Source organism: Asparagus officinalis, chromosome 5 (assembly GCF_001876935.1).
Source record: "Asparagus officinalis chromosome 5, Aspof.V1, whole genome shotgun sequence".
Classification (NCBI taxonomy): Eukaryota; Viridiplantae; Streptophyta; class Magnoliopsida; order Asparagales; family Asparagaceae; genus Asparagus; species Asparagus officinalis.
In genome coordinates this window covers 79274022-79325036 of record NC_033798.1, presented here as the reverse complement: position 1 = coordinate 79325036, position 51015 = coordinate 79274022, and the positions used below count along the sequence as shown (strand labels likewise).

Below are 51015 nucleotides of genomic sequence, written 5' to 3'. Positions count from 1 at the left end.
CGGCACGACCTCCGACAGCGGAGTCGACATCGGCGTCGGCATCGGCGAGGTTCGGCACACCGGGCACGAAGCATTCAGCTTTAGCCAGGCGTCAATGCAAAGCAAATGGAAGTAGTGCTTGCAATCGGGCATCATCCTCACCATCTCCCCTTCCTTGTACTCGCACAGGCAAATCGAGCAGACGTTATCTCCCCCTTTCGACGCCGAGTACGGGAACCTGGGTAACGAGTTGATTCGCGCCGGATAACCGAGCCCGATGACCGCCGCCGCTGCGCGGGCACGCGCCCCGCTCCGCGTCACGTGTCCGTCCTCGTCCTCGTCGTCCGTCCTCAGCGACGAAGATTATTCGAGGCGAGGACGATGCCGTTGGAGACCTATCGCCGATCGCGGAGCCGTTAGGGTCAGGGTCGGCGCTCTCGGCGGGAAGGCGGAAGCAAACCGTAGGAGGCGAGAGGAGGGAAGGAGAGGAGGACCGTAGGACCCGAGGGCGATTGGCGATGGCGCTAGCGACCTAGGTTTGCTGAGGTTCTGTAGAAGAAGGAGGAGGGCTGTGGGGGGACGATGACGTGGCGTATGGCGTCGTGCGCTGAGCGGCGGAGGGACGACATTTGGAGGAAGGGGGGAGGGTTTTTTGGCATATTGGGGAGGGTGGTTTCCGGAATTTTGTTTGATAAAGGGGGAGGCGAGTTTTAAAGAGGTGGGTGGGTATTTCCAGCTACTGCATTTAATAGGGGGAGGGGGAGGGGAATCATCGCCATCAAGATTCACAGGTTTTTGAGACTCGAGAGAGAGAGAGAGAGAGAGAGGAGAGTGTGGACTTTGGAGATTATAAATGACTGGGGAGAGGGTCTCCATGCATTTTGGGGTCTTTGAAGGTTGGGCCCATCGGGTCAGAGGGGAAGAGAGGGACGGGGAGAGATATTTTTAATAGCGTACTTTTTATGACATAATAAGGGCCCCATGCCTGTTGGATGAAGAGTGGCGCCGACTGTGTGCTTAAGATTTGAACAATTTTTCATAGGCTAAAATTGCACTTAAAATACCTTGTAGCTTATCCACTTCGCAGTCGTATATCATCGTTACAGTATTTTCATCATGTCCTGAAGTTTCTAAAATTTACACTTTAATACCTTATGGTATGGTAGGCAGGCGTGAAAAATTCGCCATGATTTTTTCATGTGATCTCATGAGCTAATTTCAAAACTTTTTAGCCATTTTTTTTTTGGTTGAATTTACCGTTAAACATATCTTAATTCCATTTTCAATATACTTTAGTTATATCTTAAAATAGAAGTGTATTTGGCTTAGTAGTCAGTTCAACGAATATCAAGGGCTAAAACGTTGTAGAACTAGCTTGTGAGTGTCGCACATGAGAATTCGGAGCAAATTAAATTCTATAATTTGCATAACGTAAAGTATTAAAGTGCAACTTTTAGAAACTTCTGGGTATGAATGTTGCCAAAACAAGTGATGCTATACAACTGCAAGTGCAATGTATGGGAAACTATAAGATATTTAAGTGCAATTTAGCCTATTTCATATGTAATACCTGTTTTATTTAAATGTTTACGATTGTTATAAGGGATTCCCTTGTTATAAACATATACCGGTGGTTTTGATTTTTGAGAAATTATATTTATATATTTTAGGATTTAAACTAAACCCGTTATCACGTGTAAAATATTCTTATTGAAAAAGTTAACTATTTGCTTTATTTACAGTAAAGATAGTTAATTCTTAGTTGAACGAGGCATGTGCTATCTGGACGGAAAATAAATTACACACTACAAATTCTTCCAGCAAGTTGATGAGATTGAGGTCTTTTTTATTTGTTTTATTGTAGTGCATAATGTAATAATTTTAGGTTTTCGTTGACTTGGCTATATGATGAGGAGGGTAACTGTAAGTGAGGCTTCAAGATAGTAGAATGTGCTGATTTCTATTCAAGTGTTTTGTGGCACAAGTCGATAGAGCTTGAGGATTGATCCCGTGAAGTCAAAGGAAAATTTATGGAGAAGTGTGGAAAGGGTGGAAAAGCAAGGGATTCTTGTCTCCGCAGTTCTCATTCTATCTTGACTCTCTCTCTCCATCGATTGAAAGGAATAAGAGAGAGTATCATCGGCCTACTTTTTGGTACATTTTCCTCTCTAAACTCTTAATATAATATAAAATTATGCCCCCTACTCCTTATCGTGACTTCGAATTTTGGTGTAGTGACATACTGTCTTATCTGTATTACCACATCGGGGACCACTTCAAACTTAGCGAACAGTTAGGAACGCCGAGGCACATAAAGGATTAGTAACGAATGTCGTTTGACATGGTATCAGAGCAATCCATGTTAGAATCCTATTAGCCACCAATTTCTAAAGCGAATTAAAAAAAAAAGATACCGCTCAACGAGTCCAGCTTTCGACCATAAAAGTAGGGGTGGAAACGAACCTGATATTTAACAAATAGTTCAGTATTTATTCACATAAGTATTCGGTCATTCGATTTGATAATAATAAACGAATAGCTTTTATTATTTGGTTCATAAACTAATAGAATTTAACCGTAGGTACACTCGATTCATTTGTTTAATAAACTATTCGTTTATATAGTTTAGCCTTTAAAAACGTTCATTTTGCTGCTTGTATATGTGGATAAATGAATTTTCATTTGTGAATATTATATCGCTAGGTTGCATATTAATCAGGTATTTCATGTTTGGATCGATTGTAATAATAAGATAACAAATATTTGTTGAATATCTAATAAATATGGACAGAATAATTTGCAATGATTACCCAAGCACAATTAACGAATATTCACGAACAATGATCAAATATCCGAATACCATCTAATTCGAATTCGAATGCTGATTTCCTATTCATTTCGAGTTCAAATAGTCAAATAGGAATTGAATAAGAAAATGAATACTGAGGTACTCGATTCGAATTCGGTTCATTTTCACCCCTACATAAAAGGGTCCCCAACCTACGTGGACACGTTAAAATATAAAATTATATTCTTCAACCCTCGTTATAAATTTTAGGCTAGTGATAAAGGCCTTTTAATAAACTCCTCTCAACACCCGTTATAAGTTTTGGGCTAGTGACATGGCCCTTTAACAAACTCCTCTTACTAATTGCTGTAAAATAATGAAATTCTCACAAATTATTCCTCTGATTAAGGGAGATTAATAAAAGGAAAGTGGGCCTCCAATTAAATAGATCCGCTGAGAGCCTAAATCCTCCTCCTTCACCCTTACCCGGACACTAAACAACTCGTTAATTAGGTGGTGAATTAGAATCTCCCCAAAAATAGAAAGAAACGGTAAATGCGGCCAAAGCCCCGGAGAGAGTTAAAGTTAGAGAAAGTTACCACTATTCATTCCTTTATTCAGGAGGTTACACTACTGAGATTTGAGGGTTTACGGTCCTTAATTTATTTCCAAAAAGGAATGAAGCGCACGTGTTAGACACGCGCGCAGAAGGGTACTCTTCCCTAAGCTAACATTTTTACGATAAGGGGCTGTTTGGTTCCTTTTTTTTGGATGGTAAAAGTGGGGAAAGCTGTCAAAAATGTCAGTTTTTTGGCAGCTTTTCCCCAAAATCACCCCTTAAAAAGGTGATTTTGGGGGAAAGCTGCCAAAAAGCTGACATTTTTGGCAGCTTTCTCCTCTTTTACCATCCAAAAAAACCTATCCAAACAGCCCCTAAGAGAACCGGCTTGTAGTGAATGAAGCTCAGTCCTTCACCCTTACCGAGCTCTCTTGTATGGAGTTTTGTCTCCCAAGCTTTAGGAGATTGGAGTCATTGTAGTTAAATCTCGTTTGCTCACGTGTATGGATATTGAGGCTGACGTGGCATGTAAAATAATATTTCTATGGCATATAATGGTTCCTACAAACTCGAACATTAACCAGTAATCACCGCTCACATTGGCGATCGAGAAATCTTGGCAAAATCATCCCGGCCCATTAAAGAGAAACATTGCCGTTTTTCATAGTCAAGTGCAAACAGTTACAAACAGCTACAGAGTAATGATTCACTATGTTCCGTGTAACGCCAAGTTATTTCGGCAGTGTATTACGACTACTTTGACATTTAGAAAAGTGTCGTATTCGTGCTCATACCTGTGCACGTTGACATCTCACAGATGAGGGATGAAAACCATTCTTTTAAAAAAAAGGCATTTATTAACAGAGAAGCTGAAGATTTGTGTATATATATAATTTAAAAGGTAAGGAGTATACGATTTGCTGAAGATATGCAATAATAATAAGTTAATTCAAAAATATATGTAATAAAATATCGCCGTTGCCGGGGATCGAACCCGGGTCACCCGCGTGACAGGCGGGAATACTCACCACTATACTACAACGACTGAATTGTCTGGGCTCATGAGTTACGTATTTTTGACATTTGCTACACCAATTAATTCAATCCCCAACAAATATCTCTACCGGCAGAAAAGACCATAAAAGCAGATTTTTTTTTTTTTAAATCTCATGTTAGCTGATCCCCACCAGAAATTCGGTGATAAATAAAGGCAAGGAGCCATTTATTGACCCGATTGGTTTATGATTGCCTATCTTGTGTTTACAGGATGGCTCAGAAAAAAATCATAATTATTTCAAACATGATAAACAATTACCATTTGGAAGATGCCCCTTCAATTTATAGTAAAAAGATAAATAAATTTGATCCATGTTAGCAATGGTTGTGAATTGTGATCTTCTTCCTAGATTTCTTATTAGAGCTATGATGTTTAGCTGTTTTCAATTCTCTTTTGGATCATAAACATAATAAAACTAACGATCCGAATGTTAATCCGGGGTTATTAGGCTTGTTTTGTTTATGATGTTTAGTGTCAACGTATAGAAATGACATAGGCCCGCTGGGCTCCGGCCATGGTGCTTCTTAAAAATAAATAGCTTATTAGTTGGGCCTTTTAATTCAAATCACATTTCATTATTGGGCCATTATCTCCGGCTACTCAGAATATGCCTCACAGATTGGATATTCTAGTAATATTGACAAGCAACCTCATCGCTTCAGCCCTCTTTGTTTACTAATATTACCAGAGTAGCACTCTAGCAATCAAGAGCAGAGGCCAGCTTCGTAATTAGCAGAAAAAACAAGGTCTCTTTTTGTAAGTATGCGGCCTTCGTGACTCTATTCTTAGAACTTGGGGAGAGAGAGAGAGGGGGGGCAGAGCAGAGGAGCCTCATTCGAGGCGACGCCAGCTAAAGACAGAACTCGCTCCCATATAATTTCACTGTTAGTTTCTCTTTGCACGATATTTTACTATTTCCCCCCCTTAATTATACATTTTTTGCGCCTGATAATACATTGTTAGGTTATATGGAACTGTATTGTTCTAGTTGTGTTTGGCTTTGCAGAGTTTTTCTTTTTTAAGAAGAAATAGTTCTTGATGGAGCAGAGTCATAGAAAATTTTAAAAAGGTTTTTCGTTTGTACTAGATTATCTTGAAGAACCCATGATGAGTTCCCCCCTAATTCCTGTTTCTAGGTTCGGTAAATTAAAAGGGAATTACCATGGTCTTTTCCCCCTGCTAAACTAGTGGACTACTCAATGTTACAGATAATGATCATAACTTGTTAGATTTTAAATTCTGATTGTGAAAACTATCACAAATAACACAATATATTTGTTGAATTAAAGATAATCAAAATATTGAATTGCGCTGAAGCGTACCTGAATCCGAAGCCATGAATAATCTCTTGATTTGTGCGGTATAGCCTTCCAGATCTGCACGTTCCTTCAAGCGAGTCCCCTTCAGTTTCTGTATCTCTCTCTATCCTCTCTTTGATGATGGGATATCAAAAGATAGGGATGAATTGAACGTGTGATCTGAAGACCATAACCACTATTTATAGAGATAACTTAAAACAGTTATTCAATTGGTATTTTCTCTTTTAACCCATCATTAAAATAGAAATTACCCCGGTATCTACATATTAAAGGGTCACATCCTTATATGATACATTTTAAAACTCTTATTTGTCTAGATCACTTTAATTTGAGTTTATCTTTATTTAACAGTTTACAATGGATAAAAATTTAACATATTAGCCCAATGTTGGATTAAGGATCCAACAGTCTCCCACTTGGGCTATATGTGTAACTTCATTGTTATGCATTGCACCAAATAACCATATGAGCTTAACTTTACTGTTATTACTGAAATGTATCTTTATACAATCCCATCCATCAATCGTACCAACATAGGATCAAAGCGGCATTTGCTACATCTATCGTAACTAGACTCATCAATGGTCACGTATGCCAATACAACCAAATGACATGGATCATGATGTGGATGTATAGCATGGAAATATCATGCAATGTGATCTTAACATGCCTATTTCCAATCGGTCCTCCCTTAAAACTCTAGTGAGGTCAAACCATATCAAAATTAGAGTGTAAATAAACTGAAACTTTATTTCTGCAGAAAATAACCTCAAAATATCCATAAACTAAAATAACTGAAAAATATGTCTATATCAGAACACATAAAACAGAAAATAACCTCAAAATATCCATAAACTAAAATAACTGAAAAATATGTCTATATCAGAACACATAAAAATTATAAACTCCCACTAAAACTAAATATCTAAAATAACTGAAAAATATGTCTATATCAGAACACATAAAAATTATAAACTCCCACTAAAACTAAATATCTTCAAATGACATGACTCTCATATGAGCAGTGTGCTCATGAAACACTTTGGGTGGCAATCCCTTAGTAAGCGGATCCGCAATCATGGAGTTTGTCCTTATGTGCTCTATAGACAACTGTCCACTTTAACAACCAGGAACTTGATGTCTATATGCTTCGACTTCATCGAGCTCCAGTTATTATTGAAATATAAAACTGTTAATTTATTGTTACAATATAACTTAAGTGGTCTATCAACACCGTCCACTATGCGCAGCCCCGTGATAAAATTTCGCAGCCATATCCCCTTATTGGATGCCTCATAACATGCTACAAACTCTGCTTCCATAGTGGAAGAGGCTACTAGAGACTGTTTCACACTCTTCCAGGAGATGGCACCTCCAACGAGCATATATATAGTCTGATGTAGCATTCATACTATCTTGGCACCCAGCAAAACCGGAGCCATTATATCCAATGACCTCAAGCTTATCTGACCTCCGATATGTGAGCATGTAATCCTTTGTTCTCTGTAAGTATCGCAAGACCCCGTTTGGCTGCTTTCCAATGGTCTAAATCTGGATTGCCTAAGTATCTGTCCAATATCCCTGTAATGTGCACAATATCCAAACGCATACATACCTGATGATGCGGCATAAACATGTACCAAAAAGGTTGCAAGTGCACAACCGTGTCAAGTTATAGTATTTAAGATATCGATCCCACGAGGAAGGTGTTTTGTAGGAGAAAATATGAAATTGGTTCTTATTTTGTGTGCGTGACAAATAGGAGTGATAAGTGAATGTGATTGTGAAGAGATTGAGAGAGTGAAAATGGTGTGTAAATGATGCAAAGTGTAAGTGAGAGTGGATTTGAAAAAGAATGAGTATGATCAATAAGGTGAGAAAAAAAATGAATAAAATCAAGAAACAAATAAAAAATCAAGAATGAAGAACAAAATTCAAAAATAAAAGAAAATGCAAGAAATTAAAGATGGTGGATTCAATTATAGATATGGATAATCTAAAATTGAACCCACTTCTTAGAAAAGGGTGATTCCCTAGAGGGTTCTAGCCTAAAGGCGAATCAAACAAAATAAAAATAAACAAAAAGAAAAACTAAACCCAAGAGGGTTCTAGCCTCAAGGTGAATAGTATAAGAAATTAAAATCTAACTACAAAATAAAGTGCAAAATCTAAACTACAAAATAAAATTGCAAGAATTAAATGCAAGAAAATAAATCTACTCTATAAGCATGAAATAAATCTAAGGCAAGAGGGTTCTAGCCTCTTGGCTATTTAACAAGAAAATAAAATCTAACTACAAGCATAGAAATAAATCTAAACTAATAAGCAATAAAAGAGAAAAATTGAGCCCCAAGCAACAATCTCTACCTTTGATTTATTTGATTTTCAAAAGAAATTCAAAATCCAATTGCTAAAGCCTAGTCCTTGAAACAAATCCGGCCCATGAGAGCTGCAGCCCACATCCATTTGGCTTCATGTACTTTGCATCAATTGATTTTCAAAGTCTGTAGTTGTCAAATGCCTAGTCCGGTCCTTGGAGCAACTTGTGATTTTCATTTGATTTTTAAAACACAACCGGCCCATGAGATTTGATTTTCAAGTGTAGCATAGCCGGCCCAAAATCTCCAGCAGCTGTCTCCTATACACTTCATTTGATTTTGCAAAAGAAACAAATCCGGTCTCCTTTTGTGTTCCAACTGCAGCAAATCTCCATAGTCCGGTTTTCATTTTCATTTAATGAAATTCCAAGGCCCAAGCAAGTCCGGCCCATGAACATTTTTTCTTTCTTCACAGCAATCAAGTCCGGTTGGTTTGCACTCATGTGATTTTCCAAAAAATGCTAAGTTAGGCCCACACAAATCCAAAGCATCTGGTCATGTAAATTTTGCATAAAAATCCATTCCATTCCACTCTTTGCATCCAAGTCCACCAAGTCTTTGGTGTAATCATTTTCTTGATGGGCTTTGGGCTTCAAAAATGCTACAAAATAGAGAAGAGAGATTTTTGAGGGGTTTTTATATTTAATAATATTTATTTATATTTTCATTCAATTATGTGCAAACTAATCTAACAACAATTATTAATGGTATATTTATTCATATAAAATAGATAATGAGTGTATAAATTTGTAATAAAAAGTGATTATCACCTGAGCATACATCAGACTCTCTATTGTCGATGAATAGGGAATCTTTTACATTTCCATTTCCTTATAAGCATTTTTAAGGCGTTGTTTGAGACTAAACTTGTCTCCCTTAGCCACAGGAGTATCATGGTTTGTAACCCTGCATGCCATATCTTTTGAGAACTTTTTTGATATAGCTCTTTTGTGATAATCCAAGAATACCCTGAGAGCGATCCCGGTGTATCTGTATCCCTAACACAAAAGAGGTGTCACCAAGATCTTTCATCTCAAAGTTCTTAGCTAGAAATCTCTTGGTTTCGTGCAGTAAGCCTATATTGTTGCTGGCAAGCAAAATGTCATCGGCATATAAAACCAGGAAAATATACTTGCTCCTACAGAACCTTTGGTATACACAATCATTAACCAAATTCATCTCAAAACCGAACGAGAAGATCACTTGATGAAACTAAAAATACCATTGTTGAGATGCTTGCTTGAGCCCATAGATGGATTTCTTAAGTTTGCAAACCATATTCTTTGATTCTCCCGACACAAAGTTATCTGGTTGCACCATATAAATCGTTTCATCAATGTCACCATTTAGAAACACTGTCTTTACATCCATCTGATGTAACTCAAGATCGAAATGCGCTACCAATCCCATTATAGTCCTGAAAGAGTCTTTTGAAGAAACCGGAGAGAAAGTCTCTTTATAATTGATGCATTCTTTCTGTGTAAATCCCTTTGCGACAAGACGAGCTTTATATCTTTCCACATTGCCTCTTAAATCCCTCTTGGTCTTAAATATCCATTTGCAAACAATAGGTTTCACACCTTCTGGCAATGGGACAAGATCCCATACGTCATTGTCCTTCATGGACTTAATCTCCTCATGCATAGCATCAATCCACTTTTGAGAATTAGAACTTTCCATGGCTTGACAGAAGGTGATCGGATCATCTTCCATCGCCCCAATGTTAGCCTCATGTTCTTAAAGAAATACAATGTAATCATCTGGCACTGCATTTCTTCTTTCTCTAGTGGATCTTCTTAATGACATAGGTTCTTGAGATGGTTGAGTTTGTTCTTTAGGAACAGTTATCTGAGCGGGAAGTTCTCCAACATTATCTTGACCTATTGTGTTTTGATCTTGATCAGGAATGAAAACCTAGTCATGTCCAATAACACCTGTGGGAATATCAACATATTCCTCTTCAAAGATAATGTTTCTAACTGTATCTCCCCCTGCAAACTCAACATCCTCAAAGAACCATGCATTTCCTGACTCGAAAATCGACTTAGTTATGGGATCATAAAATTTGTACCCCCTGGATCTTTCAGAGTATCCAATAAAATAACAACTCACCGTCCTTGAGTGCGATTTCTTTTCATTAGGCCTGTAAGGCCTTGCCTCAACTGGACGGACATCCACAAACATGCAAATGCTTCAAACTAGGCTTCTTGCCTGTCCAAAGCTCATAAGGGGTCTTGGTAGTTGCTTTAGTTGGAACCCTGTTAAGGACATAAGCTGCAGTCTTAAGTGCATCTCCCCAGAGTGATTCTAGTAAGGTAGAATGACTAATCATACTCCTTACCATATCCTTAAGCGTTTTTTTCGTCTTTCAGCAACACCATTCATAGTGGGCAAACCTGGTATTACGTATTGTGGGACGATACTGTATTCCTCTAGGAATTTAGCAAATGGCCTTAGACATTGTTCTCCTGAACCGTCATATCTACCGTAGTATTTACCACCATTGTCAGATCTGACGCTTTTAATCCTTTTGCTGAGTTGGTTCTTAACTTCAGCTTTATACTTTTTGAACACATCAAGTGACTATGACTTTTCGTGAATGAGATATAAGTAGTCATATCTAGAAAAATCGTCTATGAACGTTATAAAATATTGTTGACCATTCCATGCAACCGTAGGGAATGACCCATAAATATTTGTATGTATAAGTTCTAAGACGTCCAAAGTCCTGTTAGCTTCAAATCTCCTTTTATTGGTTTGTTTCCCCTTTATACAGTCAACACAAACATCAAAATCTGAAAAATTTCAGGGGTCGAGAATTTTGTTTGACACAAGTCTCTCTATTCTCCGCTTGGAGATATGTCATAATCTTTTGTGCCATAACGCAGCTGAATTCTCATTGGTTAATTTTCTCTCACAAAGCAAACTCAAGAGCTCCTGGTCTTTTATATATCTTTCTCCCCAATAGGTCAGGAAAGAGAGACCCTAAATATGGTAGATATTGAAGATATTATAAACGATAAATGACTGTGATTAAATCTTAAAATCCGTAGACAACCAATCTGCCATCGATGGTGCTTCTCGACCATTGATGTTGACAAGGCCCCATCAATGGTTTAGAAACTCATAGATGATATAAAAGTATCTGAAGTAAAAATCATTGATGATCACTTCTCACCATCGATGGTCAATGCCACCATCGATGTTAGAATGGCCTATATCAGCTTTTGAGCTGATTTTGGCATCGTTTCACCTCATACACTCTTTATACATGCATTTACTTGTACTACACTATCTCAAACTAATATTAGTACTAAATGAGAGTTTGTTATTACTTAAATAAGAGATATTATACGAATTACGTCTGTCAATAATATTCAGTTAAGGTTTTTATGACAAAGTAATTTGTATTGAGAAGTCAATGCTTGTATCACATTTCCTTTTTCATTTTTTAATCTTCTTTAGGTATGCTTCTAGATTCGAGCTATTTCTTATTTGATGCGGGGAAGTTTGGTCGTATTATACGCCTCATGAAATGTCTTCACCTATAAGTTATGAACATAATTGAACTAAAGAACCTAAGAACGTAAGTTTTGAACATGAGAACCTGCCACGCGCTGGCGTGGGCCCCGGAAGAAGTAATCTCTATCGAATTCAATGCGACGGAAATCTGCCGCTCAAGTCGGATTCATTTTACGTCACTTCCTTGAGGCCTAAGATTCAGATCGCATAGGACATTTCCATATGCGGGAGTTGGCATAGAAAGTTTGCTGTGTTAATGTCGTACACGTCGTCTATAGTTAACGGATCTCGTGCAGTACACGCAGTCGGATGATCTACCAGACGTTGATGTTTCTTCAAATTAGGAGTGAAGACTTTTTGATGTTTATAATTACATATATTAATATATTAATAACATATATTAATATATTAATAACATATATTAATAATATTATATAATATTTAATTATATAATATTAATTAGTAATTATAGTATAACATATTTATTATAAACATATTATATTTTTGTATAAATAAAATAACATATTATATTAAATATTATATTATTAAAATATTATATTAAATATATTAATCTTATATTATATTAATTATTATGTAGTATAACATGCTAATATAATATAATAATTAATAGTATTAATTAGTAATTATAGCACACCATATTATATTTTAATATAAATTTAAATAATGTTTATATTATAATAATATACTTAACCAATTGGGTAAGTTAATTTAGAAGTAATTAATAGATTAAATTATATTTTAATAAGATGCCACATCATCAATTATCCCACATGAATTGTTAAATCAAATGCTCAAAATTTCTCATTATCTCACTTTATCCCACTTTGCCCCACTCAAAATATCCCAAAGGGATAAAATTGTTTTATTGGAATAATTTTCCCACCTGATCCTAATTTGTCCCAACCAATAACTCCCCATAAGTTGTTCACTGTTAGAATATTACAATCATTGTTAAAAATCTGTTATGACAGAAATACCGTCTAGAAATAATAAATGTAAAATTCAATAAAAAGATAGAGGGTAGATATAGTGGTAAATATGACAATAAATATGGTCAGTATAAGTACAAAAATACCATGTAATTTTCTAGAAATATTCTCACGTGCAACTAATAGAATATGCTAATATGCTAATTTTTTACAAGTTAAGATATTAAAGCACTATTTTTTTGTAACTAAGGATATTTATGTGTGACTTTTTAAAACTTAGGGTATTTAAGTGTAAATGTAGTGAAACAATAGGGTATTTAAGTGCCATTTTGCCTATATTATCATCTATTGTTACTCTTCAGAAGTCGCTGTTAGGAAACTAATTTCATAAGCATTGGTTAGCAAATGAATTTTCTAGGTTAATTTTAGAAAACCCTTAACTATGAGGGTTATATAAGAAAACCCCATATCTATTTTTGTTTGAGTAAATTCCCCTAAAACTTGCAGTATTGTAGATAACCCCCTCAGTTTAAAAAACTTGACATAACACCCATCAACTTATGGGGTATCTCACAAAACCGTTCAAGATCTTTGCACTTTCCTCTGAAAAATCCTCTGACATTGTTAACTTGAAATATGAAATGATCTAAATATCCTTCTGAGAAGAAAAAAACCCATGTTGGTTAAAGTAAACCTTCCAACTAGCAAAAGAAAGAATTTGAGCGATAGTTGAAGGGGGGGGGGGGGGGGGGGGGCGGGGGGGGTTCCTATCGCTTTTTAGGCAAATGAAAAATTGGTGTCAATAGAGTGCTCTATAGAGGAAGGAGAATATGTGCATATACAGATAGATACATATATTATATCATAGGACTTCAAAACCAACTATGGTTCTATAAAGCTAATGAAGAAGTCAATCGTTTTCAGTATAGGGTTTTGAATAACGATAGGACAAATTTTCAAAACTGACCCTTTTGGATTTTTAATTGTAAAAAAAGACCTATTTCAGTTTTATTTATAAAAACCGACCCAGTTGGTTGAAACTGGGTCGGTTTTTGAAATTTTTTCTTCCAAACTTCACGGGAGTTCAACTCCCGTGAAGTTTTGTTATGAGAAAAACTTCACGGGAGTTCAACTCCCGTGAAGTTTCCCAAAAAAATTTAAAAAAACCGACCTGTTTTCAGCTAAATAGGTCGGTTTTTATAAATATTTTCAAAACCGGTCGTTTTTTGCAATTAAAAACCCAAAAGGGTCGGTTTTGAAAATTTGTCCAATAACGATACTAATGTGGTATTTAGACCCTACATTAGTAATTTCCCCCCCTCCTGACTGGGCCCTTGGTCGAAAGGGAAATAAATTAGCAAAGAAATATACACGCATGCTCCACAAAGAGAGGAGGCTGTCCAAAGTTGCTCGCTTGCTCACCTGCTAAAGTTCGTTAAAAACTGACGGTCAAAGCCTTGCGATGCTTTTTTGCAGTTTAGTTTTCTTTTCCAAGATTATGCAAGAAAGGAAAAACTTAGAAGGTCTAAAGTGCAAAAGATTCGTGAGGATCGCCGTTATCAAAGCCAAGGGCCGTCAACGGAGTCACACCATTTATTTCTCTGTTTTTAGTTCTCGAACATTTCTAGACTTAAACCCCATTTACGACTTTCAAGCCCTCGCTCGCTCCCAGCCCATGAGTAGCCCATAGCCCAAGGCGTCTCGATCCAATGGCCGAGATTTCTCCTCCGCATCCTTCGCCTATATAAAACCCCCAAACCCCTCTTTCTGTTTCTCGCCCCAAAATCTCTCCATCTTTCCCCTCGCGCAAAATCTCAGTGGAGAATTTCTTCGGAGCTCTTGAGCCATGGCGGATCACGCGGAGGAATCAAAGGGAGAATCTCTGATCGAGAAGATCGAGGAGAAGTTCCACAGCCACGATTCGTCATCGTCCTCATCGGACTCGGACAACGAGAAGCCTAAAAAATCCGAGAAGAAATCGGAGGAGGCGGGGTCGTCTTCGATCAAGAACAAGATCTGGCGCCTTTTCGGGAGGGAGAAGCCTGTCCACAAAGTTTTAGGCGGCGGCAAGCGTATGGATCGGATCTAAACCCTAACTTCATTTCTAATTTGTTTTTGAAAATTATTCTTTTTTATTTTTTTTAAAAAAAATTGTTTGATTAGATCGGATCGGGTGAGATTAGATTCGATTGTGCCCGTTTGAACTGAGATCTGTTGGTTGGTGAATAATTAGTCACTTTTCCATTACTTTTTGGAGTGGATGAAAGCTAACTTTGCATGGTAATCTTAGTTTGGTGATGATGAGGTTTGTTGATAGTGATTTGTGCTTTATTAGGTTATGATAACTAGCAACGCGTGAAGAAATAAAAATAAAAAGCAAGAATGATCTCTCGCTTGATTTTTTTTTATTTGTCAATTTTGGAAACTCCTGTATAGAAATAACAAATAAGTGATGGCTGCTGATCATGCTGTGGGAGCGAAACCTAGAAGCTTGTAAAATTCATCTTTCATGACCAAAATCCTGGGTGAAATTATTTTTTGAATAAGCATGTGCCATGTTAGTTGGATGCCGATCCTTGACAATTTTATGCCTAAACTGTTAATTAGCTTTGAATCATAGTTTTAAACCCCCGTATTATTTATTGCAGCTGCTGATGTGTTCCTATGGAGGAACAAGAAGATCTCCGCGAGTGTCCTGGGCGGGGCCACTGCCATCTGGGTCCTATTCGAGCTTCTCGAGTACCACTTGCTGACTCTGGTCTGCCACTGCCTCATACTCTTACTCGCAGTCCTCTTCCTTTGGTCAAATGCTACTACCTTCATCAACAAGTGAGAGTTCTTCGCATTTCCTTTCAGTAGTTCGGTGATATAAGATTCTGCATTACTTATACTGGTAACCTTTTTGCTTTCAGGTCTCCACCTCATATTCCTGAGGTGAGCATCCCTGAGGATCTGACTGTAAACGTTGCGCTGTCTCTGAGATATGAGATTAACCAGGGGTTTGCTGTTTTGAGGCAAATCGCATCTGGAAAGGATCTGAAGAAGTTCATCATTGTATGTTCATCTATGTAATGTTGTATTGTTGATATTTACTCGTGCTCCTGGCTATTGGTTGTGCTAATGATTCTTGCTTCTTGTTTTTTTCCCCTCCCTCAGGTGATTGCTGGGTTATGGCTGCTTTCTGTTGTTGGTAGCTGCTGCAATTTCTTGACCTTGTTCTACATAAGTAATGTTCTTTGACCTGTTTTATTTTTGCATAATCATCTTGAATCACTGTTTCTTTCGTCTAACAGTTGCTTGATTTGTCTTGGAACACAGCATTCGTCTTGCTTCACACGGTGCCTGTCCTGTATGAGAAGTACGAGGACAAAATCGATGCCTTTGGAGAGAAGGCAACCGCAGAATTCAAGAAGCATTATGCAGTGTTCAATGAGAAGTGCCTGAGCAAGATCCCAAGGGGACCATTGAAGGATAAGAAGCTGCAATAAGAAGGTAGAAGGTACTTTGTTGCTGTGTTGGTGTTAGAAGGCTTTGGCTTCTAAGTGTTATATTGTGTCTGTTCTGTTGCATGTCTTTTCTATTGTTATGTGATGCGAATGGTTTCTCTGTTTGCATGTAACTCTATTATGTTTAGTGGGTACGATTCCAAGATTTTGTGACATCGTAGCGAATAGATTCTATGTGCTTGTAAGTCTTCTAGCTGATTGCGGCTTTGCTGTCATTACATGCTTCCATTTTCACACCTCACTTGAGGGAAGTTTTGCTTCTACCCGAGTGCAACTTGCTTTTTAGCAAAGAAATATCGGAGGAACTAGGTGTTGTGTATTTGCTAATAAGGCGAAAGCTGAGGAGGACCTTATACATTATTATGTAGCATAATCATATTAATGAATCAGGGATATAAAGACATTTTTCTTACACATTCTCTGTGATGTACTGACTGAGAATAAACCTTCTTATAGGGGTTAGGTGCACCTAAGTATCATGATGTTCTACACTCTAGTGCTATTACCAGTTTCTATGTTATAGTGGAGTGACATTTTCGGCTAACTTTGATATTAGATGATCTGTTAGACATATATGAGCGCATTATATTCTAGTTATATTTCGACTAGTGATAGTGGATGACCAGTGTTGTCCATATTAGCTTGCAAGATCATCAACTGAAACATGTGAGTGTTTGTACTTGCTTTTGAGTGTATCTACTCAGTAAATGGATCAGGCCTGCGTGTTACAAAACTTATTAAGCTGCACAAACCAGCACTGTATTGTATTTTTTGCCCACAGATGATTAGTAAGTGTGCGAGTGAGCACAAGGTCGACATGTGGATGGTGCAAATTGGATACTTAGTTCTTGAATATTAGAGATGATGATGATGATAGTTATGGTATATATAGGCTTTAGTTTCAAAAGTGTTTTTGAAAAAACGAGCAATGATATTTGGTTGTCAGATGTATCAGGGAAAAAACCTGTTGCTATGCACGTATGTTGTTTTTCCACCTCGATACATGACGGAAATCAAACTTCACGCTTCACCTGGCCTATGTTTTTTTTTTGAGCTGAAAAGCAGAGAATAAATTTCCCTGCTCAAAATATATTCATATATGTACTGAAGAAGAAGTCTAAACATGTACAAACTTACAAAACTTACAAAAAAGACTGGGTTTGGAGGAACAAGAAGAAAGGAGTCGATAGGGAGCGGACCTTGTCGTCACCTATCATGACACTTCCCCCTTGTACCTACCTCACAGTAGGGAGAACCCCCCAGAAAAACAAAAGCAAACTAATCACTGGCTGAAAACAATCTACCGCCCATAAAAGCACAAAGGCGTCAAAAAGAACATAAAGGTTTAAAAATCCCAAAAAGAAGGAGAAGAGGAAACCAGTGCCACCAAGAGAAAGCTTGCATTCCTCAACTTTACCAACACCTGTTGATGATAGGGAACCTACTGAAGAAAAACAGCTGCACACCCCGATTGCCCCAAGCGACATCTTAATCAACCAGGAAGTTTTCATCCATGTCCGCACCTGCTTTTTTCTTCGCAATTTCTTGGAATTGTAACTTGAGAGCAGCTCTGCGGATCCTTCTTGTAAGTCTATCATCCTTGGAACCTGCCCATAAAAGAGTATATCTGGCAACGTTAGCAGCTATATTCACCTGGCCTATGTTACAGATGTTGGATGGGATTTTGTCGGTTACGAAATGTTTCCGTCGCCATTTAGAAAGCAACCCAACGGAATAGATCATCGACATTGACAATGAGAGCTAAAATTTACTTTGGAAGGAACAAAGTACACTGCCCATATGATAATCGTTGGACATAAACTTTCATCTAAATTGATGTTAGGACATTGATGATCACCTCTGTCCTGCTCATCATCAAAAAGTTTTTAAATTGATAGAAATTTCCGGGGGATCGCCTGTTGAGATTCAATATTTGTGGTGGTTATTTAAATTGATGATTTTTTGCTCTTTGAAATTTTATAAATAAGGACATGTGAGATGCATCGTATAGGTTCATACTTCCTTTTTCTTGTTGCTATTTATGAATTAGAGCCTAAAGTCCTCATTATGAACTAAAACTTGGCGAAACAGTTTCCTTCATGTTGTAAGCTTCACTTCCACTCTACCCACTCTTTTCGCTTTGTCGGTTGATGTTATATTATGCATGTTGCCATTGGCATAGATCAAAATTAGTGAGGGTTAAAGATGGTAATAATCTAGCTGGCTATATTGATTATTGCTCCTATCTTGGACCTCTGAATCTCGGTAGACTGACAGGGTCAATGCAAGCCGCGTGCGTGATATTTACGATGACTGGTAGGCTTGCTGATGAATCTTGGGGAAATTTTAGGTTTGTAATATGCACATTGATGGTTTTGGGTTAAGAGAAACATTTTTATTAAATGCAAGTCCGGGCAAAGGGATCACGGATCACCTATTATCAGGTAATGACATGCTAGGTGTTTGGGGAGCTTATTTTTTGGTAACATTTTAATATCTACTTATTTGGTAAAATATCAAATAAGTTAGCTTATAAGTCTTATTTTAAAAAGTTTGTATACCCCAGCTTTTGAACGTCTAACTTATCAGCTCATCTAAATGATAAGTTAGATTTAACTAAAAAAATTATTATTCTGTCCAAACAAATTTTATATCATTTTTATAATAAAAGCTAAAAGCCAGTAAAAGCTAAATAACTTATAAGCTATAAAGAATAAGCTCACCCAAAAATCCTCTGTTTGGTTAGTACATGGGAACTTATATTAATTTGTTCACTTCAGCATTTGAAATACAAGGGAATGGTGCTTTATTAAGCGGTTGTTATTATCATCCGAAGTCTTTTTACTCGAACTGGTCGGGTAAAGAACACGAATAAAGTACCGTGAGGGGAGGGAGGCTCCACAAACGTCTTTTAAGTGCGAGATCGCTGTTAACCGTACTTTACCATCTTCCGTTGATGGCGACTTCGCACCTAACCAGCGTCTCGACTGTGCGCGAGGGACAGGATAGGAAGGCAGTTAGCAGGTTTAGTAGTCTCTGGTCATCCTAAGCTTCACGATAGCTCCAAATAGAGGTGGTAAACAATCGAATCGAATCCAATACTAAGTTGTTCGTATCTGTATTTGTTTAAAATCATCGAATTCGAATGTGAACTCTAATATTCATATATCTAGTTTTTCGAATTCGAACTCGAATACTTGGTATTTGATAAATATTCATAAATATTCACGAATACTTATCGAATATCTATATTTATTCGCTAATGTACCGTTTGGCAAAGGGTTAAGTGAGGGGTTAAGGAGACTTAACCCCTTCTTAACCTGCCAAACACAACAAATGTATATAAGGATTAAAATGAGTTAACCCTCCATAAATTGCCAAACATAAAAAATATAGAAGGGTTAAGTTAACCCCTCTAGATGGGTTAAAATGAGTTAACCCCTCAAAATGAGGGGTTTACTAATACTCCTATTTAGATGGAATAAGAGTTAACCCTTCTAATTATAAAGAAAATAGTCAAAATCATTGTTATTCCCAAACACTAAAACTGATCATAAGGGCTAAAATAAAAATTATTTAACGGGTTAATAATTTAGTCATTCGGATTATCAAATGGGCTAAGTACATTAATCATTCTCTTTAACCATTCTTCATTAACCCTTTGCCAAATGGGGCAAGAATTTGATTTTTAAATAGTATTGGAATTCATAAATAAAATTTATTCCTTTATAATATATGATGTAATATATTTAAATCAAAATTTTAATTAGAAAATAGATTTAAGATTATTTAAGTCTTAAAATCAGTATATAAAACTCAAGTAGAAATGGTATGTGGGTTAAAAATATGACATCATATGTGCAATAATACAAGTAATAAGCTGTGATTAAATTTTAAACGGATATTTAATAGACAAACGAATTAAATATACATCTGGTTAAATTATATTCGTTAGTAAACTCGAATACTAAAAAATATTTGTTTAGTGGTAAACGAGCTATCGAGTCGAATATAACCGAATACTTATTCGAACAATTATCGAACTATTTGTTAATTATTTGGTTCATTACCACCCCTAGCTACAAACTCCTCCATATATGAGAAGTCTGAACTAATATGTAGTTGTCTGGGATGAATTGTTGCTGGATCAAATTACTCAAAGTTTTGCAACTAACGCAAACCCTTGAACCCAATCTTTTAGTTGGCTGTATTTTGTAAGTGGTTTTGACCATATGGGCTAAATCTGTGACGCGACCCATTAAGAATCCGACCCTGTTGTTGGAAATATCTCACATTCTGGGATTTCTTCCGTTGGAGATCGGGTCTTACGAAGAGAATGGTTTAGAGAGATAGTGGCAGATTTTTTGGGGACGCAGGTGGAGAGGGAACGCCCATAAATAGGGTTGAGCATATTCGGTTCGGGTCGGTTTTAAACCCAATCCGCATCCAATCCGAATTTTTTGAATTCTCAAAACTCTCATCCATATCCAGATTTTTTTTCCCCTTCATCCGAATATTCGGCCCAACCGAAATTCGGATCGGTTTCGGTTTTGGGCCGAATTAATTCCATTTCACAAAAATATGCCCACACCTGAGATCATTGCCTATTAATTTCTGATGAAGTATCATTATGTCCATTTTGTCTACTTAATTTCCCCCCCAAACAATGAAATGTGGAGCTTGTTTGAAGTAACATCATTGCCACAGTTAACAAAAAAACTGAAATCAGTGAAATGAGCGCAAACCATATCAACAAGTACATACCATACCATAATAATAAACTCATTAAAGAGTTACTTAGTTACAAAACATGCAAATAATCCAGAAATAATTAAAGAGTTACTTAGTTACAAACCATGCAAATAGTCCTGGGATCAGCGGTGTTGTGGTGTAGGACTGGGAGAAATGGAGTTAGGGTTAGGGATTTTTCAGTATTTATATTAGAAAATTCGGTTCGGTTTTTTCGGGCGGTCAGGGTTTCAAACCGGATCCAGACCGGTTTAATTCGGTTCGGGCGGTTTAAAGTCTTCTTCTCATCCATTAAATCCGGTTCGGTTAACCGGCCCGCTTTTTCGAGCGGTTTTTTCGGTTTTTGCCCACCCCTACCCATAAATAGAGAGGAGTTCTTCTCCTCTGGAACATAGAACAATCTCCATCATAGTCCCAAAAGAAATACTCTCTCGTTCCTTCATTGGTATCAGAGTCTTATACCCTTCGATTCCATTAAAAAATTTCGCAGATCCCGCACCTCCTGCGCCTAACTCCCGTCGCCTGAGATCCTCAACCGACCACACCTCCTCCACCTGCGATTCAATCGCCTCCGGAGCCCGCCACATTGATCCCCAAACCCTAGCCTCCTTCCCACCGCCAGCACTCCTGTGGAGCTCTGTCGACCCGCGTCTTCTTCTGACCTCCGAAATCGCCCTCCCTTTCCTCTGATCTCCATTGACCCGTGCCAGCAATCGCCACCGACTCGTTCACTGACTCGCCCTCCAACTCACGTTGACCCGCGTCGCACCCGTACGCAGCCGCCCTCCGGCTAGACTCATCCCTCCAATTTTTTCTCTCCTCACTGTAAGTATCAAACTTCTGTTGGAGGCATCAATTCTTTTTCATCCCATTGTTTTGTGTTCTTGTGGGGATTTAATTTTTTTTGTTTAAATCTGGGTCTGCTTGAAAACGGAAAAGGGGTCTGTTAAAAAGGGAAATAAATAATTTTTTTTGGCCGAATTTATATGGTTATAGTAGTATTTTATAATTAGCTAGTATATTTATACAAGGATCCTCAATTTGCAGTTTTCATTAAATTGCTACAGTTGAAAATTCTGTTTTTTAATATCTGATTTAACCTTAATAATACTTACCATTTATTTGCTTCTTGTAATTAACAGTTTATTAATCTTGTATATATAGTTAATCTTGTTGTGATCAAATTTTTTAATATATCTTATCTTTATATTTCATTATTATAGTTACAGTATAACTTTTAACTTTTTTATTTATAGTTGTTTTAGTATCAATTAATTAAGTTAGTTTTATATATTTTTTAATAAGTTAATTTTATATTTTTTTTAATAAGTTAGTTTTATATTTTAGCAATCTGAAATCCATTCCGTTTGAAATATCATATAGTTTTATCATCGTCATGGCTAGTAAATTGATTGCATCTAAACTGGCAAAAATAGAACGTTCTTAATGGTTCCAACTATGACATGTGTCATAGAAAAATTAAGTACAGACTTATCCATGACAATCTAGATAGTGTTCTAGATGTTTCTGCACCAACTCTTGGTGATGATCCCACTGACGATCAGAAAAGAGAGCTTGATCAGTGGCAACTTAAGGACAACAAGGCTAAAAGCCTGATGTTAATGTTCATGGAAGATAGTTTAATCAAAATTTTTGAAAACTATAATACGGCTTAGGAAATGTGGCTTGCAGTTAAGGAGAAGTATGACACTACTTCTAAGGTGAACATACATCTCTTAATGCATAGATTCAATTCATGCTGTATGCAAGAATGTGACAATGTTACTGAACATGTGAACAAGATGATTGTCATGGCTAAGGACCTAGCTTCAGGAAGATCTAAAATTCCTAAGAAATTGTAGGTGGCTAAGAAATTGTAGGTGGCAACTATTTTGAATAGCCTGCCACCGTCATTAAATATGGCCGCCACAACGAAACCATTTGTAGACGGTAAAAAATACCTCTATGGGTCTACAGGGAATTTGTCTACGAGAAGAGTTCGCACGCCCAGTTCTCTGACACGGACCTAAACCGCGTAGACGTCGACTGTGCTCAAATCCAGGTTCGCCTAACAGTCGACTCGCCAGCATGAGTCAGGAGCGATCAGGATGGCGGAAATTTGCTCTTCGCTCAACTCGCCTGCCCGAGTTCGGAGTCGAATCCGCCAGCAAGCCCCAAAACCGTCAGTACAGCTGGGTATCCACTACCCCACGTGCTGAGGTGGGCCTTCCCACCTCTCTCGACCCAAAGGGAGAGAGAGCACAGTACCCCAGGGCCGTCAAAACGGCCGCCCACAGTGCGCACAGCGCGAAGGAGCTGGACAGGTGTCGAGTCAACCTGAGCATTCATAAATGCGACTCACCTCGGCTGTCTGAGTCTGGAGCTGGGTCCGCCGGCACTCGGCAAGCTGGCTAGACTCACTCGAGTACTGTACACCTACTTCACCGCCTCTCCTGACCAGAAAGGAGAAAGCGTCGTGCTCAAAGCACGCCGGGCGGTCACGCACAGTACTGGTGATCGGACAGACGCCTCATCGATCTGCGGACTCATAAATGCGGTTCATTAATGCTGGTCAAATCCACTCGGATAGTAGTCGTTTGTTGCCTCACATACAAGAATGGGCCTTCCCATCGTAGGTGACAGGACATAAAGCACAATCCCTGGAATGACCGTTCATGGTTTCGAGGAACAGCTAGACGTCTCTGAAGAAGATGTGGTCACATCCCACAATTCAAGGAGGAGTCAAGTTGTCCTTCTCCCATTTAAAAGCCCCTTCCGGCACACTGGAGGAGAGGTCGCAAAACTTAGAGAAAAGAGTTGAGACCAAGCTCTCTGCATAACCTTTTTGCATTGCAGCACCACTGCTTAGTTCCGAGCTCCGATCGCCGGCGAACTAAACAGACCCGAACTCTCTCAAGTTGAGCTTCTACTGCGAACTGAAGCTCTCCAGCAACCTCATTCGAACGGTCCAAGGGAAGCAGACTCGACACGAGCATCGAGCGAAGCATCCTGTAGCCACCTAAAAGTCCCCACACAAAACAAAGAGGGCCTTCCCTCTGCTTCTGTTGTAACTATTTGATCATTAGTTTGTAATAAGCCTTCTTATAAATACAAACGAAACTCCCTCTTTCGGGAAATCAAATATTCACCCTACAGAAGATGGCGACCACAGTGGGAGAAGCTGTTTCATCGAGTGAAATGGTGGTGGCTCAGTTTGATGAGGTTGCTGTAGGGACGACAGTGGAGTCCCTAGAAATTGAGTTCGACCAGGCCAAGTACGAAGAGTACTTGTCCTCCTCCTCCTCTGGTGGCGATGCGTCCCGCAAACGTCACAGAGTCGTGCGTCGAGGCCGACCTCAGACGGTCAAAGCCTCTGCACCTACGGGTTCTACCCGAGTCTCATCGGAAGAACCCGTTCCCTCACAATCGATCAACGCCAAGCCGGGGGTCGAGCGCAAAGGGCAAGGGTCTGCCAAATGGGTCGCCAAGCGATCCCCGCAGACACCTACCCCGAAGGGAACGCCGGTTCACTCCGGCACAAACCACGCTGCCACAGCTCGCGGTGACGTTCTCCCCGTTGGGAGAACTAACCAACAGCGGCGGCAGGAACTCGTCAGACAGGAGGTCCAAACCTCCGTTCCTCATAACGGCCTGAGCCATCATACGGGCCCGAGGAACGCTAGGCGAGAAGGCAAACTGCCCGACATTGGGAGGCCCTCCAAGTCAGGAGCGCCAACTGAGGAAGGCAGAGCCGCCCGCTCGGGAAGACTTCGCTTCTCAGGTCATATCCCTGATGCGAATAACTCACTTCCAAGGAGTGAGCCTACCCGAGTAGGCGAATCCTCGAAGGCTGGCGAGCCTCGTCATAACCATTTGACGGATAAACGTAAAGGTAGAGAAGTAGGCGAGTCCTCGCGAACCCGTTCTTCCAGGCGAAGGGGTGAAACCCGCCCACGTACTGGAGCTCGCTCAAACGCGAAGACTCGCCAGTCAAGGCGAGATCGCTCGACTCCAGCACCAAAGCATTCCATCCAACGCGCACCAGAGGGCGCACCCAAAAACCTCTCGTCGACTCACCAGAGCGACTCTTCTGAGGCCGGGGGTTGTCACCAACCGCCCGTAGAAGACCTCAGAGAATATTTAACTCGCAAACGCACTATCCATGAGGCGAATCCTCAGTGCCACTGCGAGAGACTCATCCACACGGTCCTCGCCGACTGTCAATGCGTCGGAACGGCGAGACCTTCGGTGTTTGGGAGACTGTCCCAACAGTCCTCTCGACCAAGGCCCTCCCGTCAAAGGCGCCGTCACCAAAAAAGACGCGCTGCCGATGACTTGGAACTCTCATCCGCCACGGTTAACATGACGGATAAAGGGAAGGCAGTACTCTCCGACTCGCCAGACTCGGATTCCGCCCTAAGACCTAACACTCGGTCCGCTCGACGCCGGCAGGAAGGCATATTCCAGCGAACCCGTAGTCACCGGGGGGTAAGTATTGGGTTTGACTATTCCAACCTAATACCTCCCTCCTGCGGCGAAGATGAGGACCATTCGGCCGCTGCCACATCTCAGACCTCGCGCTCAAGCCAAGACGCGCAGGCGAAGGCACACATGACCAATACCAACCACGAGCAGACAATGGCTCAAAAGTTGGAGGAACAGCAGGCGACCATCGACTCTCTAAGAGAGATGATGGAACAACTGCTGAACAAGAAGAAAAAGAAGAAAAGGGCCCAACGCCCCTTACCCCGGCAAACTAGAGACAGGGAGTGGGTACCTCCCCTCCGTCCCGTGTCTGAGGCGGAGGATAATCAACATTCCGATTATTCCTCCAAGACATCAATAGGAACGTCGCACACTGCGGATAGCACCCGTGACAAGAGGTTCGATGAATTCCAAGACCAGCTGAACGCGCTGAAGCTTCAGCAAAATATGAACAAGCTGGGGGTGGTACGTCCCTACCCCACGGAATGGGACACGGTCCCATACCCAGCGAAGTTCAAACCCATCAGCTTGTTACAGTTTGATGGCAAGGGGTCACCCTCGCAGCACATCTATTATTTTATGGCGCAAACCGGATTCCTTACCGGGAATGACGCCATTCTCACTCGACTGTTCATAGGTACCCTCAAGGGGGTGGCCTTTGAATGGTTCCGCAAATTGGAGCCCGGCTCTATCAAGGCGTGGGCCGACGTTGAAAAGCTTTTCCTCGCCCGCTTCTTCGACGACGACACCGAGGTGTCAATGGCCACTCTCCTTGCTGAGAAGCAACGGAAGTCGGAATCGGTCAATGACTTCGTGAAGAGATTTCGGAACCGATCAGTCCACTGTCGGGACCAAGTTTCCGAGGCGACACTGATCGAGATGTGCCGCAACAACCTGTCGATCCATATCTTGTCCAAGATAGGGGCGGTAGAGACCCGGACTTGGAAGGAGCTTGTTCGCCAAGGTGAGCAAGTCGAAAATATGATCAAGAGGCTGGAGGCCGAAGAGCCGCAGTCCAAAAAGGGAGCAGCAGAGCCGGCTGCGCCAAAGAACCCTCCCCGATCGAAGGGAAAAGAGGCTATGGCCGTAGACTCTGCCGCGGCGCCAAAGTTCGTTCAAAAGCCGAAACCCAGGCAATTTGAACCGCGCCCCCAGCGGCAATATGATTTCAAAGAAGACCAGGTGGTAGCTACCTTCGACACTCTACTCAAGAGTGGGCGGATTAAGTTACCGGAAGCCACCAAGCCTGAAGAGGCAGACAAAACCGGTGACCCAAGTTACTGTGCATATCACAGATTCCTTGGGCATCACACAACCAAATGCTACGTCCTCAAGGACAAACTCCAGGCCCTCTACGACGCGGGGGTCTTGAAGAAAGAGAAGGTCCAAAAGCAGGTGACGGCGAACATGGTCACTTTGAGCTTTGGGACGGGTCTCCCAGAGGTTCAAGCTCCGGCGGGGATAATTCCTATCCCCAAGGCGATTTTGAAGATCACTAACGACGATCCTCACAACCAGCGGGAGAAGGGTTTGGTTCCACAAACTCTGCCATCAGGGCAAGTGATGTGGGTCCATCCGGACCTCCTCGACGACGAGCAGTGGACCGCACAGCCTTCCAAGGAGGCTAAGAGGAAATATTGCAACGTTGTCACCGCCATCCTGGATACAGACGACGCGGCGATGACTGCCTTAACCGACTCTGAAGAAGACACCAACGTCTTCGCCACGAGAGCCGGAAAGGAGTTTGCAAAACAATATCCCGCGAGGACGGAAAACCCAGCAGGACCTCCCGCGAGGCCGGCCGCAGCAGTCCCTCCCAATCCAGATGAGCCAAGTTCAAGCCGCCAGCCTTACCGGTTCAACGTGCTCGCGCAATTGAAAAGCATACCCGCGCGAATCACCGTGTACGACCTCCTCCGGTTGTCTAGGCCTACCCGGGAAGCCTTACAAGAGGCGTTGGCTGACGCAGAGGCGTTCTCGACCCATTTCTCGAAAGAAACGGAGATCGAACAGGGCTGTACAACTTGCTGCCAAGTCTCCGAGAGACAGATCCCCTGCATCACTTTCACCCCCGAGGACATGCTCATCAAGAACACGTCCCATGACCGGCCGCTGTACTTCACAGGATACGTCGGCTCGGCGAAAGTGGATCGGATCCAGGTTGACCCGGGGTCCGCACTGAGCATCGTGCCCCTGAAGCTAATCAAACATTTGGGGATACCGTCGAAGCGCCTAGCCTCGACCTCGACTACCATCTTCGGCTTCAACGCCACTGGGACTCGGCCACTCGGCAAAATCCGCCTGAAATGTCGGATAGGCGACATGAAGACGGAGGTGACGTGCTACGTTATCGATGCTGAACCCTCCTACAACATACTCCTGGGGCGTCCGTGGATTCATGGCAACCGGATCGTTCCATCCACACTACACCAATGTTTGAAGTATGTGGACGACTACGAGCGAGTAAGAACGGTAGTGGCCGACAAACATCCCTTTAAAGGGGTCGAGAACTACTTCGCGGATTCTCTGCTGTACCAGGACCCCGAACAGCCACCAGTGGAAGAACTGGAGAGTGGTAATGAGGCGGACAGCGAGCCTGAATACGGTGACAGCTTAATTCTGAACGACTTTGAGTCAATTGTAATTGGTTACGAGAGTCACCATGTAACCAACGCCGTTCAGGCAGAGAAGCTTATCATGAATGAAAAATCCGACCTTGCTTATTTGTCGTCTTGCTCCTCGTCCGAAGATGACGCACCTAATAACCTATGGTCGACACTCTACAGTGAGTCTTCTCTACACTTGCCGGTATGTTCGTCATACGTCTTCAAGACGCGACTGATCGAGCCATCGCGAGCTGTATTCGTCGTGCCAGCACGGAAGAGGTATCGAAAAGACATCATCTTCGGTCGAATCGATCGTCCCCTACGCACGCTATGGGACGAATCTGAGGACGAAGACCCAGCACCCCAGTTCTCGCAATACAGTCGAGTAGCGAAACGCATAATGAGCAACATGGGGTACGACCTCACTCGCTTAGAGGGCCTGAATTACGGCCGAGGACGCAAGACGGTCATCAAACCATCCTACGTCCCCAAAGGGAAGCCCTCAAATTACTTCAACAGGACTAGGAGAGGCTTAGGCTACTCCTCCTCCTCATCGGAGTGTTGTTTTTACGTCGACGAAGATTCCGATTACGCATGTTCAGGGGATCAGTCGTCAACAACCTCGGCCTGGGACTCCGACGTCAGCGTAAGGGATCTGTTCGATGGCCTTACAGTCAACATGGCTACAGTAGACCCCGCCGGAATGGCAGAGGACGAACGACTTCCACTTTACGACGAGACATGGGATCGCCATGTTAGCGCCCAGTGGAACAGTCGCTTCGAACAGCGCGAACCACCAACTGAAGATGAAGTCCTCCAGGTGAACATGGGTACTGAGGCGAATCCCAAACCCATATTCATCAGCGACAGCCTGCCTCCTCAAGAAAAAAAGGATCTCATCGCCCTCATACGGGAATACATTGACGTCTTCGCCTGGAATTACGAGGATATGCCTGGTCTGGATCCGCGGGTCGCCACGCATCGCCTCAACATCAGCCCTGACGCCAAGCCAGTCAAACAACAGCAGAGGCGGTTCCGCCCCCAAATCATGGAGGCGATCGAATCTGAAGTAAAAAAGCTGATCGAATCCGGCTTCATCAGAGAGGAGCAACACCCCGACTGGGTGGCGAATATTGTTCCAGTCTTGAAGAAGAACGGCAAGATCCGCATCTGCATCGACTTTAGGAACCTCAACGCCGCATGCCCTAAAGACGAATTCCCTCTGCCCATCACGGATGTCATCATTGACAATACGTGCGGATTCGAGAGGATGTCCTTCATGGACGGCTTCTCGGGGTACAACCAAATCAAAATGCACCCCGAAGACGAGAAACACACTGCATTCAGAACTCCCATGGGGGTGTATTGCTATACCGTCATGCCTTTCGGGCTCAAGAACGCCGGCGCAACCTACCAACGCGCCATGAGCATGATCTTTCAAGATCATCTGCGAAAGACGGTCGAATGCTATGTGGACGACTTGGTCGTGAAGAGTCGCCATAAGGAGGATCACCTCCAAGACTTGAAGGCCATGTTCGAACTCATGAGGACTCATCAGCTCAAGATGAATCCTACCAAGTCATTCTTAGGGATGTCTAGCGGTAAATTCCTCGGCTTCGTCGTCACGACGAAAGGGATCCGAATTGATCCAGACAAGGTGCGAGCTATTCAAGAGCTCCAACCACCCCGAAATCTTAAAGAGCTGAGAGGCCTTCAAGGACGACTGGCTTATATCCGAAGATTCATCTCGAATCTCTCGGGCAAGTGCCAACCCTTCTCTAAGCTGATGAAGAAAGGTACCTCCTTCGTCTGGGATGAGCCATGCCAAAAGGCTTTTGAGGAGATCAAAGCTTATCTCTCAAATCCGCCTGTCCTTGCGGCGCCAATCTCAGGAAGGCCATTCCTCATATACATACGGGCTATGGAACATTCTCTGGGTGCCCTCTTAGCTCAGAACGATGATGCAGGCCACGAGCAGGGCATCTACTACCTGAGCAGAACCTTGCAGGGCGCCGAGCAACGGTACCCAATGGTCGAGAAGGAATGCCTAGCCTTGGTGTTCGCTATCCAAAAGATGCGGCACTACTTGGTTGGCCAAACCATCCATGTCATCTCCCGGATGAATCCCATTCGGGTCTTCATGACACAACCCGCAGCGCTAAACTGGCGCCTGGCCAGGTGGGCACTTCTGCTCTCTCAATACGACATTCATTTCATGCCGCAGAAATCGGTCAAGGGACAAGCCATCTGCGATCTCATGGCTAGTCACCCGCTGGGGGAGAAGACCGATCTATTCGAAGATCTGCCGGATGAACCTCCCGAAGCCAATATGACTTCGTCGCCGGAGGTGTGGCAGATGTTCTTCGACGGTGCGTCCCGCGCAGGCGCGAGCGGCTCTATTTCTGCAGGAGTGGGAGTGGCCCTCACCTCCCCGCATGGTCACGTGTTTCCCCGGGCCTTTTCCTTGACGGAACCATGTACCAACAACGTAGCCGAGTACAACGCGTTGCTCATAGGGCTCGAGTTAGCCAAAGAGCTCGGGATAAAGCATCTGGAGGCTTATGGCGATTCGCAACTCATTGTCAAACAAATGACTGGCGAATACGAAGTCAGGAATGAAGATCTTATCCCGCTCCACCGAGCAGCGGTCAGACTAGTGGAGTCATTCGAGAGCTTCCGTATTGAGCACGTGCTCCGTTCAAAGAACACCCATGCGGATGCTCTCGCATCCTTGGCAGCTAACTTAGCCCAGCCTCCTGGAACGACCCAAAAGGTCGCTGTCGCCAGCCGAAAACTCTTTCGACCCAGAGACGTCCCAGAGGCAAACGCCACTCATCAAGCCTCGGGTCAGCCAGATCAGGAAGACTGGCGTCTCCCGATCATCGATTATGTCCTATACGGCATGTTGCCTGAGGATTCGAAGGAACGAGAGTCTATCCGGCGACGTGCCTCGCGATTCTACTACGATTCAACCACTAAAACGTTGTATCGCAGGTCATATGACGGCTTGCTACTTCGCTGCCTTTCAAAAGCAGAGGCGCAAGAAGCCGTACGCGAAGCACATGACGGCGTGTGCGGAGCTCATCAGCCCGGACCCAAGCTTTGGGATCGCTTACGTAGGATGGGCTACTTCTGGCCTGGGATGGTTACTGATGCAGTCGCTTATGCTAAGCGATGTTACGAATGCCAGATCCACGCCAACTACATGCACCAGCCTCCTGAGGATCTACATCCGACGAGGGCATCTTGGCCCTTCGAGGCATGGGGGATGGACATAGTCGGGCCAATTTCTCCACCATCGGCGAGAGGCCATCGCTTCATCCTCGCGATCACCGACTATTTCTCTAAATGGGCAGAAGCCATCCCCTTAAGAGAAGTCAAGACTAGCGACGTGATTAAGTTCATTAAGCACCATGTCATATACCGATACGGCGTACCCCGGCGTATCATTCACGACAACGGCACGCAATTCGTTAGCCATGCCTTCACCCGGTTCTGCGACAAACTCCGGATACAGAACCTCTCGTCCACGGCCTACAACCCTTCAGCGAATGGTTTGGCCGAAGCTTTCAACAAGACGATCATCAAGATCTTGACCAAGCTGACTTCCACTAGCAAGCGCGACTGGAATGAAAAGCTAGGCGAAAGCCTGTGGGCATATCGCACGACGGTTCGCACACCGACTGGCACTACGCCCTACTCGTTGGTATACGGCTGCGAAGCTGTATTGCCGTTAGAGATTCAGATTCCATCCCTCCGCGTCGCCTTATCAACAGGAATGACAGCCGAGGAGAATCACCGGCTTCGACTCGCAGAACTCGAAGCGCTGGACGACAGGCGACTGGAAGCTCAGCAGCACATCGAGTTTTACCAAGCTCGGATGGCCAGGAGCTTCGACAAGAAAGTCAAGCGCCGAGCCTTCAAAGAAGGAGAGCTCGTCCTATCCGTCCGTAGACCAATGATCCTCACTTCCAAGAAGAAGGGGAAATTCCAGTCCAAATGGGAAGGGCCATTCGTAGTAGAGACAGTCTACTCGAACGGCGCCTATCGCCTCGTCAAACCGAACGGCGATAAAATCATGATGCCCATCAACGGCAAGTATCTGAAGAAGTACTACCCATAGTGCTCCTTCACAAACTCCCACGAGTGCAAGAGTCTAAACTGGCCCTCAGCGCCCTCCAACTGGTACATGAGGCTAAACTGCTCCTACTTTACCCGTTCGGGCGAAAGCCTCTGACGGAATCCAATTCGCCTATCTTCTCCAATGAGATGGCGGATCCACTAAAGTCGTTCATATCACGACAAATCCATCCAATTCGCCTATCTTCTCCAATGAGATGGCGGATCCACTAAAGTCGTTCCAATCACGACATCCCCCGTCAAGTTAACATTAAACCTCTGACAAAATCAACTTACCAATCCTCTTCTAAAGGATGGTGGGTCCTCAAAGTCGTTCCAATCACGACATTCCCCGTCAAGTTAACATTAAACCTCTGACAAAATCAACTTACCAATCCTCTTCTAAAGGATGGTGGGTCCTCAAAGTCGTTCCAATCACGACATTCCCCGTCAAGTTAACATTAAACCTCTGACAAAATCAACTTACCAATCCTCTTCTAAAGGATGGTGGGTCCTCAAAGTCGTTCCAATCACGACATTCCCCGTCAAGTTAACATTAAACCTCTGACAAAATCAACTTACCAATCCTCTTCTAAAGGATGGTGGGTCCTCAAAGTCGTTCCAATCACGACATTCCCCGTCAAGTTAACATTAAACCTCTGACAAAATCAACTTACCAATCCTCTTCTAAAGGATGGTGGGTCCTCAAAGTCGTTCCAATCACGACATTCCCCGTCAAGTTAACATTAAACCTCTGACAAAATCAACTTACCAATCCTCTTCTAAAGGATGGTGGGTCCTCAAAGTCGTTCCAATCACGACATTCCCCGTCAAGTTAACATCAAACCTCTGACAAAATCCGCTTACCACTCTTATTCTGAGAAATGGTAGCCTCCCCCCACGGTCGCTCCAATCGCGACAAGATCCCATCAAGTTAATGATCACCTCTGATGGTTGGCGCCGTTATTCTTACGAATAGCATAGCCTAAGTAATAGCCTACCATGCGACGTGCTATTACTTCTGTCAATAGTCACACTCCTACGTCCCTGAACTATTTGACCTATTCCAGATGTCCTAACATTGCTTTAGGATAACTGATAGGTAGAGTCTACCAGGCGATGACTCCTACCACAATCAATTGTCACATTCCCACATGACGACAATTGTCGAACACGGTTCGACAGACAACCTGTCTGTCGGTTCCCCCATACAACAACTCGCCGAAAAGCGAGTCGAAGTCAAGTTCATCAGTTGGCCGTAAAGGCGAATGTTTGTTCTTTATTGCGATCCAAGGGTTACTCTCTCGATCCCGTTGGAGCTACAACGCGAAGATCGGAGTTAATCCGATCCCACGCTATGAGCAACAGAAAGCAAAACAAGAGCTTAATACGACTAAGTCCTAAACAGGACAATCAGTGGATCGTCAAGTTCAATTCAAATGCCCAACGGCGCAGTCAAAGAGAGAAAACTGTATGCGCAAAGCAAAGGTGAACAGAATAAGCAAAAGGGCCACTACGGGCCATAATTTACATGAGTTTACCACCACGTGTCACTGCCAGGTGCAGAGTAAACCCACCCCGGGGCTCTAAAGTCCTTCGGGGGAAAGCTTCCACCGACTCGGAAGAAGCGGTGACGGAAGGTCTCCGCCACCGCTGTCGATTCCCCCACGGGCGGTTCAGCAGACACTAAGCCAGGGCGCAGACCCGTCACGCGCTTACATGAGCTCTCCACTCCATACCCAGCCGTAGAACCCGTAAAGACGCCACAAGTGACCCCGTCCTGAGTGGGGGTCAAATCCCAGTTCATCGTCCGAGGAATCGCGAGGGACCGCAGCTCAACAATCGAAAACCCTCTCGGCATGCTGGGGAGGTAATAATGGGTCCCCTCTACCGTGCGGAACCACCGGCTCTCTTTGAGCAACAGGGCAGAAGGGTCGGTCATGGAGTCGCCGAACAGAAATTGAGGTTTCGGCAGCTCTGCCCTGGCCTCATCTGTCAGCGCCGCATTGGTCGTCAGCTCGCGCAGGGTCAAGTGATGACCATCCGTGACCCTCTGTACCAGACCATGCAGCTTATCAGCAGTGAACAAGGGTACTGGAGCCAACGAGGGAAAACGAGAAGGGGCCGTGTAGCTCTTAGCCCCGACGTGGCCAACGGCCACACCCTCCGGGAAAGCCTCATCAGGGAAGGTCGCTGCAACAAGAAATAGAAAGTCAATTGAGACAAAATCCGCTGTAGAGGTGAAACCGCCCATCGAACAGAGGAAGGCGAAATCGCCTATCGAAAGGGGGAACCCACTTCGAACGAGGTCTGTCCCTACGGACTACACTCCCCTCTAATGGAAAGGGCCGAACTCGCCTTACGAAAAGGGGGTTCGTCTCCTCCCCACTGGAGGATTCGCCTGCGGGCACAGTACTCATCCTCTAAGGGCAAAATAGGGCAAACTTTGCCCCAAATCGGGGAAATAAGCAACACTCATCTCCCTAAATCCGACGCCTAAGGCCTGCAAGGGATCGCCCAACGAATCCATCAACGTACCTGGGCACGACTCCAGAGCACCAGCAGGCATGCCGGCAGAGAGACGGTCGGAGTAACGTCCGGGACCTGCACCCCTCACTTTGCACCTCTTAGATTTCGGAGCCATTGTAAGAGGAAGCGGGAATTCTTTCCTTGGATGTTCCCTTTCGAGATTTGAAAGCACGGTAAATCCCAATGGAGGAAAACGGCTGATTTAGAAGGGCGGAGTTGCCCACGTGACCACGACTGCCCTCGAAAGGCGAAAACCCTAACGAACAAGAAACGTGGCCACGATTAAATTCGACGGTCCAGATCACCCTCAGTACATCGAAGGAACCGAGATTGGCGGTTGAATCCAACGGTTGAGTCCGAGAACCACGGCCACGATACGTCGCAGGGCGAAACGCACGAGGATCGTGCTGTCAAGTCACGATCGCCACGATCCAATGTCTTAGCTGGGAAGCACGAGGCTCTGTCAGCAGACGCGTGGCTCATCTCTCGTCAGATCCGGTTCCGCCTACAAAAGGAAGGGTTTCGCCTGCAAATACTGGGCATAACCCCACGAGTCGCGCGAGAATTGGCTCTCAAAAATTAATTTCGCCTTGACGATGCATTCGCCCTCAAAGGTAAAATTACGAACAAAGCCAAAAGAATGACCTTGCTTAAACGGTTGAAACCCACGCCCCAGATGGCTAAGGGTTAGAGCAGAAATCTTAGCATTAAGCCTAAGAGAAACTGTTCGACAACTCATCATACTGAGGAGAATAGTATGGCTAGCCCGATTCAAACGGTAATCGGTAAAGGCACATCAAACCCGTTGATAGCTGAGGGTTTGCTAAAAATCCTAAGAGAAATCGAAGGCACTTGCTTCGCCAACAGTTTCTTCATTCAAAGTGTTCCAGACCACACGCAAGCCAGTTTAGGTCCGAAAACTTTGAAGGGGGTCTTGTAGACGGTAAAAAATACCTCTATGGGTCTACAGGGAATTTGTCTACGAGAAGAGTTCGCACGCCCAGTTCTCTGACACGGACCTAAACCGCGTAGACGTCGACTGTGCTCAAATCCAGGTTCGCCTAACGGTCGACTCGCCAGCATGAGTCAGGAGCGATCAGGATGGCGGAAATTTGCTCTTCGCTCAACTCGCCTGCCCGAGTTCGGAGTCGAATCCGCCAGCAAGCCCCAAAACCGTCAGTACAGCTGGGTATCCACTACCCCACGTGCTGAGGTGGGCCTTCCCACCTCTCTCGACCCAAAGGGAGAGAGAGCACAGTACCCCAGGGCCGTCAAAACGGCCGCCCACAGTGCGCACAGCGCGAAGGAGCTGGACAGGTGTCGAGTCAACCTGAGCATTCATAAATGCGACTCACCTCGGCTGTCTGAGTCTGGAGCTGGGTCCGCCGGCACTCGGCAAGCTGGCTAGACTCACTCGAGTACTGTACACCTACTTCACCGCCTCTCCTGACCGGAAAGGAGAAAGCGTCGTGCTCAAAGCACGCCGGGCGGTCACGCACAGTACTGGTGATCGGACAGACGCCTCATCGATCTGCGGACTCATAAATGCGGTTCATTAATGCTGGTCAAATCCACTCGGATAGTAGTCGTTTGTTGCCTCACATACAAGAATGGGCCTTCCCATCGTAGGTGACAGGACATAAAGCACAATCCCTGGAATGACCGTTCATGGTTTCGAGGAACAGCTAGACGTCTCTGAAGAAGATGTGGTCACATCCCACAATTCAAGGAGGAGTCAAGTTGTCCTTCTCCCATTTAAAAGCCCCTTCCGGCACACTGGAGGAGGGGTCGCAAAACTTAGAGAAAAGAGTTGAGACCAAGCTCTCTGCACAACCTTTTTGCATTGCAGCACCACTGCTTAGTTCCGAGCTCCGATCGCCGGCGAACTAAACAGACCCGAACTCTCTCAAGTTGAGCTTCTACTGCGAACTGAAGCTCTCCAGCAACCTCATTCGAACGGTCCAAGGGAAGCAGACTCGACACGAGCATCGAGCGAAGCATCCTGTAGCCACCTAAAAGTCCCCACACAAAACAAAGAGGGCCTTCCCTCTGCTTCTGTTGTAACTATTTGATCATTAGTTTGTAATAAGCTTTCTTATAAATACAAACGAAACTCCCTTTTTCGGGAAATCAAATATTCACCCTACACCATTAAACGTGTTATTGACTTGCCAGCCCAGTTAGCAATGGAACAACTAGGAGGAAAGGTTCAGATGTGAACATTGTGCAGCAAGAAGAAGCAAATGCACCTCACTACCGCAAGGCACAAGGAAGTCATCAGATTGGACCTGTTAAGCCTTTCTTCGAAGGACCTAGCCAGCAACGCGCTCGTGGTAAGAAAGGACCTCCTGGATCATGCTACATCTGTAGGAAGTTCGGCCACTTCAAAGCTATCTATCCACATGCAAAGAACAAGGGCGGTCTCAAACGCCCAGGATAAGGAGGATCCCGTAAGCGGGAGTTCATCGGTGTCATTGAGTGTAATGCTGCAACTACTGACGCTGGTGGTTGGTGGATTGACTCGGGAGCAACCCGACATATTGCAAAGACGAAGGAAGGGATATATGACTTCAAGGAGGTGAAGAAGGGAGATCAAAGGATATACATGGTGAACAATACATACCTAGATGTTGAAGGTATTGGTTCGTACAAATTGGATCTTGGGGACAGCATCATGGTTCTCAAGGAAGTGTTTTATGCACCTGACATAAGACGTAATCTGATCTCTATACCACCCCTCCTGAAGAAAGGCCTTGAAGTTATATTTTGCAATAATAGAGTCTCTATTGGAAAAGACAATAAAGTGTTTGCTATGGGCAAGTTTGTACCCGAACATGATTTGTTCTGTCGTTTTGTACCCGAACACGATTTGTTCTGTCTTTTCGTTATAAAACCTGAAATTTGTAATAAGAAGTCTGATTTTCTTTATTCCTCGTGTCTTTTATCTGATTTTGATCTATGGCATATGAGACTAGGACACTCTGGTAATAGAAAGATAGATCATATAATTAAAATGGATTTGTTACCAAATCTGGTCGGTGTAAGGACATTACCCTGTGAACACTGCTTAACAGGGAAAATGATTGGAAAGTCATTTCTTGAAGGTTAGAGGGCAAGTGAACTTTTAGAGTTAGTTCATTTTGACATTTGTGGATCGTTAAGTGTAAAGACTCGAGGTAATAAAGAATATTTTATAACCTTCATAGATGATTATTCCAAGTATACTTTTGTGTATCTTTTAAACAGAAAATCAGAAGCATTTGAATGTTTTAAAAGATACAAGACAGAAGTAGAAAGAATACTTGGAATGTATTTTAAGGTGTTAAGAACTGATAGAGGTGGAGAATTCAACTCAAAGGAATTTAAAAACTATATATTGCACTCATTATGGTATTAAGAGACATACCACTATGCCTTACACGCCACAACAGAATGGTGTGGCTGAAAGAAAAAATAGAACATTGATGAATGCAGTGAGATGTATGTTGTCACATTCTGGCCTCTCTAAGGATTTTTGGGGAGAAGCAATATCAACTGCAAATTATATTTTGGATAGAATTCCCACAAAATCAGTCGAGTCAACACCATATGAGATTTGGAATGGACACAAACCTGATTTGAGTCACTTAAGAAAATGGGGTTGTGTTGCACATGTTCTCATTCCATATCAGGTTAGAGATAAGCTGGATCTCAAAACCTTAAAGTGTAGATTTATAGGCTATTCTGAAAAATCTAAAGGATATAGATTCTTCCATGAAGATAAAGGAATCATTGAAAGTAGAGATGCTACTTTTCTAGAAAATCTAGAGGAAAATGGAACAAGTTCAAGAGGTAGTACCACCTCTACTAGACTTAGATGATGTTCACAATGATGATCTGGATATAGTTGATGAAATACATCATCCAATTATGGAAGATGAGCCTTTAAATGAGAATATGTCTATGGAAAATCAACCAGCTGAACCTGTCTAACCTGTCAGCCTTAGTGGTAATAAAAGACCCAGAACAACGCTTGCATGGATGGATGATTATTATCTATATTCATGTGAACCATCCTATTTCTCGGTAGATATTGACATAGATGAGCAAGCTGATCCCTTGAATTATGTGGATGCTATGAACACACATGAATCGGAACAATGGCTGGAAGCCATGAAAATGGAACTTGACTTAATAGAGAGAAACAATGTATGGGAGCTGTGTGACTTACCGAAAGATAGGAAGTCCATAGGATGTAAATAGATGTTAAAGAAGAAATATCGGGTTGATGGGTCTATTGATACATTTAAAACCTGATTAGTTGCTAAAGGCTTTACTCAGAAGGCAGGTATAGATTATTAGGAGACTTATTCTCTGGTGGCTAAGTTTTCTTCTATAAGAATTATCTTAGCAATTGTTGCACATCTTGACTTGGAATTTTTACAAACGGATGTCAAGACTGCATTCCTCAACAGAGAGTTGAAGAAAGTAATACATATGAATCAACCTGAGGGATTTCAAGGTGAAGGATAGGAAAACAAGTCATCTAGACAGTGGTATCTCAAATTTCACAATACTGTTATCCAACTTGATTTCATTACAAATAAATTGGATAACTATGTATATGTCTTGAAGAGTGGCAACAGTTTCACAATATTATCTCTGTATATAGATGATATTTTGCTGACTGGAAATGACATGGAAGTGCTGAACAGAATCAAATCAGCACTTAGCAGTGAATTTGAGATGAAGGACATGAGAGATGCATCTTATGTTCTTGGTATACAGATCCTTAGGGATAGAAAGTCTAGAATGTTAAGTTTAAACCATGTTCTTGGTATACAGATCCTTAGGGATAGAAAGTCTAGAATGTTAAGTTTAAACCAAGAAAGATATTTGCATACAATACTTAAATGTTAAGTTTAAACCAAGAAAGATATTTGCATACAATACTTAGAAGGTTTGGGATGCAGAATTGTAATCCTGCACCAAGACCTTTGGTTATGGGAAAACGGTTGTGTAAAGAATAATGTCATGGAGAAGGGCAAAAATCACTTGGTGTCCCATATACACAAGCTGTAGGAAGCTTTATGTATGCAATGTTGTGTACTAGACCAGACCTGGCATATCAAGTGAGTTTGGTTAGTAGATACCAAAGTAACCCTGGTCCAGCATATTGGGAGGCTGTTAAGAGAATTTTGAAGTACCTCAAAGATACTGTACACTATAAGTTAGTTTATCAAGCAGACTCGCTTGAGGTTCTTGGTTACTCCGATGCTGATTTCGGAGGAGACAAAGTGTCACGCCCCGCTTCCCAAAATACCCGGGAATCAGAACGTGAACAAGCCCGCGACGTATTAGATTAAGGAGAATAAATAAAATAATCGTTTCTCCTCAACCTAATCGTTAAGTGTCTGGAAATAAATACAATACAAAGGCACAGGTCCCCGATCACAATCAGCAAGAATATAATAGACAAACTTAGAATAAAAGAATACATATCATATCACAAATGAATATCATCCAAGACATAATGATACGGGTCCAACATGCCCTTATACAAAACTATTTGAATGAAATACTGGAAAATATAAAATAAAATGATCAGGCAGAAAAAAAATGCTACAAAAGTAAACTAAGATCATCGAACAACTAGAGGGAATAACTAAACTTCGGTTTCTTCAGCTCGGTCTGCTAAGCACTCTGCTGAGAATCCTCTGGATCCTAGCGATCTCCTAGTTGAACCTGTCCGTCATCTAAATCTGACGTACACTAGAGAAAACAGGTGTACGTCAGCGTGTATGGCACACGGTAAGATCCCACAGAGAGAAATAGGAACGATCGAACGACCAAAGCAAAAACAGTGATAATAATAATAATAATAACATGCAAATGAATTACTAATAATCTAAATGCAAACTATCACTGGAATAAAATCATCAGAAGAATCTAAGAAAACCATCCAAGTGTCAAGATCACGCAGCTAGCCAACAGGGTAATCACCCAAGTATCTAAATCACACAACTAGATGGAATTAATACTTAAATACCTATAACTTGATATGTAGTACGTCGAGCGAAATAATCCAAACAAGGAAACCCTCATGTATATACCTTATGTCTCAAATTATAGATAATTAATTATTAATCCCGATCTAAGTATGAACAGAAATACAACTAGTCTACATCTCATAAAACCAACAAAGTCCACCATAAATCACGCAAGTATATTATTCTTGTTTTACATGTTATTTGAATTGGGGAAGAATATTTACATATATATAATCGGGTCCCCGTAAAGTCGTCCGGGGGCCGCCTTCAAGTCAAGTATTGGCCCTCTGGCCCAGGTATATAACACTCACGATATCACGATAACAAGAAAGCGATGTGCCCGTTTATATATATGTTATATTCTCCGTCTAATTCCCCTTTATAACCCCATGTTGTCAAATTAATTAAGCAACTGTACATGAAATATCGTGCACTAGCCACGGAGTTACTGTGGAACAACTTCTGTAAAACTATGAAAATAATCGTGATCCACAACACGTCCGATCAAGAGTGCATCGTCTAGTCAATACTATAATAATAATAGTCAAGGAAACCTCATACCGGGATATCGATATCAAGGGAACTCAGGACTCCTCACATCGGGATATCGATGTCAAGTGAGTATAGCCATGCTTTGAAGCACGCTTACAAATCATACTTTTAACAGAAGTTGTCTTCATGTACAGTCTCTCCTATTGGATAACAACTAGGTGATAACAACGAGCTTCCACACATCTATTCATGTCAAGCAATCCCGCGCAAGTAATAATATATCACGGACTAATTTAATTAATTAACTCATAACAGATCTAGAAATTGAATTGCGAGTCAATAAGTAATGGAATCTTGCTGCTAATAAACATACGATAAATATAAAATTTATAATAGTTAAAAAACCAGGGATAGGGATCTTCCCTCGGGGTTCGTCGAACGAATCGACACTGACGGCACGGGGATCTCGGCGTGGCTACGATGCTACCGTCAGCGGGAGGGGTCGCCGGCGACGGTGAGAAGCGGAGCAGCGGATCTGAACGACGCGGTTGTAGGGGACGGCAACGACGGTGGTTGAGGCTGACGGGGAAGCTCGACGACGGGGGTTGTGATGATGGCTGGAGGTGACGCGAGTCTGGAGCGTGTGCGGCTGACATGGTCGAGAGCGCACGAGGAGGGAGTTTCGCGAGCGAAGGAGCGGCACGAGGAGTGTGGCGAGGGCTCGACGGGTGGTGGCTAGCCCGTCCGGCCAGATGGAGGTGATCATGATGGCTGAGCGACGGCTCAACGGCTGGTGAGTGCGAGAAGCGGGGGAGGGAGCGCGGGGATCTGGAGGAGAGGGCGAGTGGCGCGGGGTTCTTCGCGTGAGGGCATTCGACGTCGTTCGGGGGGAGGATAGGCGCATGGCACCAAAAGGGTGTTCGGAGGTCGGCGATTTGGCGGGAGAGAGCAGTAGCGCGGTGGACCGTGGTTCCGAGCTCGAGGCGGCGCACGAGCGGGATCGACTTCAGGGCAGCGCATTAGAGTTAGACTGAGGCAGCGGGATCAAGGCCGAGAGGCGGAGGGGGGCTCAACGGCAGCGACGGGCGTAGGGAGTGGAAAGAGTCGACGGCGGCTGCCAAGGCTCAGGGCCGGACCCGCGAGGTGAAGTCAGGCAACATGCGTCGCGTATCGGGGCGAGACACGTCTGGCGGTCCCAGGTGCCTAGCGTGGATATAGGTTCAGGTGTGGAGGCAATCTAGAGAGAGAGAAAAGAAAGAGGGGGTGGCGGCTACCCTAGAGAGAGAAAAGGGGAAAAAATAAATATATATAGAGAGAAAAATTAGGGTTTTAGGTTAATTATTTTAAAACGAAATTAATTAGAAGAAATAACTACTGATATTTAAAAATGAAGATAATTACAGAATAATTATCTATAATTAAAAACATATATGTTGTGCTAATACAACAGTTGATACGAAATTTTCGCAATATATCCATATTGTATAATTAAACAAAAATAATTAATAATAAAAAATATATTTACTTACATTTAAAATCATATAATTATGGGATAATTATATACATAGTAAAACATACTAGTTGTACTAATACGACTGATAATACGCAACGGTAGAAATAATACAAGAAATTATATAAATAATACATAATTAATAATACAACGTATTATACAAAAATATACGTAATAATAATAATAATACCATGTATTATTCAAAATGATACGTAATAGTATCGGTAACACAACGAATAAATTCCAGAAATATTTACTGCCCTAAATAAATTTATAAATATTTAAATCATTTAAATAAATATAAAACTTAGACTTTAAATCATAGAAAATTGTAGAAATTCGAGAAAAATATAAATACTCTTTTAAAAATCATAATTAAATATTTTAAAATACTAGAAAATTATTTCAACTAATATCGAAAATTCATGGTCCTTACACAAAGATGACAGGAAGTCCACTTCCGGACATTTGTTCATTTTTTGTGGTGCAGTTGTTTCTTGGGGTAGTAAGAAATAGGGATGTGTGGTAAGATACACACAAGAAGATGAGTACATAGCCTGTAGTATGACCGCTACTCATGTAGTCTGGATAAGACGGTTCCCTAAAGGACTTGGATCTCAATTTGGTGGATGGACCAATTGAGATATACTGTGATAATCAAGCAGCCATCAGCTTGATCAATAGTGGTTTAAACAGTTCTAAAGGAAAACATTTTGAGATACAATATCATTATATTCGTGATATTGTGGAGAAAGACGAAGTCAGTGTGACTTATATTCCTACTAATGACATGATTAGTTATCCATTGACGAAGGGTATCCTAGCGGGTACATTCATCAAGCATGTTGGTTTGATGAGACTTATAAACGTCTAAGCCAATGAAACTTTTATGAATAATGAAAGGAGACAATGGTTGTACTCGGTTTATTCATGTAGAGTGAAAAGTGAATATATCTCATGGATAGTGGGAGTATGGAATTACATCTTGAGTCACATCTCACAGATAGTGGAAGTGTGTGCTTGGAAAACATTTGGCCATTTTGGCCAAGTGGGAGATGTAAGTGGTTTTTGCCTCATGGGCCAAATCTGTAACCCGACCCGTTAAGAATCTGACCCGGTTGTTGGGAATATCTCACATTCTGGGATTTCTTCCGTTGGAGATCAAGTCTTATGGAGAGAATGGTTTAGAGAGATAGTGACCAGATTTTTTGGGGTCGCAGGTGGAGAGGGAACACCCATAAACAAAGAAGAGTTCTTCTCCTCTGGAACATAGAACAATCTCCATCGGAGTCCCAAAAGAAATACTCTCTTGTTCCTTCATATTTCTCTGATCTTCGACCTTCATCATTGTGTTGTTCTATGATTTTTTTCCCCAAGTGATGCTAGCTCTTCATCGTGGATCGGTGAGTCTGAGAGTCTCAATTTATCTTCCCCCTTGCGTGTCAAGCACATGCAGTATGAAACAAGAAGATCTGCCGGTAATCCATTGAAATACACTAAGAAGCAGTTTGATCGTTGGATTTCATAGATTGTTCGTTGTTAGTAGGTTTTTGTACTGCCTACTTTTGTTTATTGGGCATTATCTTATATTTTATTTGGTCTTTATGGTTCTTGACAAGTTTTAGGCATCTGTAATAAATCATTACACTGCTGGTATCTGTAATCTCTCCTCTTGGGGATACGTTCCTGACCTTTCTCAACGGGTTAATAGAGAGATTAAGGAGGCTTAACCCCTCATTAACCCTCCAAACAGCAAAACACCTGAGATCCTGTTTGGCAAAAGGGTTAAGGGAAAAAATTAAGGAGAAAGATTAAAGAGAAAGATTAACATAATTAGCCCATTCAATAATCCAAAAGACTAGATTATAAACTCATTATATAAGTTTTATTTTAGTCCTGATGATCATCTTTAATGTTTGGGAATAACAATGATTTAACCATTTTCTTTATAATTAGAGGGGTTAACTTTTAATCCTTCTAAATAGAAGTATTAGTATATCTCTCGTTTTGAGGGGGTTAACTCATTTTAATCTTTCTAGATTGGTTAGCTTAACCCTTCTGTATTTTTTACGTTTGGCAAATTATATAAGGTTAACTCACTTTTAACCCTTCTATATATTTTTTGTATTTGGCGGGTTAAAATGGGTTAAGTCTCCTTAACTCCTCACTTAACACTTTACCAAACATGATCTAAATAGTTAATAAACCCTCACGTGATACTTAACTGATGTTTAACCAACACTTAAGCCGTAACTGGATGAGTTAGCAAAACCTCATAAGGAGGCGGGCTAAATTTAGTATGCCTCCTCATGCGGATGTAAGAGCTAGTAAAAATGGAAAATTGAAAACGCTTGTTCTTTGTGCTTTGTTAACTAACTCAACTTACGAGGTTGTTTGGTTCATTTCCTAGAAACCCAAGTTTGGGAGATTGCTCATGAGAAATAGGTTGTGGGATCAATTTTCATGTTTTCAAACCCATTTCATGACTTTTTGGGAGGAAATTAGTTCCCTTAAATTTGGGACACATGATAATATTAGCTTACTAATGGGTGGGTCCCACAAACACAACATCTCTTGTTTTCTCTCTCAACCAAACACAAGAAAATGAAATCAAACACCTTCATATAGGTATGTCGGGTGTTTTGATTTTCTTTTCTTAGTTTTTGAGCCAACCAAACAGATAGCGTACCACATTTTGATTGGTGGTTAGCTACCATTGGGTCTTGCTAGGAACTGTTCTTTGATAGAATGCTAGTGGGATGAAATACATTTACATATTTAGGTGTATTAAAATGGAAGTTATTGATGAAACTTCAAATTTTTTGTTAATTTACCTTAGAAACAAGTTCTTTGCTAATTGTTCGGCGTAAAAATTGACTCTCAAAAAAGGGAATGTTTGTATTAATAAGAGTGACTTATTACAAACTAATGATCAACAATTACAACCAAAGAGAAGAAAATGCTCTTCTTGTTTAACATGGGTTCTTCGGTAGCGATAGGATGCCTCCCTCGAATGCTTGCATCGAGTTTGCTTCCCTTGGACGATCCGGACGAGGTTGTAGGCAAGCTTTAGTACGCAGTAGAAGCTTGATTGGATGAGTTTGATCAACCGAGACCAAATAAGTGCTTGTATATATAGGCCGAAGATGCCATGAATTCGGTCTTCTTGAATGACATGAAGTCCGATCTCCAAAGAACAAGACTCCACCAACGGCGTGTCAGGAACAAGACGGATCTCAAGTCTAACATGGTCTTGAGGTCTCTCAAATTCGCCCCCAAAGAGGTCAAGTCCTAAGACCCTTTCTCTATAGCTGCTCATGGCCTTTTATAGAGAGGAAGGAGGGTGTAACCACTCTCTTAAATCATGGGAAGTGATCATTCTCATACTGTGTATGGTCATGAGGAGAATCATGACCAATCCCTTAAATTGTAGGAAGTGACTATTCTCATATTGGGTATGTCCATGAGGAGAATCATAGCCATTCTCTTAAATCGTGGGAAGTGACCTCTCACATGCCTCAAGTGGGTGGGCTTGGCAAGCTTGCAGTCGAGCTTGCCTTGTGCAGGCGTTTCAAGCATGCAGGCAAGCTTGGGTCATGCAGGCAAGCTTTCAGCTGTCACGCGAGCTTGGCTTATGCAGGCGAGCTTGGCTTATGCAGGCGAGCTTAGCCTTTAGGCGAATCTGGATCATGCATGAGAGCTTCAAGCTGTCATACAAGCTTGGCACATGCAGACGAGCTTCAACCTGTTAGGCGAGCTTGGCTTATGTAGGCGAGCTTCCAGCTGTCGGGCGAGCTTGGCCTTCAAGCGAGCTTAGTAGACGAGGTTGTGCAAGTGAGCTAGCCTCATTCAGGCGAGCTTAAAGTTTCAAGTCTTTAGGCGAAATTTCTCTTCAGGCGAGCTAAACTCATTTGCAGGCGAGCTTGCTCTTCAGGCGAGCTCCAAAACATGCTACGAAGAACATGTCATAACTTTCAAATCGTAAGTCGGAATTGGACGAATTATGTATGAAAATCGACTATCTAGACGAGACGGGACCGACCAAAACTACCGAAGTTTGGTTTTTCGCCATCTGTTTTGCCAAATTCCCTCCGGTTTGAGAGATATTAGCGTTTTTTCTGTTTTGTGAAGTCAAGCATTCAGACGAACTTGACTTTCAGATGAGTCTAACTTCTCTCAGGTGGGCCTGACTTCACTCAGATGGACCATTGAGCTCTTTTGCTTGTTCCAAGTTGCTGTGCAAGAATAAATACAATTTTTATTGCCTACACTAATGATATGTAATTTTAGTTAATTCTTATTTCCCTTCCCAACTATTATTTATTAAAAATAATGAAAAATGATAATATTTTTATAATTAAACATGATTGCAAATTCAAGTTGAAATTATTTTAATGAAACATTTATTAATTAGATTTCCTATTTTACTAAGGTTAATCTTGGTATTTTTTTTAAAAATAGGTGAATTAACCCTTTTTTTTGCCAAACACAAAAATGTTAACCCTTCATTTTAACTATCTAATCCAAACAAAATTTAATTATCTTAAACTCTCCATAATGGGTTTTAACTAATTTTACACTAACCCTTCTCTCTTTATCCCTTGCCAAACGACACCTAAGATGTCTCATCAAGAGGTATCAACAACATTCCCAAATCATCATAGTTTCTTTTCGTTGAGGATGCTTTGTAGTAGCGTTTTTGGTGCTCTAAAATTTTGGTGTGTTTGCCAACTGTCCACTAATCTGGTTAACATCTTAACCAGGTTAGCTGTGATGCAGGTAGGGGTGGATCAATTCTAGCCTAGCTAAGGACTTAGATGGTGTGTTTGACAAATCCTTAAAATTGGATCCGAGCGAGGACTGAACGTGACCCAGTTTTGAAATGGTTAAATTTGAACTAAGAGAAGAGAACCTGGTTTGCAGTTGGCTTAATTTTTTTACCTAAACAAAATTGAATTAGTTACAAGCCAGTACCTCAAGGTCTCGTGTACTTACATCCGTGACCCGAGATTCTGTGTATCTACATTGGTGACCTTGACATTATAATTGTTATTATACGTGTGATCCTCGAGATCAAACAACAACCCACTCATAGGGTTACTCGTGTATATACAATCAGTAACCTCGAAGTTACCCTTGTAGATATGTAGATCTAGGATCACTGGTATAATTACGCGACACGTGAAGATATTGGCTTGTAAATTAACTATTTAGCCAGGTTATCTCTACTAACATGGAGCCAAACACCCTGTTGGTCTTATGTCACTTGACCATGAAGTGAAGTTACATATGACTAGTAAAAAGCGGGGCAAAAGACTAGAGTGATGAATCGTCTCCTTTTATGATGTATAAATTTTAGGGGTGATATCAATGATTCAAAATTTCTCCTAGGTTCTAAAATTGTTGGTTTAGTAGATATGCACTGAAAATAATGATCTATTTCTCCATCTTGCAATCAAACGTTCTCTAGTTGCCGCAACTTCCGACCAGTGAGATTGACAAATCCATCATAACTTTCATTTGAAAAATTTGATTCTGGTGTTGCTATTTTGCTTTTACATTTGCGTAAAAATTCTTTTTATGATATCCCTGTTCCTTTTCAATCGAAACATAACAGCATCTCGATAAAATATTAATTATGGCGAGCAAAAAATGAATATATTCTTACTTAAAACACCAATAATTATTTAAAAACAGGTGAACCAATAATAATAATAATAATAATAATAATAATAATAATCTATGAAAAATGTAATAACTTCGCCCATAGAGCGTCAAGAGAATCAATCTCAGATTCACTTCTAAAAGGATTGAGAAGGCCTCTTATAAAGGGAATTTAGTTGCAGTAATAACTGTAGGCCAACTAAGGCCTGTCATAATAAACACCATCTCGGGCTTTCTTATCGGGTTAAATTGGATCCCATGCCCAAATACCCAACCCGCTTTCTTGCTTGCAACTCATATATATTGTCTCCAAAACCCTAAACAATCTCCAAAGCAAGCACCGCGGAGGCGACTGTTTTTTTTTAGTTTCTTTTTTTTTTCCTTTCTCCTTTCTTCTTACCTCTCTATCTTAGATAGTGGGGGAAAAAATATATGTATTTTCATGATGCGATGAAGAGAGAAATGATCTCTATCTAGATTGATGGGTTCGTGTTCGAATCCAATCCGTCGACATGAAGTCCTTCATCTGGTTCGTATTCACTGAGCATCCGTTGATTTCTCTTCTTCTTTTATTCTTTTTTTTTCCCCACTAAAAAACGAAGGACCTATGGATCTATCGCTTTGAAATAAAGTGCGATCTCATCCAAGTTTGCCTTCGGACATCAAAGCAATTAAGTGATTTCAGATCGCTGGGCTCTGCTCTTTCAAGCGCTCGGTTTTTTTTTTTTGTTCTTGGATCTGGATTTCGCACACATCAAATTCATTTTATTTCATTTTATTTTGGGATTTAAAATTTTCGAGAAATAACAGCGAAGGACCCAGCAGAGGGGGATTGGATCTCCAAAAGTTGAGACCCCTCTAACATTTCTATAAACCCTTCGCAGATTAAAAAAGGCCGGATCGTACGACGCTTGAACTTCGTGTCTTTCACGCGTCTCATAACATGGCTACAGTTTTACTCCCTAATTATTTTTAACGAAATTAACATAATCTGATCTTTTTTTATTATTCTCTCTTTAGACTAATTCGTACTGTATGCACATTTCAGAGCTCATAGCTTCGATTATGATCTAGACGGAAGGAATTGTACGGGTTACTTTACTAAAAACTGCTTAAAATGATGGAAGAGCTGCATTTCTACGAGTACTCTTATGAAATGGACCTTTAATTTTTGGTGAAAGGAGAATGATGGGTCATTCGATTAATTGGGATTTTCTAACGTTTGAACCTCCGTTGATGGCCTCTCTGATCGCCGCCATAAACTTGCCCGGCGATTGGCATTTAAAGTTCATATTGTATCAACAAATGTAGTTGTATATCCCTTGTATCCATTTATTAGCTTTGGCTTCTTGTGTAATTTGATTGCGAAAAATTCTCTAAGGATCCAAAATATGAGACCAATAGGGGAGATACGTGAGGTGTCTTCCTCCTATTGTATAATGAGTTGATCATCATTGAGGGTCAGTTTATCATTATGTAAATAGGAGGGGAACACCTCACCTGTTTTCCTTGTTGGTCTAATAATGATAGTTCCTTGTTGGTCTAATAATGATAGTCAGCTCATTATGTAATAAGAGGGGGATACCTCATATGTTTTCTATGTTAGTTCCATATTTTGGGTCCATGTAGCAAAGCCCATAGAGTAGATCGTTACAGAGCCCTAGAGTTGGTTATACTCATTAAGAGAGTTCAATTTTAAAGGTAAAAGTTAGGTTAATGTGTATATTTAAACAAGCTGTTCTCTTTCCTGTTATCCTTTTTATGCCATTAGACCATCTCCAACCACCCTCTATATCTTCAAAATCTTCAAATTTGGACGGTGGAACCTCTCTAACCACTCTCCAAATTTGGAGATCTCCAAATTTGACCCTCCAAATTTGGAGAAATTTTGGAGGGTCTCTCCATAACCCTATTCATGATTTTTTATTTACAATTTTGCCATGTTTTAACTATTTGATTTCTTAAAATTTATCACTTTGCCATCCTTTTTAGTAATTTAAATTAGATGTTTAATTTTAAATAAATATAGTTAAAAAATTATTAATCTAATATTTGAAATCATTATATATTTGGAAAGGGCTCGTTGAGATCTTTAAATTGAAACTAAGATTAATTTATTTTAGTATTATTATAAAATTATTAATTTTTAAATTATTATTTTAGTATTAATATTGGGTTCATTTTAAAGCTCTCATCGATACCTTTATAATGTTATAATTTTTTTTCCCAAATAAATTATTAACAATGAAATTATTAACATAAACTATATCCAAGATTCTTTAATTTATATGGCTTTTTTGACAAAAAAATAAAAAGAAAAATATTTGGAGAGTGTGGGTTGGAGCAACCCTCCAAATTTCACCCTCCAAATTGAAATATTCCTAGAATATTCCAATTTGGAGGGCCAAATTTGGAGGGTATGGTTGGAGATGCCCTTAGAGATTGCGTACAAAAAAGCTGTGTACCTCCTTTATTTGAGATTTTTCAAATATAACCAGATCGATTTAATAGAATATATTATAAATATAATTTTAGCATGTATGAAAGTTCGATGGGAAAATTTTTAATCTAAGTTTTTTGGGTGTGTTTGGAAACGAGATTTGAATTCAAGGTGTAGATTGGAATCGATGGGTTTTGAATCTAAGATTTGATATTCATGGATTTTGCAAATTTATTGTTTGGATACCTTCATTAAGTGTGAGGATTTCAAATATTGGATTTCAAATCTATTATTTGAAATCTAGTATTTGACTTTAATGCCCACTATTATCATT

At 41.6% G+C, this 51015-nt stretch overlaps 1 protein-coding gene, 2 long non-coding RNA genes and 1 other non-coding gene across 4 annotated transcripts; 2 read left to right on the top strand and 2 right to left on the bottom strand.

Annotated features, from left to right (window-relative positions):
- TRNAD-GUC lies at positions 4300–4371 on the bottom strand. Its single transcript has one exon. It is a non-coding gene; the product is annotated as a tRNA-Asp (tRNA).
- Positions 14313–16273, top strand: LOC109844050 (reticulon-like protein B4). The gene is made up of 5 exons (XM_020413056.1): positions 14313–14624; positions 15201–15381; positions 15465–15606; positions 15709–15778; positions 15871–16273. Exons 1-5 carry the CDS (start codon positions 14399–14401, stop codon positions 16038–16040), a joined length of 789 nt encoding a protein of 262 aa, XP_020268645.1. The 5' UTR covers positions 14313–14398; the 3' UTR covers positions 16041–16273.
- LOC109844051 lies at positions 16126–17970 on the bottom strand. Its single transcript, XR_002247869.1, has 2 exons — positions 17712–17970; positions 16126–17089 (listed from the first exon to the last, which is right to left on the bottom strand). It is a non-coding gene; the product is annotated as an uncharacterized LOC109844051 (long non-coding RNA).
- Positions 48586–49863, top strand: LOC109844047. The gene is made up of 2 exons (XR_002247867.1): positions 48586–48770; positions 49290–49863. It is a non-coding gene; the product is annotated as an uncharacterized LOC109844047 (long non-coding RNA).

Coding starts and splice junctions, on each gene's coding strand:
- LOC109844050 (XM_020413056.1), top strand. CDS start 14,399: ATGGCGGATCACGCGGAGGAATCAAAGGGAGAATCTCTGATCGAGAAG. Junction 15,382..15,464: donor GCTACTACCTTCATCAACAA/GTGAGAGTTCTT, acceptor TTTTGCTTTCAG/GTCTCCACCTCATATTCCTG. Junction 15,607..15,708: donor ATCTGAAGAAGTTCATCATT/GTATGTTCATCT, acceptor CCCCTCCCTCAG/GTGATTGCTGGGTTATGGCT.